The 72,089-nt window shown below is 37.5% G+C and overlaps 3 protein-coding genes across 3 annotated transcripts; all 3 read right to left on the bottom strand.

The window, feature by feature from the left end:
• Positions 1-12,298: 12,298 nt before the first annotated feature.
• LOC121979765 (kinesin-like protein KIN-UA) lies at positions 12,299-43,187 on the bottom strand. Its single transcript, XM_042531758.1, has 23 exons — positions 43,104-43,187; positions 42,798-42,968; positions 42,581-42,647; positions 40,157-40,251; positions 39,948-40,070; positions 37,983-38,168; positions 37,434-37,655; positions 37,147-37,306; positions 35,134-35,283; positions 33,349-33,437; positions 32,066-32,275; positions 31,629-31,763; positions 30,219-30,398; positions 28,912-29,019; positions 28,629-28,736; positions 17,348-17,476; positions 17,142-17,271; positions 16,951-17,043; positions 16,357-16,482; positions 15,318-15,443; positions 13,981-14,124; positions 13,217-13,345; positions 12,299-12,605 (listed from the first exon to the last, which is right to left on the bottom strand). The coding sequence occupies exons 1-23, from the start codon at positions 43,185-43,187 to the stop codon at positions 12,457-12,459; spliced, it is 3,114 nt and encodes a 1,037-aa protein (XP_042387692.1). The 3' UTR covers positions 12,299-12,456.
• A 2,108-nt stretch (positions 43,188-45,295) lies between these two features.
• LOC121979764 lies at positions 45,296-46,519 on the bottom strand. Its single transcript, XM_042531757.1, has 4 exons — positions 46,111-46,519; positions 45,913-46,031; positions 45,486-45,861; positions 45,296-45,411 (listed from the first exon to the last, which is right to left on the bottom strand). The coding sequence occupies exons 1-4, from the start codon at positions 46,517-46,519 to the stop codon at positions 45,296-45,298; spliced, it is 1,020 nt and encodes a 339-aa protein (XP_042387691.1).
• A 37-nt stretch (positions 46,520-46,556) lies between these two features.
• LOC121979763 lies at positions 46,557-47,623 on the bottom strand. Its single transcript, XM_042531756.1, has 2 exons — positions 46,948-47,623; positions 46,557-46,747 (listed from the first exon to the last, which is right to left on the bottom strand). The coding sequence occupies exons 1-2, from the start codon at positions 47,621-47,623 to the stop codon at positions 46,557-46,559; spliced, it is 867 nt and encodes a 288-aa protein (XP_042387690.1).
• Between the last annotated feature and the right edge of the window lie 24,466 nt (positions 47,624-72,089).

Genomic DNA, 72,089 nt, shown 5'->3' with positions numbered 1-72,089 from the left:
CTCTCCACTTGCCGCCCGGCTTGGAGACCAATACCACGTTGGCTAGCCAGCTCGGGAACTGCACCTCGCGTATGTGGCCGGCCTCCAGAAGTTTCTCTACTTCCGCCCGGATTATGGCATTCTGCTCGGCGCTAAAATCTCTTTTTTTCTGCTTTACTGGCCGAGCGTCAGGTCGGACATGCAACTCATGCTGCGCTAGGCTAGGCGAAATTCCGGGCAACTAGTGTGTCGACCAAACAAAGACATCATGATTTTGCTGGAGGCATTGGATCAGCTTCTCCTTCTGTTTTTCCTCTAGATCCGAGGCGATGAAAGTGGTGGCCTCCGATCGGGTCGGATGGATCTGAACTTCCTCCTTTTCATCATAAATTAAAGCAGGAGGTTTCTCGGTTATGGCGTGTACCTCGATTCGGGGGGCCTTCCGAGCGGAAGAAGCTTCTGCTCGGATCATCTCTATATAGCATCGCCGAGCTGCTAGTTGATCTCCACGCACTTCTCTTACTTTGTCTTCCACGGGGAACTTTATCTTCTGGTGGAAGGTTGAAACAACCGCTCGGAATTCGCCGAGCGCCGGTCGTCCCAGAATGACATTGTAGGATGATGGAGAGTCGACCACCACGAAGTTTATTGTCCTGGTCCTCCTGAGCGGCTCTTCCCCCAGTGAGGTGGCCAGCCGGATCTGTCCGACCGGCTGAACTTCGTTGCTCGTAAACCCGTAGAGCGGGGTAGTCATGGGAAGCAGCTCGGCTCGATCAATTTACATCTGATCGAACGCCTTCTTTGTGTTCGTATCATTATCCTAATCGTAAATCTATCAATAAAAATATTTTTTACCATATATATATATTTTTGGAATTTTTTAAACCCAAATTGACCTAATTGGGTGTTAAAAATTCAAATCGCTGAAAATATTAATTAAAAATTATGGATGATGACGTATTTACGATCATCTCAACGATATGGATGCATAGAAACTTGTTTCATCAAATTCCGATGTCTCTAGACCCATATTTAAGTTTTCGGACACTAATTTACAACCGTTCACTACAAACACCTTTTTTGTTTGTATCAACCTATATATGTTTTAAAAAATATATACCTAGAGACATCGGAATTTGATGAAACAAGTTTCTATGTGATCGTATTATTATCCTGATCGTAAATCTATCAATAAAAATATTTTTTACCAAACAGATATATTTTTGGAATTTTTTAATCCCAAATTGACCTAATTGGGTGTTAAAAATTCAAATCGCTTAAAATATTAACTAAAAATTATGGATGAAAACGTATTTACGATCAGCTCAACGATACGGACGCATAGAAACTTGTTTCATCAAATTTCGATGTCTCTAGGTCCATATTTAGGCCTTAGGTGTTTGATTTTATTTATTTAAAATTATTTTCAGTTTTGGGACGAATCCAGAGATTCGTCCCAAAATTTTATTTATTAAAAAATAAAAAAACAAACTTGGACGCCTTAAATACGGACCTAGAGACATCGGAATTTGATGAAACAAGTTTCTTTGTGCTCGTATCATTATCCTGATCGTAAATCTATCAATAAAAATATTTTTTACCAAATATATATATTTTTGGAATTTTTAAAACCCAAATTGACCTAATTGGGAGTTAAAAATTCAAATTGCTGAAAATATTAATTAAAAATTATGGATGATGACATATTTACGATCAGCTCAACGATACGGACACATAGAAACTTATTTCATCAAATTCCGATGTCTCTAGGTCCATATTTAGGCCTTAGGTGCTTGATTTTATTTATTTAAAATTATTTTCAGTTTTGGGACAAATCTCTGGATTCGTCCCAAATTTTGGGACGAATCCATAGATTCGTCCCAAAATTTTATTTATTAAAAAATAAAAAAAACAAACTTGGACGCCTTAAATACGGACCTAGAGACATCGGAATTTGATGAAACAAGTTTCTTTGTGCTCGTATCATTATCTTGATCGTAAATCTATCAATAAAAATATTTTTTACCAAATATATATATTTTTAGAATTTTTTAAACCCAAATTGACCTAATTGGGTGTTAAAAATTCAAATCACTGAAAATATTAATTAAAAATTATGGATGATGACGTATTTACGATCAACTCAACAATACGGACGCATAGAAACTTGTTTCATCAAATTCCGATGTCTCTAGACCCATATTTAAGTTTTCGGACACTAATTTACAACCGTTCACTACAAACACCTTTTTTGTTAGTGTCAACCTATATATGTTTTAAAAAATATATACCTAGAGACATCGGAATTTGATGAAACAAGTTTCTATGTGATCGTATCATTATCCTAATCGTAAATCTATCAATAAAAATATTTTTTACCAAATAGATATATTTTTGGAATTTTTTAATCCCAAATTGACCTAATTGGGTGTTAAAAATTCAAATCGCTTAAAATATTAACTAAAAATTATGGATGAAGACGTATTTACAATCAGCTCAATGATACGGACGCATAGAAACTTGTTTCATCAAATTTCGATGTCTCTAGGTCCATATTTAGGCCTTAGGTGTTTGATTTTATTTATTTAAAATTATTTTCAGTTTTGGGACGAATCCAGGATTCGTCCTAAATTTTGGGACGAATCTCTGGATTCATCCCAAATTTTGGGACGAATCCAGAGATTCGTCCCAAAATTTTATTTATTAAAAAATAAAAAAACAAACTTGGACGCCTTAAATACGGACCTAGAGACATCGAAATTTGATGAAACAAGTTTCTTTGTGCTCGTATCATTATCCTGATCGTAAATCTATCAATAAAAAATATTTTTTACCAAATATATATATTTTTGGAATTTTTAAAACCCAAATTGACCTAATTGGGTGTTAAAAATTCAAATCGCTGAAAATATTAATTAAAAATTATGGATGATGACGTATTTACGATCAGCTCAACGATACGGAAGCATACAAACTTGTTTCATCAAATTCCGATGTCTCTAGGTCCATATTTAAGCTTTCGGACACTAATTTACAACCGTTCACTACAAACACCTTTTTTGTTAGTATCAACCTATATATGTTTTAAAAAATATATACCTAGAGACATTGGAATTTGATGAAACAAGTTTTTATGTGATCGTATCATTATCCTGATCGTAAATCTATCAATAAAAATATTTTTTACCAAATATATATATTTTTGGAATTTTTTAATCCCAAATTGACCAAATTGGGTGTTAAAAATTCAAATCGCTTAAAATATTAATTAAAAATTATGGATGAAGACGTATTTACGATCATCTCAACGATACGGACGCATAGAAACTTGTTTCATCAAATTCTGATATCTTTAGGTCCATATTTAGGCCTTAGGTGTTTGATTTTATTTATTTAAAATTATTTTCAGTTTTCAGACGAATCCAGGATTCGTCCCAAAATTTTATTTATTAAAAAATAAAAAATCAAACTTGGACGCCTTAAATACGGACCTAGAGACATCGGAATTTGACGAAACAAGTTTCTATGTGTTCGTATCATTATCCTGATCGTAAATCTATCAATAAAAATATTTTTTACCAAATATATATATATTTGGAATTTTTTAATCCCAAATTGACCTAATTGGGAGTTAAAAATTCAAATCGCTGAAAATATTAATTAAAAATTATGGATGATGACGTATTTACGATCAGCTCAACGATACGGACACATAGAAACTTATTTCATCAAATTCCGATGTCTCTAGGTCCATATTTAGGCCTTAGGTGTTTGATTTTATTTATTTAAAATTATTTTCAGTTTTGGGACGAATCCAGGAATTCGTCCCAAAATTTTATTTATTAAAAAATAAAAAAACAAACTTGGACGCCTTAAATACGGACCTAGAAACATCGGAATTTGATGAAACAAGTTTCTATGTGCTCGTATCATTATCCTGATCGTAAATCTATCAATAAAAATATTTTTTACGAAATATATATATTTTTAGAATTTTTTAATCCCAAATTGACCTAATTGGGTGTTAAAAATTCAAATCGCTGAAAATATTAATTAAAAATTATGGATGATGACGTATTTACGATCAGCTCAACGATACGGACACATAGAAACTTATTTCATCAAATTCCGATGTCTCTAGGTCCATATTTAGGCCTTAGGTGTTTGATTTTATTTATTTAAAATTATTTTCAGTTTTGGGACGAATCCTGGATTCGTCCCAAACTTTGGGACGAATCCAGAGATTCGTCCCAAAATTTTATTTATTAAAAAATAAAAAAACAAACTTGGACGCCTTAAATATGGACCTAGAGACATCGGAATTTGATGAAACAAGTTTCTATGTGTTCGTATCATTATCCTAATCGTAAATCTATCAATAAAAATATGTTTTACCAAATATATATATTTTTGGAATTTTTTAATCCCAAATTGACCTAATTGGGTGTTAAAAATTCAAATCGCTGAAAATATTAATTAAAAATTATGGAAGATGATGTATTTACGATCAACTCAATGATACGGACGCATAGAAACTTGTTTCATCAAATTGCGATATCTCTAGGTCCATATTTAAGCTTTCGGACACTAATTTACAATTATTCACTATAAACACCATTTTTGTTAGTATCAACCTATATATGTTTTAAAAAATATATATCTAAAGACATCAGAATTTGATGAAATAAGTTTCTATGTGATCGTATCATTATCCTGATCGTAAATCTATCAATAAAAATATTTTTTACCAAATAGATATATTTTTGGAATTTTTTAATCCCAAATTGACCTAATTGGGTGTTAAAAATTCAAATCGCTTAAAATATTAATTAAAAATTATGAATGATGACGTATTTACGATCAATTCAATGATACGGACGCATAGAAACTTGTTTCATCAAATTCCGATGTCTCTAGGTACATATTTAGATCTCAGGTGTTTGATTTTATTTATTTAAAATTATTTTCAGTTTTGGGACGAATCCAGAGATTCGTCCCAAAATTTTATTTATTAAAAAATAAAAAAACAAACTTGGACGCCTTAAATACGAACCTAGAGATATCGGAATTTGATAAAACAAGTTTCTTTGTGCTCGTATCATTGTCCTGATCGTAAATCTATCGATAAAAATATTTTTTACCACATATATATATATTTCGAATTTTTTAATCCCAAATTGACCTAATTGGGTGTTAAAAATTCAAATCGCTGAAAATATTAATTATAAATTATGGATGATGACGTATTTACGATCAGCTCAACGATACGGACACATAGAAACTTATTTCATCAAATTCTGATGTCTCTAGGTCCATATTTAGGCCTTAGGTGTTTGATTTTATTTATTTAAAATTATTTTCAGTTTTGGGACGAATCCTGGATTCGTCCCAAAATTTGGGACGAATCCTGGATTCGTCCCAAAATTTGGGACGAATCCAGGAATTCGTCCCAAAATTTTATTTATTAAAAAATAAAAAAACAAACTTGGACGCCTTAAATACGGACCTAGAAACATCGGAATTTGATGAAACAAGTTTCTATGTGCTCGTATCATTATCCTGATCGTAAATCTATCAATAAAAATATTTTTTACCAAATATATATATTTTTGGAATTTTTTAATCCCAAATTGACTTAATTGGGTGTTAAAAATTCAAATCGCTGAAAATATTAATTAAAAATTATGGATGATGACGTATTTACGATCAGCTCAACGATACAGACGCATAGAAACTTGTTTCATCAAATTCCGATGTCTCTAGGTCCATATTTAGGTCTTAGGTGTTTGATTTTATTTATTTAAAATTATTTTCAATTTTGGGACAAATCCAGAGATTCGTCCCAATTTTTGGGACGAATCTAGAGATTCGTCCCAAAATTTTATTCATTAAAAAATAAAAAAACAAACTTGGACGTCTTAAATACGGACCTAGAGACATCAGAATTTGATGAAACAAGTTTCTATGTGTTCGTATCATTATCCTGATCGTAAATCTATCAATAAAAATATTTTTTACCAAATATATATATTGTTGGAATTTTTTAATCCCAAATAGACCTAATTGGGTGTTAAAAATTCAAATCGCTGAAAATATTAATTAAAAATTATGGATTATGACGTATTTTGGATCATCTCAACGATACGGACGCATAGAAACTTGTTTCATCAAATTCCGATGTCTCTAGGTCCATATTTAGGCCTTAGGTGTTTGATTTTATTTATTTAAAATTATTTTCAGATTTGGGACGAATCCTGGATTCGTCCCAGAATTTGGGACAAATCCTGGATTCGTCCCAAAATTTGGGACGAATTCTCGATTTGTTCCCAAATCTGGGACGAATCCAGGATTTGTCCCTAAATTTGGGATGAATTTTTAATTCGTTCCTAATTTGGGGACGAATTTTTAGCAACGAATTTTTTTTATGTTGCAAACTTGAAACGAATTTTGTTTGTTGCAAGTTTTGTTGGTTATTTGGGTCGAAATTTATTTTCGACCCTAAATTTGTCCCAATTTTGGGACGAATTATTTTCGTTCCAAACTTTTGTCCCCAAAGTTATGTTTTTTTGTAGTGAAAAATCTGAATTTGATTATTAGTATAAACTATACCAATAATCTACCTCTTTTTAATGTAATGACAACAAAGATTAAAGTTAGGAAAATAAAAGCCCTTTCTGGTTAAGTAAAAGATTAAGTCCAAAAATATGTTGCTTAGGATATGTTATTTTCTCAACTTAAATCGTACTCTCCACGTTTATCACATATCAAAAATATATAAGTGAAGTTTAGGTATAACATTCAGAAAAACTAATAAGAGAGTTGAATATAATCTATAGTTTTGCAAATAAGTTTAAAATGAAAATTTAGCATATAAATTTTACAAATAAGTTTTCAAATAAATTTTAAATGTTTTAACCTTTCAAAAAGGTTTTTCGAGTTAAAAACTTTTCAACATCTCTCAAAGGATCAAGGATGTAAATTATTGTTACAACAATTTTCAATGTTTTCAAAAATATCTTCAATATATTTTTTAAAATTTTCAAAGATATTTTTAAAATACTTTTAGAACTTGCAAAGATATTTTCAAACTATTATTTAAGCACAGTTTGCAATGGCTTTTCAAAATAAGAGTTAAAAATTTCAAACATAATTCTAAAAAATGTTTATTTTGAAATTTTTGGAAACATGATTTTTCGAAATATAATTTTGGAAATTTTATAGCATAATTTTCAAAAGAAAAATATATTGAAACTAGCTTTTCAGAAATAATTTTAAGATACCATCTTTTCGAAGATAAGAATTTTAAGATTGTAAAAAAAAATTATGTGTCTTTAAATAAAAGCTCTCCTTAACCTGATACTTCTTTAAAATATTTTTGTTAACTATAAAGAAAACATTTCTATGTGTTTGGGGCCTTAAACATTCATGGTTAACCTAAAGGATCTAGACACTAAGTGTTCTACCGTCATTGTCAAAAGTATATAGTTTTAAATTGAATCATTCATTTAATATGAATATTTTTTAAATTTTAATTTTAAGTTATTTAAATTATAATTTGATTAAGTTTAAATTTTTAATATTTAAATTTGAATTATTAAATTTTAATATTTTATTTTCTAAATTTCAAAGATTTAATTTTAAATTTTAAAATTTAAATTTATTTTTAGATTTATATTTTTTCATCTTTAAATTTATATTATTAATTGATCTAGTTGACTTTATTAGATTAGTTTTATTTGTAAAATTATCCTTAAAGTTTAAATATTTAATTGGTTTAAATTTTAAATTAATTAGATTGGTTAACTTATTTTTATCTAATGAATTATTCAAAAGATTATTAATTTATAATTTTGAATTAATTAAATTATCTTTATTTTGGATAAAAAATTTTATATTATCTAGATTATTAAATATTTTATTAAGAAATTCATTAATTAATTTTATCTAGATCTATATTAATTTCATCATTTTTTTAGTTTTAAATTCAAATTTATCTTAATATTTGAATTGATTAAATTATTATTAATTTGTTTTCAATATTTTATTAATTAATTTATTTAAATTTAGATTTGGTGAATTAATTAAATAAAAAAATTTATTAAATAATTTTAAAATTTTAGATTTTCTAAATTAACTAAATATGAATTTCTATTAAATAGTTTATTTAAATTGATTTGGTTAATATTTCATTTGATCAAATCAAAGTTATTATCAAAGTCTGGATTGACTTGATTAAATTATTATTAATTTCTGACTTATTAATTAAAGTTGAAATTTTCAAATCTAACTTAGAATGCAAGTCTTAAATTGTTGTAAGAATAGTTGTCTAACAAATCATGTATTCTAGAAGTGTTTTTGCAAACTATAGATTGACTTATCGGAATCGCATCCCCTAATTTTATATGCTTCTCTGTTAATTTGAATTCGAGTCTGGATTCGCTTTTGACTTGATTCTCTAGCTTCAACGGCTTCTTGTAAAACTTTATTAGTTGAGTTCAAAACTCATGAGCATCTCGATGTTCTCCTATTCTGCAAATAATTTTGTAAGACAAGAAACTCGAAATTAACTTGATTACCTTTATATCTTATTCCAAATTTCAAGAATATCGATTCAGCACCATGCCACCATCAAAGTTGTTCATAAAGATGAAATTTTCCATCTGCATCCTCCATCTCCATAGATTTAATTCGTCCATCTCGTATGTCTCGTATAGAGGTGGTTCGTTGACATTTCACTCGAGCGTCTCTTTATGCTTCATGTTCTTGCATGACAAGTGTTAAGGTAAATTCCTAAGACTTCATCTTGGGGTAAGTAGTATGGAAAGAAAAAAATAGGACAATATAAAAACTCTAAAAAAGAAACTGATTTCTCTAGTTGATGATTACACCGAATTATAGCACCTCTGCTTTAATACTAAGTGTCGGATAATAAAAAATGTGAGAGGGGGGTGAATCATATTTTCAAAACTTTTTTTTTCAATTTTGGAAATCAGTGAGTAGCGGAAGAAAAACTAAGTACGAAAAGAAAGAAACCAAAAACACAAATATTTACTTGATTCGAAGCCTTTGACAACTCTTACTCCAAGACCTAGGCCCTTGGGACCATTTCTGATGGTTAATCCACTAAAACTCTCCATCGGTAAGCTCTCGATAGAGTAATCGAGTACAGAACAGAAAGGAAGTGTAACAAGCCTATACTTCCTTATGCAATAATTAACTTAATTTAAAAGTATTACCCAACACGAAGACAGAGAAATAATTAAGCTCGGGTGTCGGTGTTGGTCCATTTGCAGTAGTCGGGTATAGCAGCGTCGCAGTATAATAGTAGCACAAAGGCGGAGCAGCGGGATGATTGAGGAAGCACGTAGAAAACTTATCCTGAAGGTGCTTGCCGAAACTGCCTTATATAGGTCATTGGAGACGCCTTCAATGGTATTGATATGATTAGAAATCTTCGGCCTCTATTCACTTGAAGGCTCCTCCATCATCTTTGAGGCACCTCTAGTCTCCTCTGAAGTGCCTCCAGTCTACTCCGAGGTGCTTTCATTTAACAAAACTTTATCCTCGAATTCTATTTGTCGAGGGCGCCTCCATCACCTTAGTTGAGGCAACTCAAGCATGAGGCGCCTCTAGCATTGTTCATCCTAGGGTGATTTTTTATACTTAACTCCTGCAAAAATATGTTAGTCCAATAACAAAAAATAACCTACAAAATAGAGTTAACACATAACAAAATAAGATTTATGAATTGATCCTATTTTACCAAGATCAGGGTCTAGTATTTGTCTCAACTTAGACTTCCAAAATAAATCTAAATTAGAACAATGCCTACAACCCCATTAGGCTCGTCCCCGTCATATTTCTCTCCTCTAGTGCTTACCTCCACTTATAATTTGCAGACTTACTTGACTATGATCTCTTGACCCACCAGGTTTTCTTACCAGATGCCTCATCTAGACTTCATCCAGTCGTCTGGTCCTCCTTGACCTGACTAGACTTTCTGCTAGTTGTCTGGTCCTCTCTAACCCAACTAGACTTCCTTCTGGTCGTCTGGCCCTCCTTAACTAGACGAGACTTTAGCCTGATGTCTAGTCCTCTAGATCCATTAAGTCTGTTAGTCTGCATACTTAGTAAATATATTAAATTACACATAATCTAATTTTAACTTTTGTCATACATCAAAATCTGAATTTGATTATTAGTGCAAATTACACCAACACTTGGTTTCTGAAGTTCCTTCGTGAAACTCCTGGAACTTCTCCCATGGTTCTTTGGTTGAGTTATAGGTGTCGATTCAGTTAACTTCTTGTGACAGTAATATGCTTAGTTGGTGGAACTCGGCCTTACCATTTGTCATGACTTCGGTCTGCTGCTTTTTGTTCTAGAGATGTTCTTCCTTTTCTTCTCCGCCCTCATCCTTAGGCACTTCAAAACCATATTTTATAGTTAGTAAAATATCAAAATTGGTTTTAAAGTATACCTCCATTTTTCACTTCCAAAGCGCGAACTCCCTCTCGAACTTTGGCGGGTAGATACTAGATCCGACCATCATCTTGTTGCTTTAGTAGTCAGTTAGTCATACTGAAGTGGTTAATACTACTTATTGGATCGGGTGGACCGGCTAGAGAGGGTGAATAACCCTGCAATTAAAATTAGAACCTTCTCTTGCTACTTACTTAGTAAGGGCACACTTTAATTAATTAAAAAATTAGCATAAAATAAATGAGAGGCTAGAGTTTTTTACTTGATTACAACCTAAATAGTTATTAATTTAAGGCAATGAAAGCTCGACTAAGATCTCCTTCTTGAAGGCGAAGTATCCTCTTACAGTAGTTGAAAATACAGACTTTGAAGAACGAGAATCAAAATGAATACAGAGTGTATGTTATTAACTTAGAGAACAAGACATCTATTTATAGCCTACTGGTCGTACTGACCGTTATGCTGATGTGGCACTCCCAGACACTTGGTCTCGATCAAGTCGATCCACTTCACAATTGGTCTCTTCAACGGTTCTGAGCTTCCTAGGCACCTGGTAAGTACAGACTTTGAAGAACAAGAATCGAAATGAATATAGAATGTGTTGTTATCAACTTAGAAGATAAAACATTTATTTATAGTCTACTGGTCGTACTGACCGTTATGCTGATGTGGCACTTCCCGAGTCCCTAGAAGCGATATGGGTGCCTGGACTTAGTCGAATCGATCCACTTCGCAACAGATCTCTTCAACGGTTATGGGCTTCCTAAGCGCCTGGAGTTAACTGACGTGGACTTTGTGCTAATCCGCTTCAACAACGACTCTTGTTGATATGACCGCCCTTCCTGAGAGCCTAGAATGGATACAGGCGCCTGGAATGGCCAACTTCATCCGCTCACTTGGGTGATACTTCGGCCGTCCAAAGTTGAGCTCACCCGAACCCAATTCCGGCCTTCTCCTCGAGTAGGCTTCCTCCTCGGCTTCTCATCCTTCGTGTGTCGTGTGTGTCCTTCTCATTCACCTGTGTACTCTTCTGTAGCTCCTCATCCCTCGGATGCACCGAGCCCGCTGACTCCCTTCCCGTGTCATCTTTCTCACTCAATGTGTCTTTCGCTCAGTTTCTTATATTTTTAAGTTCCTACACACTTAGACATAAGGCTTCGAATCCATAGGACCTAATTTAACTTGTTTGACTATATTAAAATTAAACTGAGGTACTTAGAGTAAAAGCTGATGGAGGTAAGACTTTTCTTCTATGTCATGTGGGAGCTCTATAATCTCTCTCCACATTCAAACTTTATTTCCCTTTTGTATAATAATAATAATAATAATATATAATTATGTTAAATCATAGGGTCAACTTATAATCAATTATGAAAGGTGTTTTTTTTCTAAGGACATATAAAAAATGATCTCTTACCCTATTATAATAAAATTATCATTCTCTAATCAACTAATTTCATTCCTAATCCAATGTTAAATTCACCATCGAAAAAGTCACACCGACTACACGCTCACTAGGCACAAGATCGCAGGTTCAGCCGAAGGAGCAGTCCGAGCGTAGTGGGGGATCATCGTGTATATCTATATATTTTAGATGATTATTTTGTTTGTACACGTACTACGTGACTCATATGAAACCACGGGTGCATGGATATTAGCTTGTTAATCATGATCATAAATAATTTAAAATATTTTGAGAACAATTTAGTGACATTTTCATTGCTTTAAATTAATTATTCAAGGAGTAAAAACACAAAAGAATTTGTTCATGACAATATACTGATTTTTCTTTTTCTTTTTTTTTTAAGTGATTCCATCATGATGCTCTCTACTCTCTCTTTTCACTGTTGGAAATCAAAAATAAAAAAATAATAAACAATTGATCTTCATATACAATTAGTTTTGTGCAATAGAGGTGTGCGTGACCCATAATGTTGAACAAGAATAATACATTATACAACAAGACTCAGCTTCAACGAGAGCTTTTTGGGCATATCAACTTGTATACATCTCGGAAGAAAATGAAGAATTTGAATCCAATGCTTTCTTCGCAAGGTTGCGCGTCTCTTCTTTCGAGGAATCTTGCGATATCCGAATAAGCTCCTTGATTCCTCCACCTCGGATGAGATCAAGTGCATTGTCCTCTGCAAAAAAGATCATTCTCTTTAGAAAAAGAAATTGGTTAAGCCTAGAAGAAAAACAAATTGAAAAGTTGAATAAAATGTCTATGAAATATAGGAGGAAGCATTGACATTTGCGTTCTACAAAAATTCAGGGAAGGATAAAAAACTAACATGCTCATGAAGATATTGGATCTATATATGTAGACTCAATTTGTCACTAATTTGATTTGATTTCTTCAGATCAACAATGACAGTTGATTAGGCACAGGCAATTGTTTGTGACTCTACATTCTAAACTATGTAATTAACTCATCAAACTGACAATGAAGAATATCACAACATAGTAAAAAAAAAAAAAACATTTAAGAAATGAAGGGAAGATATTGCTTTGCTCCTATTAGATTGCAAGTGAAAGAGAGGCAAATAAAGAAATTTGTTTGGGCGGTCTCTTAAGCAATTACAGAATTCTATAATTCAAGTTACATTAAAAAAGAACAGAAGGATTATTGTTCTAGCAAGCAGATAATGCAATAACCAAGTGATATCTAAACATAGAATATAGGACAACAAAAAGCCAAACACCTAGTTCATAGGAAAGTCTTAAAAAAAAGGTTAATTCATAGCAAATGTACCATTTTGTGCTAAATGGCATAAAGCGAGCTCAATATGCCGTCTAGTTGAAGCTGAATATGTAGATGAGTTGGTGATCATCCAGTATAGTGCTCCTTCTTCAATAAGAACTGATTTTCCTTTTTGATATCCTTTAGGATAGAAAAAAAAAAGACTTAAGAATAAACTTATGAAGAAATATCATGCATATTTATACGTAGGAATTACAAAATTTTAGAAACACAAGCTTCTTAGTTGTACTTGTGTTCAAAGTTCAAACAAATGTGTACAGAAAGGGTTAATGATTGAAATGCAGACTTGAGCATTGAAAATTATCATTTGCTATACTCTTACATTAGTATCTGTCATTGTATTATATGCAGCATCCATGCCATGCATGAGAGGAAGAAAAAAACAAAACTTCAAATAATTCGAAGGTTATGCGAAAAATTTAGCAGAACTTTGCATTTGCTATTCAACCAGTTCTCAGATTCATAAGATGTTCCCGAAGTCTGTGTTGCCATTAATAGTCTAACCCTCTGATCATTCATCTTGAGCTTGTCTATGATTTTCATATCTTCAACTTTATGAAATGCAATTAAAGAAATTCAGGTGAGTGTTATAGACAAAAAAAAAAAGGTAATTCTCATCATTTAATAACCATTATGAGAGTAGATGACTGCAAACGTGTAGTGAAATAAACATACGGTAATAAACATGCTTCCATGAACTTGTGTTGACATGAGATAATACTTTTATTAAACGCAGAAGTAAATAATATATGAACCTTGAGCAATTCCTCGTGATTCACATTTTGCAAAGTTTGCAAAACCTCTGGCAACCTGAGCTATGACTTCACTATGTCCGGACTTAATCATTTGCAGAAGGGCTTTGATGCCACTGTCCTTTTTCAACATCACATGCAATTTCTCTGTTTATCATAATCACATAGAAAGAAAAATCTGAATTTGGTTAAAGTATAAATAGATATAACCAATGATAATTTACCCCCTAATAAAGCAAATTTCATCCGTAATAGCCACACGTTCCTATTGCTAATGATTGGTTTGGTAATTACTCGTCCTAAAAGCTTAAGTGCCAGAAATGATAACTACAAAAATGATAACTAAGTTCTTCACGATTATCAAATTCCTTCTCAACATCTGTTTGAATTAAGCTTTGATAATTGCTATAGTATGAAATTTGGGGTTCCTAATTGGTTGAGATTACACATCAGTTGCAGATATAGGTCTTCCCTTATTTTGTCATTTTGTTTTTCCTTTTCATGAAATCAAATATATAAGAATCATCTTCTTCATGTCTAGTCTGTGATATCTTCAAGCAACGCATGCACATATACAACCTCATAAGCCAGTTTGATTCCTTCATTCAATAGACCCAATGTGGTTTGACCCTTTCTCCGAATCCCACACTGACGGGAGCTTCATATACCGAACTGCCCTTTTAAAAAACTTGTTTTGCAAACAATTGAACTAAGTTATTATCTGTGAAAAGTTACTCATAACTATTACAAATACATTTTTATAAATGTTACAAAAGAAGAAAAAAAATAAAGCTAAGTTACTTTCTGTGAAAATTTACCTGAAACTATTACAAATAAATTTTTATACAATGCTACAATAAAAGAATTAAAGATAAGTTACTCTGTGAAAATTTACCCAAATGAAAAATATTGAAACTAAAGTGGAAATAAATCGATAGAGGCTGAAAGTAAATTACAATATCAAGAATAGGCAGGAATTACATTTTCCATCCTTGTTCTCTAAAGAAATATTTGTCAAAAGTTAACAAATAAGATATTGCATAATTTTTCATAAGTGCTTTTCTGAAGAGTATCCAAGGCATAGAAATCACATCAGAACCAAACTATAATTGCAAAATGACTATTGCATTGACTATATGAAGTACTAATGTGGTAACTACATATTTGGTTAGTCAATTTGCTAGGGGAAACAAGGTAACAAATAGAAACTAAACTATATTTAACTGAAAATAAATAAGAAGAAAATATAGGGATAAGTTTAAAAAATTAGGTTGATAAAACTAGTTTCTCATTAAGTTGCTTATGAGAAGGTAATTGACAAAATTATATAGAAACCTTACCATTTCCACATAAATTAGCAATTGCGCCAGCAATCATCCGAAGAGTTTGAGGATCTTCAGTTTTTGATGCAATATTTGCAAGTAACCTAGTTCCCCCTTTGCTTACTATTAAACTTTGATTTGAACCTACAACAGACAAGCAAATCAATGAAATAATGTTTAATGGTTCATCAAAAATTGACTAGTAAATTTAGTGATAATGCTCAAACAAACATATTATATAATCAGGAAGATACTCCACATGTTGGAATGCAGAGGCCAATCTAGTCAAACTGTAAATAGGCATGGTGTTTCCAATTATATTTTAGAATGGAATGTACCTAGATGCGGTCAGTGTAGTGACAATCAAGATTATTTGTTTTGAACTTCAGAAAGTATGAATAAACACTTTGAGAAGAGTCAACTAATGCAATGAGATTTTTTGTTCAACCTCCTAATGTTTATATCCTAGCACCTTTAACCCTGGTGACATGAATCATTGATCTAGTAGATTAAAATTTATGCTAGCATCAACTGCAACCATAAAAACATGTGAATTCTTACAAAAGATTGTTCATTAAGTTTCATTCTAAAAAGAAACGAAAGCAAACATTGGATTGTTAAGTGAGACTTTCCAGGATAGTTTAGTGTAATTAAAAGAAGAAAGATCTAGATTACTAGAATAAGCAACCATACATGATCTCTGTACAAGTTCATGCTACTGATTGGAAGGGCCAATTAGCTGTAATGCAGTGACAACAAATACTAAATCTGGATAGCATTTCAGCATAGCCTATATAGTTAAGTACATTGATAAAAAAAAGACAGCCCAGAGCATGAAGCTCCCCCTAAGGCAAGGTCCGGGGAAGGTATATTGTCTGCAACCTTACCATGCTTGATATAAAGATAAAATCAGATTGGTATATTAATGTTGACAATTGATACATTAGAACCCACATCTTACGAAAACTTGACTAGCAGGATCTAAAGAGCTCATGAAAATTCTCACAGAAATAAAACCAGAGTAAAATGGAGTTAGATATATCCATTTTCTGATTACCATTCATAGCCAAGTTAGCTAAAGCACCAGCAGTAATTCGATGAACAGTTGCATCTTTTGATATTTCGAGAAGCATGAGAAGAGCATCCAGGCCTCCTTCCTTGACAATTCTTTCCTGATTAATATCTGCAAAATTTGCAAGCAAGCAGCTGAGACAAATAAATGCATGGGAAAATGGAAATTTACAGAGAGGATATATCATTAGCATTTCCATATTCATACTCAAAAACATGTGTTAGCTTTGGAGTCTCTTGAGTAAATTTGTCTATCATATTCATGGATCCTCTGAATTCAAACTTAACAATGACTAACAGATTAAAAAACCAGTTTAAATGTGTGGGAAAATGGAATTTTTTTGTTGGAGAGTATAGTTTACTTTATTCTTGGAGATTATTGATTGATTCAGATGTAAGTCTTGCATCAACTTGATCCATACATATACACAGATGGGGAATGTGAAACCTCTATCTAGAGGATAAAAAGACAGCATTGAACTTCTATACTTACATGATTAAAGAATAATGGAACACGGTCACTAGATTAGAAAATATCACCATATAGAGCTCACCCTTTAACTAGAAGACCACTACTTACCTTCGGCAGCAAGATTAGCAACCACCTTTACTGCATGGATTTGCACATCCAATTCTTCAGACTTTAACAAAGGCAATATATTTGATAGACCAACTGAGAACAAAATGAAAAAGAAATGCATGTTACACACGCACAAAAAATGTGTATAAAAAATCTCTTAATTCAAACAATAAAAAAAAAGAAAAACTCACCTTCTTCAAAGATTTTGGAAATGGTATCTTTTTGAGCAGATACACTTTCTCTTGACTTGTGAGACTTGGACGGATTTTCAAAAGGCAAAGTTGAACTGGTTGAATTTTCTGCCCAATGGGATCTTTTAGACTGTAAGAAGCAGTTACAACAGAAAGGATGGTTAAAAACACAGAAATAAATCTTTGAAAAAAATTAGATAAGTTACCCCATTTTCTGCATTTCCATCAATCAAGAATTTTTTCAATTTCACAATTTCACCTTCAAGGCATCTTCTTTGTCTTTCTTCGTCTAAAAGTTTGTCTTTCAAAGATTCAAGCTCTTTATTTAAGAATTCCTACATTCTCAAAAAAAAGAACAATTTAGCAATACGCTACACAAACTTTTTTTATCACATGTTCCATATCCTTCTTTATAAAAAAATAAAATAAAATTTCTATACACCATAAAATTCTTGTGGTGCATGAATAAATGTCAACTGCAAGATTCTTGTTCTGTATTCTCACAGCTAAAACAACCTGATCTAGAATAACGTATGTACAAAATATACCAGAAGAAAATTTTACTAAAACAGCATTTAGGTGAAAACAAAACATGGTAATAGATTAATTTGTATTACTAGTGAGAGAACCATAATAAGTGTATATACTCATTTCTTGTACATAAGATTTATATAACTGATTAGCTTTAAATTCTTGTCTCTCGAAATTGATACTGAATGAATGTGCAAATCAGATAAATCTCCATAGCCCATGTTATTTATAGGTGATATATTGCTAATTTATGAGTCTCAATTGGAAACATGGTGGCAAAAGACGAATACGCTCACCCCCCAACCCCCCGCCAACCCGTCCCAGGGTCAACATGGAGAAGGTAAATCACGAACGGCTACTAGCCTTTGGAATAGTGAATAGCATATAAGGGAGGCATTTACCTCGACTATGCCGAGATTCGAACCCCAGATCTCATGGTGACAACACCTCATGCGCTAGCCACTAGACCGTCCCGAGGGGACTCAATTGGAAACATGATAATGGAGAAGTTTTAGAGATTCTAACAAGTAGAATAACAACTAAATGTATAAATTATCACTTCAGAAAGATTGGGGTGAAAAAGTTCAGTTGAATGGAAAAGAACTCATACAAGTACTAATTTAATCTAACAAGGTAATATTGATAAATGCATTTTCATCATCATAAAGCAGTGTCAGCTCCAACTATTCAGCTAGATAAGTCTTATACTCTTAACCCTCCATCATAAATATTGTGTGTTTAAAATATAGAAGTGCTTTAGCGTTCAATATGATGGTCCTGCCCTATTAACATGAAATGGGCCTTTTACAAGATTCTTTGTTGATAACAATGCAATTAAGTAAAGATGGGAAAAAAATTTCAAATTATTTAAGGAACACTCTACAAAAATACTAGACTTAAAATGCTGAAAATTATAGCAATTTTAGGAAAATATATTTGTTTGTGATATTAGACTGAATAAAGTTAAGGAAGCATTAAGGAAATAAAGGTAAAATATAGGTTCAAGCAACATTCTTAATGAAATTTAAAAGAGTTTACAAGGTCAAGTCAGTTAACTAAATTAATAAAATTTTGCAAATTAAGATGCCCAAAGGAAAGTTTGTCAAAGATATTAGATGAATGTGACAAATTATAGTGGGATCAAATTGGTGACTCAAATCATGAAACATTGGGAAAGAGCTATGAGAGGAGAATAGAAGACAGTTTTAACGATCAATTTGATTACACATCAGAAAATTCAAACACAGATGTCATTTATTTGATAAAACAACCAAAGTAAAATCATAGAAAAAAGAAAGTTTTACATATGATTTTAGTGATTTGAAATAAGCTTGTAGTAGAATCCTCGACAATTATTTCAGTGGGATTCAAAGCTGAAAGGAATATCTATTGATTTAATGTCATAATAGGTATCATGATATAGTTAGTACTAGTCCAAGAGCTAGGGGCCTCAAAGCTTAATGGATCAATTTTCTCACCGAATTGTATCAGAGCAAACTAAATCCTAGGCATGGTAAACTATAGAATATGGCTACCAGCATGATATTGTAACCACCACTGAGCTTCACATGTCGTCAATTATAGATCTTGCATGTCACATCCCATATTGATGAGAGAACTAACTTATCAAAGCCAACTACTAGACCAAAATGTTTAAATCCAAGATAATGGTAGCTACCTCATCTAAACTTATAAAGCTCCTCTATTAGCCTACACAGTTATATAATGTTGATGATGATATTGTGTAAAATTATAAAGATTTTTCCTACTGTTTTAAAATACAGAATAAAACAAGCAAAAAGTTAATGTAGAAAAGTTTATATTTTTCAAACGGATGGATAAGGGTTTGCAGCAAAGCTAAAAAAGAAACTTAATTGTGAATGTTTAGGCGTAATCAATATAAATACAATACTTATTAGAATAAACAAGTTGAGTCAAAATCTAAGATTGAAGGTGTGAAACATACAAAACATTAAGGAACCTTACGTAATTGGGATTACAACAAAAACAACCAAGCCTTATCCCACTAGGTAGGGTCGGCTATATGGATCATTTTACGTCATTGAGCTTTATCTCTTATTATATCATCATCAATACTTAAATAAATTTTATCTTATTTTATTGTTACTAGCCAAGTTTTTTTTGGTCTTCCTCTTCCTCGTTTGATATGCGTGTTTGTCATAATTTCATATTTGCCAAATTGGAGCATCTACATGCCCATACCATCTTAAACGTGTCTCTCGGAATTTTCTCTCAATAAATGCAACTCCAACTTTCTCTCTAATGCTCTTATTTCTTATTCTGTTCATTCTCGTATGTCCACACATCCACCTTAACATCCTCATCTCTGTAACTCTCATCTTCTTCTCATATGCTCAAGTCATAGCCCAACATTCAACTCTATATAAGATAGCAGGTCTAATTGCAGTTTTGTAAAATTTTCTTTTAAGTTTTAGAGGTATTTTACGGTCACATAAAACACCCGACACTCACCTCCATTTCAATCATCCTGTTTGTATTCTATGTAGGACATCTCTCTCAATCCCTTCATTATTTTGCAAAAATGATCCTAAATATTTAAAGCTCTCGGTTCCGGGCAACTCGTCATCTCCTATCTTAACAATTATCTCATTATATCTAATATTGATAAACTTAAATTCTATATATTCTGTCTTTATTCTACTAAGCCTAAAACCTTTTCCTTCTAGTGTTTCCCGCCAAGATTTGAATGTATGCAATGAGTTCGTCCATAATTAGTGTAAAAAGATAAGGACTTAGAGTTGATTCTTGATGTAATTCTATCTTTATTGGAAATGCTTCAGTTACTCCGCCTGAAGTCTTTACTCTAGTTGTTACATCCTCGTACATATCCTTAATTAGTTCAATATATATTACGCTAATACCTTTCTTTTCTAAAATTCTTCATATAATTTTTCTTGAGACTCTATCATAAGTTTTTTTCTAAATCAATGAATATCATGTGTAAATCTTATTTTTGCTCTCGAGTCCCGATATTTTTCAATTAATTTTTTAAGATGTATAACTTCTATTATCGACCTTCCAGGCATGAACCCAAATTGATTTTTGATCACCATAATCTCCTTCCTTAATCTTTTTTTCTATTATTTTTTCCCAAAGTTTCATGGTATGACTCATTAGTTTAATACCCCTATAGTTTGCACAATTTTATACGTCTCCCTTGTTCTTATATAAGGGAACTAGAGTACTTATCCGGCATTGATCAGACATTTCTTTTCGTTTTCAATATCATGTTAAATAATTTTGTAAGTTATTCAATACCTTGTTTTCCTAGAATCCTAGACACTTCCATACCTTTATTGGAATATCATCTGGTCTAATGATTTTTCCATTGTGCATCTCATTTAAAGCTTGGTCTACTTCTGAAATTTGAATTCTACGATAAAAATTTAAATTTCTATGCTCATTTGACCTACTTAAATTACCTAAGTTAAGTTGATCACCTAAACCATCATTAAAAAGTTGATAAAAATACTTCTTCCACTGCTCTTTTATTTCTTCATTATTTATTAGCATCCTATTACATTCATCTTTAATACATTTTATTTGGATAAGATATCTTATCTCTCACTTTAGTTATTCTATAAATGTCTCTTTCCCCTTCTTTTGTATCTAATTTTTAATATAATCGTTCAAAAGTTTTACTCTTTTCTTCATTCACTATTCTCTTAGATTCTTTCTTAGTTATTATATGTTTTTTAAGTTTTCCTTATTTTTACAAATATATAATTTCTTTTAAGCTATTCGTTTTTCCTTCACTTTCTCTTGTACTTTCTCATTCTACTACCAAGATTCCTTACTTAGTGGTGCATGTCTCTTTGACTCGTCGAGTATACTCTTAGCTACTATTTTCAACTTTGATACCATCTTATCCCATGTATTAGAATCACCGTATATTTTACCTAATGTTTGTACTCTACCTTTTCCTTAAATATATTTTACTTCCTATCCTTTAACTTCTACCACTAAATTCTAGAAATCGTATATATTTTTCTTTCTATTGTACTATGTTTGAGATGTATATCCAACACTATTAACCTATGTTAGATAGTTAAGCTTTCTCCAAGGATGACCTTGTAATCTTTACAAATCTTTCTATCCTTCTTCCTAACCATAAGAAAGTCAATTTGCGATTTATTATTCTCACTTTTGAACGTGACTAAGTGTTCTTCTCTTTTCTTAAAAAACGTTTTAGCTAATATAAGATCATATGTTATCGCAAAATCTAATATAGTTATCACTTCCTCATTTCTCGTTCCAAACCCATAACCCCATGTCCCCTCTCATATTTCTCATTTTTCACTCTGACACACCCATTTAGATCACCTCCTATTAAAATCATTTCATTTGACGGAATATTTTATAATATTTATCTAAGTCGTCTCAAAACCTTGATTTGATAGTTTCATCTAATCTTACGTACGATGCATATACACTAATTATGTTCATAGTTTCTTTCACCACTATTATCTTAAGGGTTATAATTTTATCCCCTTTTCTAACTACTCCTACAACTTCATCCTTTAACGAACTATCTACAACAATACCCACTTCATTTATTGCTTTACTCTTTCCTGTATACCATAACTTAAAACCCGAGTTCTTTTACTTTCTCGCCTATCCATTTTGTCTCTTGTACATACATAATACTAATTTTCTTTTAATCATCGTATCTACTACCTCCATTGATTTACCAATAAGGGTTCCTATGTTCCATGTTCCAAATCTTAGATTATTAGTTTTCTTATCATATTTGTTCTTATCAAACCTATGATATGAGAACTCTTACCTATTTAACACTACACCCAAGGTTTAAAATCTCGAACTGTGCCAAAGTTTCGGTCCCAAACCAGAACAATACGGTTTCGGTATCATATCGTATCGTGCCGATACTGTTTCGGTATTTTTTTTATTTATATATAGTAATTATTAGATAAATATGTTTATTGTGTATAATTTAAAAATAAGTTATATGTTGATTTTATATAAATTCTCAATTATTGAACTACTTAATATTGTTAGAAAAAATAATTAAATATAATTTTATTTAAAAAATTGATCTATCAATAACTTGAATTAAATTGATACATTATAATATGTTACCTTACTAATACCAAAAGGAGTGGCGTGAATCAGATGGAAGCATTGGTTCTTGTAACATTCTACTTAGGTCAACTCCATAATTCTCCAATGCCCAAATTAAATAATCATCCCATGACATGCAATATTGATATTGATTTCTTCACATGTCCATCAGCGTGTCTCGATTCATCACTGGATGTTGGATTTGAACTGGCCCCGCTGAAATCGGAATGGGTACAGGAACGGGCACGGGATAAGGATAAGGATAAGGATTAGCATACGTCCTCAAGCTCTAGTATGATGGATCACCATATGATGCATCAGAGTTATAATAAAAAGGTTGCGAATATGATGAACTTCGACAAGAATCAATCTCAACTAAACTCTCCCGCATATCTTGATAATTATGAGTTTTTTTTTATTGGTCACCCTTATATCGACGTTGATATTGAATAGCGTTACTTCTAGCTCCATGATCATAATCTTGAGTTGCATGTGTGTAATCTATCTCACATGTCCATGGATCCGGTGCTAGAGTAGGGGGAACATAATTTTTACCACTAGATGCATCACCACTGTCATCACTTCTATGAATATTTGCACTGCTATCAACATCACTATCCTCATTTCGAACTTCTTGTCGGACCACAATGTCAGAAGGTAATGAAGTTTCATCACTGTCATCATGTTCTTACTCATCAATTGCATCGAGTGGATTTTATCTAATGCTCAATTGACCCCTTCCCGTAAAAGCAGGAGGTTTACCTTTTTCTTTCTTGTTAATAAAAATTGCAGGAACTTTGCTTTTGATTTTGCCTTTATCTATGGACTTTGGTTGGATTTGGGGTTGGGATGTTTGAGAATGTCTAGACCCAGATCCAGAAAATCGAAATTCTTGATCAAATGCTTCATCATTATCTTCTTCCTCACAGATATCTCCTCTAGCTTGTATTTTTTCAATTTGTTGAGTAAGAAATTGAGATGGTCGTGGTGGGTCTCCTGCTTCATCAAGTAATGGATTCTCAGCCTCAACAGCGCTCCACCAATCTATCATTGGATCATTTTCAGTTTGGACAAATCCAATATCATATGGGTCTACATCACCAGACTCTTATTCTTCATTCTCTTTGTTATTGCTCTTAGTTGAAGACGCATATTATAATGAACGTAGACCATCTTCTCCAAGCGACGATAAGAAAGACGATTTCGTACTTTTGTATGAATGAGGGAGAAAGTTGACCAATTTCTTTCACAACCACTTGAAGACGTTGTTTGTGAAAGAATTCGTACTGCAATCTTTTTCAAATTTGGAGCTAATCCTCCATATTGCAACCACCACTCAGTTTAAGATAAATAAGAACAAAATTAAAATAGTATTTATATTTGTTGACGATAATTAGTAATAATTTTTACTATACTTACCTGCATCCATTTTATATCTGCATGGCACTGCAATAGGATCACTAAAAGAACCATATGTCTCTCAAAATAATCGACTTTCATTAATAGTCTCAGCAATTGATTCTCTATTTGTATGTAGTCTTGATATTACATGTCTGAGAGCCACTAATAAATTATCATTTGTGGCAAGATTATAACGGTATTGATATGCCGGATTGAGATAATAACCTACGATAATTAAACATATATAATTATTAATAATAATATTAAAGATTCTTTATCATTAAAAAATACGTACCGGTCAAATGAATATATTTTCCCATTTGATTGTCTCATCTTGTAGTGATTATATTAATGTAATGTTGATACTTGGTTGGTGATTGTAGACGCCTCTTAATTTCCTCTTTTGCTTCATGAATTAGGCGGTAAACATTGCCCATTTGTGGCTTCTTGTCCATATCAACTTTACATAGAACAACGTACAATGGTTCTATTACTATAAGAATCTCTGCGATATAGTCCCAAAATCTGACAGATATAATAATTTTTTGCACCTCCTTACCTTCGGCCGTGTTAGAATATCGAGAGGCCTCCCAATCCTTAGAAGAGAACATGCCCTTTAATCCGACTTTTTCTGATTCAACGACTTTAACAGGAGAAAGTGAGTAGCAAACCTAGTCGCTCCTGGTCGCAGAATCTCCCCATCAATAAATTTCCTCATTAATCCATGAACCCAATGATGGTTATAGAGGAATTTTGTTAAAGATTGACATTTTTTTACTACCTTCTTCACTATATTAAGCTTACCGATATCTGCCATCATCAAATCGATACAGTGTGCTGCGCATGGTGCCCAAAATAATGTTTGATACTGTTGCTCCAATAACTCTCCAGCCCTCTTAAAGTTGGCACCATTATCTGTAATCACCTGCACTATATATTCTGCACCTATCTCTTGAACTACACTATCCATCAAACGATATATGTAGAGTGCATCATGATAGTCTATAGTTGCATCAATAGATTTATGAAATATCACCTTTCTATTACAGTATAGTAGAAAGTTGATAATGCTCATCCGTGTAGGTCCTGTCCAGCCATCACACATCCACGTAACCCCATATAAGCTCCATTGCTTCTTGCATGATAGGATCCAAGTCTCGATCTCCTCCACTTGTTCATCTAAACATGGACCGACAATTTCATATGCAGTCGGAGGTTGAATACTAGGACCAGATTTTTGAATGTTAGAAACCATGCTACGGTAGTATGTGTTGTTTGCTGCATTAGATGGAATATGATTAAAATGAAAAAATTTAGCAATACTTTTACCGATTGATTTCTTCTTCTCTTTTGAATATGCATCATCAATCCTAGTCTGTTTGCTAGCTTGGTCTGGGAATACTAGTGGATCGATATCAACAATATCGACTGCACGTCTTCGTCCCATAGAAGAAAAAAAACGACCAATACCACCTTGTGTTGAAGGAAGACGAGCACTTGCACTCCTTCCTAATGTTGATGCAGGACTTGAGCCACTTCCACTGGCACCAGAGCCACTTCTATATTGCATATTTTGCTCATAGTCATATTGAATTCGAAAGGTGCTGAGAGCTCCTAAAAAGTCTTCATCATTTGGAATTTCACCATGACCTTGAAATTCATCATAGATTGGTTCTTTAGAGCTTCGGCTATCAACAAGTTCACGTTGTTATTGTTGTTTATACTTTAATGTTTTTTTGCCATCAAGTTCGTCTTTCATTGCATGACGAACTTCTTGAGAAACTTTTGGACAATTAGAAACATCCGGATATCCACCAGCAAGATGTTGTTTTAGGCGTGTGACTCCACCGCCGCGTCCAATCATATCACAATGCAAACATTGCCAATGGAATCGATTTTCTAATCGACGTGCATGTCTCCAAGCTGGATCATGAGATTGTTGTTTGGGTGTCATTGCCTATGCATTATAAAAAAATTAAGAATAATACACATTTCTAGATAATGGTCATCATTTTATAACGTTAAGAATATATTTATCATTGTAAATTTACAAATTAAATATATAAATTATAAAGAGCAACTTTCTAAAATTTGAAACAATCTCCTAAAAATATTAATTCACCTTTCTCAATTTAGAATGATCAGAATTGCACAAGATTATAAGTGTTTTATTAGGAATCATAAACATAACAGCATATCTTTATCAAAAAATTTAAAATAAAAGACTTGTAATATTTCTAAACATATTACAAAAGTACAAAAGTTAATATTCATGGATCCAAATTTTAAATTAATTCTAAGATAAAAAAATATTATCTATAATAAATATATAAATTAGCATAAAGATGTTACTTTATATATAATAATTATACAAATTAATTAATTAATTAATATTTGTAAAAATATAAAATAATAAAAATATCAAAATATAAATTTAATTTATTAGTTTTTTTTAGAATCTTTTAAGAATTTTTATTTTTTTATAATATTAAAATATAAATCTGAATTATTATTATTTTTAAAAAAAATAAATTAAATTTTAAATAATAAAAAATATTATAATATATATCAGATTTCTTATAATTTTTTTAAAATTTTAAACACATTTCTTATAATTTTTTAAAAAATTTTAAATACAATTTAAAACATTAAAAATTAATTTTTCAGAATATTAATTAAAATTTTAATTTTTAAATATATTTTTTATATATTTTAATTTTTATTGAGAAAATTTAATTAGGATTTATAAAAACCTATTTGGAATACCATACCTACCTTAGAATTGTTATAAATTTAAATTATAATTTATTTTCTTAAACTACCTAGGGTACACGCGGCACACACCGCTCGGCAGCAACGCGATCATGTCGCTCGGCAGCGGCGGATCGCAGGGTCCGGCGACTCCTTCGGCGCCGCATGCGATGCATATGAGATGGGGAAATCGTACCTCTGTCGCTGCTCGCCTCCCTATTACTCGCCTCGCCTCGTCACTGCCGCTACTCGCCTCGCCCCTGCTAATCGATCGCTCGCTGGTACGTTTTATAGGGTTTTTGCGAGCAAACAGAAGGAATCGAATCGATTCCTTCTATCGCGCGATTTTTCGATCGCGAGTGTCCCGCATGCTAGCGTGCATCAATGTGCGTATCACACACCGAAAGCACAACGCCACGCCCGCGCGTATCACACACCGAAATCACTACGAGTCGGGTGCCGGTTTCGGCCGAGCGACGGAACGATAAAAATTGTCTGTGCCGCCCGACACGAAACAGTATTCTTTTCCTTGACTACACCTAAGTTCTCTATAACGGTCCTTGCCGATACTTTACACTCGGACCTACAACGCGAACTCTTGCATATTTAGAACTACACTCAAGTTATGGAGATGTAGCGGTCCTTGACGAAACGTTACAGTCGGACCCTACAACATGTTCCTTTTGGGGAACAATCTAACATTAGCACAATAGTTTAATAGATTCATTCATTGAATATTTGTCATAGTTTTAATGCTGACCAGCAACCTAATGCAACCCTGCTCCTTTATCCAGGCTTGGGACCATGATGGGTTCGTCTAGGGGTGTCAAAAATGAACCCGACCCGACGACCCAACCCGAATCGACCCGAAAAAAATCAGGTTCGGGTTGGACATTTTCGGGTTCGGGTCGGGTTCGGGTTGGAGGGTATTCGGGTTGAAGATTTTCGGGTTGGGTCGGGTCGGGTTCGGGTTGACCCGGGTTGACCCGGGTTGACCCAAATATAGGGTTTAGTGGGGTTTTTTTAGGGTTAAATCAAATTTTATTTTGAAAATTAAGATGTTTTATGTATATTAATATCAAGTTAGTATGATAATGATGAAATATTGAGATAAAAGTGAAGAATTATAGGGAAAATAACTCCAAAAAGTCATTTTGAATCGAATTTTCGGGTTACACGGGTTGGGTTCGGGTTGGGCGGGTTCGGGTTCGGGTTTAGGAGTTTCGGGTTGAATTCGGGTTCGGGTCGGGTTCGGGTTGGGTTATAAAAAAAAAAAAAAAATTTAACCCGACCCAACCCGACCCGACCCACCCGAATTGACACCCTTAGGTTCGTCATAGGCGGTGTGGTGGGTCTAATTGTGATTAATGAATCTAATTGAGCTTGAAATTATCTTTAAGTACTTATGCAGAGCTCACGACCCCACTTACTGGGATAAGGCTTGGTTGTTGTTGTTACTTATGGAGAGCTCACTGAGGGAATATAAGTGATATAACAAACATTAGATAATTGAGATTTATGACTTGTCATTTTTATTGATTTTAGGTGTCACAAATATGCATATTAATAGTGGTGGGGTGGGGGAATAAAAAATATTAAAAATTTGAAAAAAAAAAAAAAAAAATCTAGCTACGAGTTTTAAGTGAAACTATTTTCCTATTTGAGTAATATTAAGCATACCTTCTCCATCAACAGTTCTTTGTTCATTACTTCTAGAGGCTGTATTTTACTACTTGCGATTTCATTCAACTTTGAATTTTCTCTTGTGAGATAATCAACAATCCTTTCCTGAAGTTTGAAGTGAATGACAATATAAAGAAGAGTAATTCTGATGATAGAATCAAATAAATGGCAATGCAGTTCATAAAATCAAAGGGTAAATATTTACAAAATTGAAAAGTATCTAGGTGTGAGATGAATTTTAAGTGAAACTATTTGCCTATTTGAGTAATATTAAGCATACCTTCTCCATCAACAATTCTCTGTTCATTACTTCTAGAGACTGTATTTTGCTAGTTGCGATTTCATTCAACTTTGAATTTTCTCTTGCAAGATCATCAACAATTCTTTCCTGAAGTTTGAAGTGCATGACAATATAAAGAAGTGTAATTCTGATGATAGAATCAAATAAATGGCAATGCAGTTCATAAAATCAAACAGAAACAACACCTTCATATTACTATGAAGGGTGATCATATGACAAAACCATCATTTGTCAATGAATTAGAAAGATGCATAACATTTTCAATTTCAGTGTAGGAATTTGTTATCCATAGGACAATTTATGCTTTGTGATGTTGGAAAAGAAGATATTTAGAGCTGAAGAGGCAAGAACTTTACCTAGTCTAACAGTATCAAAACTGTAAGACCAGATTGAAAATGGCATCAATAATGCAGTTCAAATCTTCTGTCTCCAAATTTCTCTGTCCCCGTGTCCCTTGCCGATCGGACGGACCAGATTACATCTCAAGGCATCATGGCATCCTTAAGATGTGTGCAGTAGCCTCGTGATGTGCAAGACATCCTTGAGATCTAATCTGGTCCGTCCGATCGGCAAGGGGACACGGGGACAAAAAAATATGGGGACAGAGGATTTGAACTCTCAATAATGAGCAGCCTGTCAGCAGTGTGTGGTCATGGATATGCAAATATTGCTCAAGACGAACAAATAGATGGTATATATATATATATTTAAAAAGCGTATCAATTTGGCTAAGATTGCCAAGTATACATTGTATGATGATTTTATGATCGGCCAAAAATCAAAGCTAGCAATGAAGTGTTTCCTTGATGAATTATGAAGCCTTCTAAGCTTAGTTGTTGGCTCTCTAAAGGAGTCTGGCCAGCTATGCATCTGAGCCTGTCCTACTCAAGGTTCATTTTACTCAAGGGCTTCAGAAAGATATATTGAATTTCATACAAGGGATTGATGATAGAATGATTTATACACTAGACAATTAAATCCTTAATTCGTTATATTGTTTGTATATATTGTACATGAGACAATCAATTGTACAACACTTTTCAAACTTTGAGATTAGAACTTCACCAAATTCTTTTTCTTAATATTATTAAAATTAGGCAACCAACACAGACAAGCTCAACCAAACAAATATAACTTTGTATGAGCATTATAAAGTTAGTGAGTTAAAGATAAATTACAGAACAAGCATAAGCCATAGACAAACAGTTCAAGGACCAAAAGTAATACAAACATCATATAACACATTCTAAAATCTTCCTCAGAATGTATTAAGAAAAAAAAAATACCTGGACTGATTTTATATTATCACTCAGAGACTTCTTCATAACAGACAACTGTTCTTCTAGATTTGTACAATGAGACCTCTCACTTTCTAGCTGATTGATGAGCTCTGCTATGTTCTTCTGGTATGTATTTGTCGTGTCAGCCAGTACTTTCTGATGTGTCGAACTTTCAAGCTCCTGTTGCTACTAAAAAAGTAGAGTCAGGACTACCAAAGAGAATAATCTAATGTAAAGCCAATTAAACTTAGCCACAGGCAACCTACAGATATATGTTAAAAACTCTAAATACAAGATGCATAGCAAAAGCTAAGAGAAAGACCACCCCAGGTTATCTAATATAACATGATAGAAGGAATTGAAGAATGAATAACTTGTTATTATTAATAATATAACAGTTCTGGTTTTGTTAAAACTTTTGAAGCATATTTTTTGTCCGCCATGCCAATGGTAATCAATACTTCAACTGGTATGCTACAGGTATTACACTACGACATTCATTGGATTTACACTGGCCAGTCCAGTATCAGGTGTTCTTAGCTCCTCACCCGAGTAAGATCATGTCTTGAATACACAACCACAACAACCAAACTTTATCCCACTAGGTGAAGTTAGCTATGTTTTGAATATACAAATAAGTAAAAAAATATATTGTTTAGATTAAGAAATAAACAAACACTCTTCTGCTGCTCCTAGCCTGGTAAATATGTGAATAAGTTTTGGTCATGCAAATATGTGAATAAGTTAACATAACTTGAATCTAGACGTACATAGGGATGGTACATAATGACAATATGTCAGCCCTAGCAATCAAATTATCAGGAAAAGTGGGAAAAAAAACATATAACAACTAGTATCAAACAAATCATTCTAGTAGAGTAGTACAATTCTTTAGGCAAAACCGGTAAACAAAGGAAGGATTCTACATGATACACTTGTCAAATAGTTAAATCCTTGAAGCCAGTATGGTCAGATTTAGCTCCTGGATAAAGATCTTCTCATGCTGGTTTTAAGTACTTGACCAGTTTAAACTTTAAAGATACCATATTGACAAGCATTTGAATACTTGAGATCAATATCATCAATATAATGATAGTTATCTCCAAAAGTCCAAAGTCAAAAGGCAAGCTCCAGAGTTCATAGTAGAAACTTCAAATCATAAAGGCCTCCATATCTATTTTGGTGCAACTTGTCACTAATAAAAAACGATTGTTACTCTAATATGTTTCATTTTCCAAATATCCTGCAAAGGAGCACAGTTCCAAGGGAAAATAAAAGCAACTTTACAGCCACATCAATCAATCGTCCCTATACAAGCAATGTGCTAATATACAAAATTCAGAAAACTGACCAAATAACAAGACAGGAAGTCAATAACAAGTTAACAACAGAAACGATACCAAGACTAACCAATACCTTGATCTGCTTAAAGTTTTCTTCAAGATGACCAATTTCTTGAGATAATCTATCATTTTCATTCTTCTGAATGTTCAATTCCTTCAACAATTTTTTGGCCTCTAACTCCCAATGATTTTTTTGTTTCTCCAAATACTGAAATAAGTTAAGGAAACGTCAGAACTATGAAGAAAAAGGTGAAATTTAAAAACTAGTTTGTCACAGTGCTCTAGAACAAGGGGAAAAAATTTAAAACATGTAAAAAAATCTGTATACAGACTAAAATAATGTCTGCAAATAAATTTTTCACGGTGAAAGTTAAAATTCATAGAAATGATAAAACAAGGTCAAAAAAACATCCTGAAACAAAAAATAACTAACAGCAAACTGGATAAATAAAGAATAAACAACAGAAGCTAACATATTTTCCATAAACATAATCAAGAACCAGATGATACCTCATATTTACTGACAAAAATTTTTGTTTCAACTATTAATGCTTCTTGCTCTTTCAATTTCTTTTCCATCTGCTCCCTCTCAATTTCTCTAAGCTTTTGCTGTCTGTCAGTCTCTGAGGTTAAATAGTCAACATGGTACTCAAGCTTCTTACACAAATTCTCATAATCCACTTCTTCTTTCAATTTGACTGTATTAACAACTTTCATTGCCTGAAAAGTTGGAAGATATAAGGAAACTCAATGGGAAATGGAAACTTATTTAGAAAAATTGACACGCAAAGAATATTGTAACCTCACTATATCAAACTTGCCTGACTCACTCTCTGATTCTGAGTGAAAAGAAATAAACTAGTTTATTCTCAATAAAGAATAAAAATTGCATTTACATGTAAGTTAAGATATGCACTTATTGTTCGAGGTTTCAAGCCTCATTCCATGTCAGTATCTAGGTGCTTATCCACAGCAAGATTGTGGCAATGCCAATTGGTGTACCAACTGTCAGTATCGAGTGGCATTAATCAGTATCAACCAACAGGATATGGAAGATGGAGGCACAATAAGAGGAAAGGCAACAAGAGAATAAAAATAAATGGAAGAAGAATAAGAGATTGCACGTTTTCTATTCTCCATTGTGGTTGGTTGTCCTCAAAGATCTTCTCCTATTGACCTCAAATGTCTTCCTAGCATTTATGTTCCCTCCCTTTGTAAGCTCCCGTTGTCAAAGTGACTATTCTGTCTGGTGTCCCCTCTCTTGGTGTTGATTCCAATCTCATATAACCAGAATAGTACAGAGAGACACAGATGAAATTTCAAAATGCGTCGTTATGCCATGGTTTTGGTCATCCCTTACCAGCCTAACCCTCTGGCCATAAAAGGAGTCAAATACCAAACTGACATTTTGAACCTTGATCACATCCCCTAAAGTGCACTATGCTAGAACCTTAATAGAATGTGACACAATTCAATGTTTTGGTTTACTTGACATTGAGTGACAACTAATGGATAATGAAGGGGATACAACGGATCTATAGGAAAATCCTGATAGATTAGTTTATAAGGAGTGTGGAAGGCCAAAAAGGGATGTTTCGTCAATGTAGAACAGCCTAGTGTATTTACCTTATAAAGATTACAATTGTGACCAAGTATTCACTAAATTTTTTAACTTACATGCAAATCAACAGAACAAACACTATTAAGTTGAAAAGAAGAATTAGCAAGTAAAGATGGTCCCTGCTAGAATTTGCTAAAAGACTCCTTTTACCAATCTTTTCAAAAATACTAACCCTCTGTCCAAACAATATTGTGCTTGCAGTTTCAGAATAATATTGTGCCGATGGACCAACTGTAACTATGAGAGAGGTCCGTGCAGAGCCTGCAGAACAAGAGAAAACTCAATTTACAGACCAAAAAGATGGATTAGAAGAAAAGAAGGTATGGGTGTTTCCCAAGACAAATATGAATTGCAGAACAATGAATATTTGCTAGTTCCATTTTCTGTGAGCAGCAGAAAGGGTAACATAGAGGCATCATTTGGTTCGTTACGAAACAATGCAGATCAAAAGCATAACTGTCCAAGTCAAAAGTCCAAATCAAATTCCAAAGCCATTCAATTCAAAATATGCCTGTCTATGATAAATACTCTGTTTGCCAACTTTGATTAACGGATGTAACCATGTCTACTACTTTTTAGCATGGGAAGAATACCATTGAGTGTCAATTGGACAAGAAACCAAGACATCTATTAATAAACAGCTAAACCAAATTAAGGGGTTGTATAAATACACCTTCCAAACAAAGAAAAATAAAATATACCTTATTTAATTGACTGAACACTTGTATCAAGGGTACATTAGGTTCATGGTATGTGAAAACATCACAGAGAATGTAATATGGAATATCATCATCATCCTAATTTGATTCAGTAATTTCAAATTTTCCAGGGATCTAGCAACGCCATTGCCAGTTTAAGCAATTAAATAATTCCTCATTCCACAAAAGGAAAAGATTTGTCATAGTTAATTGGCTGACCACTTATCCCAAAGGTATATTTGGTTCATGGTAGGTGAAAAATTCCCTGAGAGTAATAAAGGGATGTCACATCATTCTATTTAGTTTGGTTCAGTAGCTTTCTTAAAACTCCCAAGCATCCAAGAAATATCAAGATGTAATTCTCACCAAGGAAATTGGTAATCTTAAGTTATCTAAAAGGGCATATTTTACCAAAAGGTGTTGATCAAAGTATACTTATGTAATGTAAAAAATAAAAAGATGAATATGATATAATGTGGTATATAATAATTAATACAATATTAACTCGAATAATTTTTCCAGTAAATTTGATGAGTGGCCTCTAATCACTCATTACTTCCACGCCCCTGAGACACTTAGCTGCAACAAGACACTTCTATGCTCATTCTAATATTGTTATGAAGACTTAAAATGCAATGGTATACCTTCTAGGCTTGCAACGACTTAAGCACACATCAAGATTTCGCTTAAACTTTCGTTTATGAGTAACAAAATATGAGTGATCAAGCTTTCCTTCCACATCAACCCTAGCAACAAATCTGGAGCACCCGCAGCCCTAGCAACCTTGCATATTGAGCCTGCTGTGTTTGTTCCTCTCTACCCCTATTGTTGGAAGCACAAGGACAGGGAAATTCCTTCACAGAACAGAAAGATGTGGGAGAACAAGAAGAGGAGAGAACAAAAGGAGACATGACAAGGAAACATTGACCCGCCCCAACAATGTCTGTGATTTTGCTGTGTGATCTTGTTCTGCTTGCTGACTTGGGATTGGACCATGACACAGCATAGATAAGAATTGATGTTTAATGGTCCTCAGAAGTCGGTCAGCAGATTGCTCTGGCACAATTAGTGATTGAATTCAAACAGAGATCCTTGAACAATACCATGTCAAGTTTGACTACATCACCAATGCCAAAAGATTGAACCATTAGTAAAGGCCTGAACCAATGCTTAGGGGTCTAGGGAGCTCGGAATCATGAAGCTAAAAGTATAGAATGACAAAACAATGAAAAACAGAAGCAAAAGTTGGAAAAGATTACCTCCAAATGAATCGCGAAGCAGCCTGGTGAGCTTGGAGTCTCTTGTTGGTATATAAGGATTGTTTTCAGCAAGTGCATTAATGCATTTTCCCAATGAAGTGAGTGAAAGATTAATGAACTTGGTCTCTTCAATCATGCGGCCTTCAATTCCTGTAACATTCAAGTGAAAAACGAAAAGTGTTGACATGTTAACCACCTACTAGCATTATTGAAACCAAAAATTTGACTGAGATGATAGGCTAAATCTAAGATAATATAACCTTTAAAATGTACATCAAATCATCAATGATATACCACTACTTATAATGTGTACTTAAATTTTTTCTCAACTTGGAAAGAAAATCCTAGTCTATAAGTCTTGGTAGCTTTATCACTTAAAAGTTTCAGGTGCTTTCTATTTTTGTCTGATCTACCTTTTTTTATTTCCAGTATTTTACTTTCTTAATTCTTCTTTGACAAGGAGAATGGAGCAATTGAGATTGTTGATTCAATAGCTTGAGGGCTTGCAAGTGAGGTCATAATTGATTGGCAAAGGATGACGTGGAGAAACCAAGGAACTAGAAACTCCTACTAGTAAAGCATACTCTAAGGCAACGGAAACTAAGACAACATGATATGAGGTAGACTATAAGTGAAAAGCAAGGGATGGAAGATTGGAGCAAACTAAAGGAATTTTGGAGCAAACTTAGAGGGCTTGGTGCATCCGAGAGATTGAAGGTCTCAACAAGGTTGAAAATCTATAAACAATGTGTTATGTGAGATTACAAGTGAAATGTAATTTTTGAGTTCGTGCTATTGGATAATTTGTATGGCTATGTAGGGGCCTAGATTACTTAGTGGCTTGTAGGAAGCCTTTAACCAAAGGGTATTTGGTTCCTAGTTGTAGTCAATGGTTAAGCTCAATCATGAGCTTTATGTAAGCTTACAAGGGTATAAGTTGAGTGAGGTCACCTCATCTCCAAACAGATTCAAATAACAGGAGGTGAGTCTCAGTCAACTGGAGTTTTCAATTGATTCGAGAGTTCACTGAACATAAGGGGTTTAGAGAATAAATATTTCTATACAGGCTTGAGTCAACCAGAACTAAATCCATTAAACTTGGATGTTTAAGTAGTCGACTAGATAGGAATTCTAGTCAACTCAACACGAATCCTAAGTGACTGACCAAAGAGTTGTTAGTTGTTAAACTACTTTTACCCAATCAATTGACTAGGGTGTTCCTTGTCAACTAGAGGCGAGCAAAATAGATTTGTTGGATTCTCTTATAAAAGTATTACAGGTTGTTTGGCTTGCGAATGTGTGCATGAAAACACTTGTGTGTTGACTGTGATTTGTTGCTCATGTTGGAATGACCCCAAGGGTTTACGATTTGAAGAGATGACTTTCTTCTACAAGCTCTTGGTACTTTCCTTCTAAGCTTTCCTTTACATTTCCTATTGACAGAAGAGACTTGTAAGCCTTCCTAAGGTTTTGGAATTGTGAAAGGATTGCTTTGCCTTTAATAAAGGAGGGATTGTTAGTAGATTTGTGGGAATCATTCACTTGACGAATCAACAAGCTATGGAGTAGCAACTAGGCTCTGAACCACGTAAAATCCAATGTGTCAATGCTAGCATTATTTTTATTTTGTATCTTACAATCTTGACAAGATTAATCAAATGCACACAAGAGCACCTCATGGTTATCTAACAAACTTGATTTTTTGTATATAACAAGAGTTAGATCATTATCTATTCACCCCTCCCCTTTAGCTATTTGGAACCATCATCATACCAATCCTACACATGTTTCAAATAGTTTGAATTTCTTGAATATTTAATCTTGTTTTCAAGAAAGACCTTCCATTTCCATGAATCAATGAGAGGTTTCGATGCAAAAGTTGGGAAGTAATAACATCAATACAAACTATAATGTAAAGAATTAATGCAACAAAGATGTGCAATTAAAATGATTTTGATTAGCCTTAGAACAATAGAATCAAACATAAAACACATTATAACTGTAGAACCATACCTGATTTGTCTATTCTTTCAGAGCCTGCAAGGTCAACAATCAACAACTTGCTTTTTAAAATGTGTGGCACATGGTGAGAAGCTAGATTGTCATTTGTTCCATCAGACAGGGATGAGATCTCATTTTCCCTTTTTCCTCCTATCGATCTGTGGACATGAACCTAGAGACATGACAAGAAGCAGAATACTTAAGCACTACTGTCTCTAATCGTATGTTAAAAGTAAAACTAAAACTAAAATGTTCATTTTGGAAAGCATCAAAGATGAGTGAATCACAGCTCTACCCACCACTAACATTGCATGGCTTCGAGATGATTCAGTATTTAGCTTGGTATTAGCCGCATGCCGATTTGCTTCACCAGCTTGCAACAGCTCCAAAAAATGATCAAGGTCGTTTAACTGAACAACAGCAGAACCAGGTAAGGACACCTCCCCAGTTTTTGGATCCTCCACTATAGGGATATTGGTCTTCTCTGGTGATAACAAATCTTGTACTGACTCTAGATATAACTACGGAAAAAATATAAATAAGACAATCAAAATACTCAAATTTGACAAAATGTATCAACAGTGGAATTCTCTTTGAAATTCTTCATGGGTAAAGAAGCTCTGTCAGCTCTAACTAGTAAATCATTCAAAAATCTGGAGGCAATCACAAAACCAAAAATCATCAATAATTTATCCTATTCTAACCTACTATTTATCTTCTTAAAAATTCGATTAATGAAATATAATGTCAAGATAGAGAATGTAATCAATGAACTGGACATGATATGCAGAGTGTGACAATGTAGACAACTGTTATGCAGAGTGTGACCCAGGTACTATTGTACGAACCTGTAAATAAGAAATTGTCACAGTGTCTGAGCCAGCCGTTGTATTTGCAAATATGCCTTCCAAAGCTCTGACCATAATACCACGTTCAGATGGGTCATTTTTACCAAGCTGGCCAACTGTGTAAGTTTTACCAGTACCTGTTTGGCCGTAAGCCATCACAGTCCCATTATACCCATCTAAAACACTCTGCAAAGGTATATCAAAATAGAGAATACATTGAAGATACCATCCAAAAGAATACCAAAATTAAAAAATCATATTTTGATGTTTGAGAAACAATCATATGATATGCAATTCTGCTACATCAAGAACCATTCCTCTCAATGCAATCCATTGTAGTTAAAAGAGTCACGCTTACAACTATCTGCAAGAGAGAAAGCATCTTGTCCAATCAAGCGGTGTGGATCGAAGAGCATTACAGCAACACATGCTTTAGAATTTTTAGTGAAGAAAATATATTGAGAGGCATGCTTCAAAAACACAAACAGCAGGCAAAAGCTCCAAAGCCGAGTTTTCTGTCAATAGCCTCCAGCTGAAATCCGCAATATTTAAAAACTCAGGGGAAGGTCAGTTGTTCAACCGACCAATCCCATCTTAGTGCATAATCTTAATTGATTTATTTATTTAGCTGTAGAGATTCCTTCATTGAGCCATGAGAGGATGGTAAACTCTTAGGCTATGGTTACTTGAAGGGAGGGAAATTGAAGAGAAAGAAAAGGGAATAGATGGAGAGAGAAGGGGAGGGGAGAGAAGGAATTGAAAGTTGTTTGCTTGGATGAGGAGATAGGTGGAGAGAATGAAATTTTTCATCAATTCCCCTTTTCTTCAATTTCTCCTCAATATCTCCATCCAAAATTTGAAAAGTGGTGGCGGTGGTCAATAGTTAATGGTGCTCCATTGATGTCAAGTACGGCTACCATTGGCTGGTAACTTGCCTTTAGCAGTCAATGATAGTTGACAATGAGGAAAGGGTGTAATGATCTTTTACCACTTGTTTCTCTCCCTCTAATCCATCCGATTTGGGTTGATTGAGTTCCATGGGAAGGAGAGGACATGGGATCCCATATCAATTCCCTTCTCTCCAACAATCCACACAAATAAACATCCCTTTCTCTCCCCCTCCTCTCCTTCCATTTTGGATCCCTTCACTCCAAGTAAACGTAACCTTTAGCTTTTATTATTGACCTAGTCCCACAAAGAATTGGATGGGCTCCATATAATTAAGGATTAATCATTGCCAGCCGAGAACCTGGGCACTGTAGAATTTGAAGGACTGTCCACCAAATGCAACTACATATCATTAAAAGGTCATTCTGTAGATTTTACTAAAGGTGTATGACTGAACAAGGAATCAGGATGATTCTGGGAGATAGAAGATTAAGCTGCATCCGGTATTCAGCATCAGGCTTGAATGATATTTAGAAAGAAGAAAGATGAAGATGGAAAAATGGAGAGGTAATCAAATAATGAATTATCAAAAAACAATTGCAAAGATAAATAAGCATAACACTTGTAATATGCATCAAGTTTGGTAAGATAAGTATTCTGATATGTTAAAATTGGCCCTTGAATAGGTGTCATTAAATTTTACATTTAAAAATTCAAACAAGAAAATTTGAAAAAAATATCTACTAGATGCAAAACATATACTGGGATCATATAGGTAGGTCAACAACACAATGTTTTTCAACACTACATGAAGCTAAACCAGCTCATGTTCGATGATATGTTGGAACACTATCAAAAGCTTGTGTACTAAGGAAAAAATGCAAACTAGATATGGCGCAAAATATCCATATCAAAATATGCACTGATCAGTTTCAACAATCATATTAGTATGGTACTCTGTACAGATCCACAAAGATTCAAACACATATATTAAATATGCCGAAGTTTTAAAATAGACCTGTTAAATATCTCATAGTGTCTCATGCAACAGAGTATTAAAATGCACGTATGACTTACCTCCACAACAGGTTTAGCTACAGCTTCATAAACACGCCTTTGAGAAGCACTTTGAGTAAAAACTTCATCGAATTTGTAGGACTCTAAACTCCAATTATTTTTTTTCAATTTCAATCGCTTCAACTACAAGACAAATTAGGTTTGACAAAAAAAACTTTAATTTGACTAATAAGATAAAGGTACTCATATTGGACCGTGAAACAGCAAACCTCTGGCTGTAGCTCCACACAGTCGGCGAAATCTGAGTTTAGTTCCTCTGTGTTCTTAGGTCTAACTCTAACTGCTACTCTTACTCTTACAGAATCTGTGCAAGGAGAGTAAATTGGCATACAGATGAATAGTGTACAGACTGGAACGAGAGAGATGTTAGTGGAAATAGTTATATCAGCAACTTAGCCATAAATAAGTACAAATATAACAATATTTAATTGGCAGCATCATGTACCATCCAGGATGATTTCCAATCTATCAATTAGGCTTTTCTATGGCAGTACTTCAAGAACAAGAATGAACAGCTATAATATGAGAAAAGTCATGAAAAATGATTTCCAACATCTTTGGTATTGTGTCTTCTCTCTTGCACATTTCATTTAATATTGTAGCAAGAGAAGCTTTTTTCGCCTCTTGTGAAGGAAACTTTATAGTAGTTTTCAAGGATTGATTCACTTAATGAATCAGTAGGCCATGGAGTAGGACAAGTGGCCTAAACCACATTAAACATTCTTATTGCATTGTCATCTATTTATTTACAGTTGCCATATTTTTGTTGCTTTATTCTGACACTAGCAAATAGAAATAAGTTTCTTGATAATCTAATATTTGCATAAGCCCTGCACTTGCAAGGGAATAGAAATTTTCATTTTTCAAGTTATCAGACATTCACCTCTCTCTAGCTATGTAATTCGATCCTACATCTCTAGTATCATGCCCTTTTTCTGTTTCACTCCCAGTTTCTCCCGGTCTCTTCATCAAGTATGCTTTAGAAGAACAACTTTCATATCACTTTTCAATTGAACATTCGCAATCTCGATTGATGCAGTGATAAGGGGGGCCACCAAGTGCGGGTCAAGGATGGAGATAGCAATCGACGTAGAGGTCAAAGTCAAGGTGGCCAACGCCAAGGAACGAACAAGCTCACCAAAAGTGGGCCGAGTGGAGGTCAACTTCAACTGTCGATCGAGCTTGATTGGTCTGGTCGGCCAGGGAGCTCAGCGGAGTGGATCTCGTCCGAACGGGATCAGTATACCTAGAACATCAGATTCTCGCAACTGACCGAATAAGTGCCAGGTCGACCGGAGCTCATGCCCGATCGGGCCATACATGATTAGCCGAATCAAGTCACTACAAGAAAAAGCAGCTAAGGTCGACCAGGCGGGGATTCCCGACCGAGCGGACACTCCGCTCGGCCAAACAGTGAGACCCCTCCCATATCTCCTAATATCCCTCTGGGAGGTAATGTCACTGACAACATGGCATGGTCAACAGGCAGATCATACGACAGAAGCTTCTACTGTCTTGTGAGGATTTGCATGCCCTATTAAGGTATGATATCAGAAATACTTTTATGACATGTCCTTTCATAGGACAGTTTGGAGAACGTACCCGCGCCTTAAGCAGCGTGCACATTGCTTACTATAGCACTATATAAAGAGAGGGTTCATACACCGGCGAAGATATGTGCTATTCACTATTCGCGCTTGTGTTTTCACTGCTGCTACGTTTCTCTGCCTTCTTCTACTATTCCGTTGACTAACTTGAGCATCTGAGGATCAATGCCGAGGACCCCTTCCCTAGCTCGGCATTGACATTTCTTATGTTATAGATCGAAGCGGAGTCTTCATGAAATTGGAGCGGAGACTTCTCAAGGTCAACAGAAGAGTCACATCCCCAACAAGCCTTCTTCACCGTTTTCGGATAGGATCATATTGGCGTTGTCTGTGGAAACGTAGCCTGTATCTAAGATGTGAAGATGGAGGGCGTCGGACGACTGACGACGGTGACGCTGACAAAGGAGGAGTTGGATATGCTGATACTAGCCCGAGCGGCCAAAATGTTGGAGCAACAATAACAGACGATGGTTGAGCGACACATAAATGAACCTACGGCGTTAGCAGCGGGGCAGCAAGCCGGATATAGAAACCGAGTGGAGAATATATCCGTTTGGGGGCAGAATAAGAAGTCGACCGGCACATATGGGGATCCACCGAATGCGTCAATTCCCTTTCATCAGACGTTATTCCATACTCCTTCAGAAGAATAAGGCCGAGCGGAAAGGGAACAAGGATCCTCTTCCGACAACGTGCCCGTCTGGGATGTGCGGAAAGGAAAAGCACCAAGAACCGATGATTCGCCCGAACGGATCAACCAGTAATTCTCTCAGGGGATTCTAGACGGCCCACTACCCTGACATTATACTCCACTGACGATCGGAGAGTACAATGGGATGACCGACCCAAAGGACCACCAGACTAGGTTTGATAACATGGTCATGCTCCACCAATATACCAATGGGTGAAGTGTCGGGTCTTCCTTACCACTCTCTCTGGATCAACATAAAGGTGGTTTAGGCGCTTGCCGATCGAATCAATCCGCAGCTTCAGGGACTTCCGAACGGCGTTTCTACATCATTTTACCAGCAGCAACCGCTACCAGAAGACGAACGTTATCTTGTTCGCTCTGAAGCAAGGGCCCAAGGAGGCACTGAGAATCTATATCAAGAGGTTCAACCAAGTGACCATAGATATCCCATCAGTCTCTCCGTATTTATTAGTAAGTGTCTTCTCGTAGGAACTTTTAGAGGGCGAGTTCTTTCGCTCGCTCATCCGGAGGCCGCCAAAAGATTTCGATCACCTGCTCAGGCGCACCATCGAATACATAAACGTGGAGGAGGCTCAAACGGCATGAAGGAAGTGTCCGCCGAGAAGATTGCACCTCCTGAACAACAGCCAACGAGCAACCATCGACCACCAAAGGGCCCCCGAGAGGAAATAGGACAGCCGCACCAAGAGCCCCGAGCCCATGCTGTATAGCACGTGACAGCTAATCGTCCGAAAGCTGCGAAACGCAAGTCATGGACGTCATTGTTTTGCTCCTTTCATCAATCGGCGACACAGAATACGCGTGATTGCTACGACTTAAGGCCCATTGAAAGCCAACCGGTTCCTCAGGGATATCGTCGTCGCTCACCGTCTTCCGATCGACGACGATCAGGCAGGCAGTGGGAAGAAGAAAGAATGGCATCTGAACGACGTCGACGACAACCTCAACAATGAAGTAACACAATTCCCGTCCGAACTTCGACTGAGCGGACTAGACCCTCGACTCGAGAGGAGAAAACCCGAAGCAATGCCGCTAGGGGTGAGATAGGAATGAACGTCAGGGGACCGACCCACGGTGATTCCAACCTGGAAGGTACACGCTCGGTGACTGGAGGTACATGCTGTGGGATGCAACAAGGAAAAGACCGAAGGACCAGAGATCAGCTTTGTCCCTCGGGACCTAGACGGAGTGGAGATCACTCACGATGACACCGAGATCATCCGAGTGGCAATAGCTAATTACACTATTCACCAAACTTTCGTGGATACAGGTAGCTCGGTGAATATCATTTTCAAGAAGACGTTCGACCAGGTATAAATCGACCGGAGCGAATTGCATCCCATGACGACCCCGCTCTACGGGTTTACGAGCAATGAGTATTACCGATCGGCTAGGCTCGATTGCCCATATCGCTCGGAGAGGAGCCTCTCAAAAGGACAAGGACTACGAACTTCATCGTGGTTGATGCGCTGTCCGCCTATAACATAATATTGGGTCGACTAGCCCTAAACGAGTTCCATGCCGTAGTGTCCACCTTCTACCAGAAGATTAAATTTCCAGTGGATAATGCGGTTGGCGAAGTCAAGGGAGACCAATTAGCCGCTCGACAGTGCTACGTCGAGATGGTCAAGTCAGAGGCAAAAGCCGCTCAGAAGACTCAACGTTTGGAGGTGAACACAACCATGGAGGAACCGTCTGCGCTGGTTTATGATGAAAAGGAGAAAGTTCATATCCATCCTAGCCGGTCGGAAGCCACAACATTTGTCGCCGCCAACTTGACAGATGAGAAGAAGGCAGAGTTGGTTGCTTGCCTTAGGCAAAATCATGACGTGTTTACCTGGTCAACTCACGAGCTCCCGGACATCTTGCCGAGCATAGCTCAGCACGAGCTTTATGTCCCACTAGATGCTCAGTCGGTGAAGCAGAGGAAGAGGGACTTCAGCTCGGAACAGAATCAAATCATCCGAGCGAAGATAGAAAAATTACTGGAAGCCGGTAGTGTAATCTCCAAGCTGCCAACGTCGTGCTGGTCTCCAAGCCAGGCAACAAGTGGCGAGTCTGCATCGACTTCCGCAATTTAAACAAATTCTGCCCGAAGGACTTCTATCCTTTGCCCCGAATAGATCAAATGGTGGACTCCACGGTGGGCTGGGAGTTGATCTGCATGCTTGATGCATACCAAGGCTACCACCAAGTGTCGCTCGCTCGTGAAGATCAAGAGAAGGTCAGCTTCATTATGGTCGACGGACATACTACTACAATGTCACGTCGTTCAAATTGAAGAACGCCGGCGCCACTTATCAAAGATGGATGAACAAGGTGTTCCGAAAGCAAATCGGTCGTAACATGAAGGTATATGTCGATGACATCTTGATAAAATTTCTCCGAGCCACTAACCTTTGCGTATATATTGAAGAAACTTGCCAAACTCTGAGGGCATATGGAATAAAGTTGAATCCAAACAAGTACAGTTTGGAGCAAAGAGTGGTCGCTTCCTGGGTTATATCGTCATCGAACAGGGAATTAAGGCAAATCCGAGCAAAGTGAAGGCATTGCAGGACATGTCACCGCCCCGTAACTTGAAGGAGGCCCAACGGCTGATCGGACGGATCGTCTGACCGGAGTCACTCGTTCTTCAAGATCCTACGGCGCGCGACGAAATTCCAATAGGACGCGGAGTGTGACAAAGCCTTGGAAGAACTTAAGAAATATCTTACCTCCCTACTTGTACTGGCCAAAGTTGTCAAAGCGCTAGGCGAGGCCAAGGCGACAAGTCGGTGCCTAGCGCCTGAACGCCTAGGCAACAAAAAGCGATCGCCTAGCCACGAGGTGATAATGCATAGAAAATATATTATATATTTATATTCTTCTAAAAATCAACTATTAACAATAATAAACTATATAAACATCTAAAACAATAAAGTTTCAAGCAAAAATAAAAATAAAAATAACTCAATATTGTCAATAAAACAACACATCTAAATCTTATGCTAGACAATTTTATTTTTCCAAAACAAACTAGACTCAGATCAATCATTTTCCAATTCAATCATTTCATCCCCATCACCATCCTCCACGTTTTCATCAATGTCTGAATAATAATCTTTTAACACGTCATCATCAAACTCTCCCTCGTTAGTAGATTCTTCATTTTTATCCACTAGTGATTGTAGAGTACGAGTAGTTTGGCTTGTTGCCCTGCCTCTTCGTCTCCCCTACCTTTGCCTCTAGAAGTTGAAGTTGAAGCTCCCCTATAAATAGGGTTTAAGGTCTGTTGTTGCCTAGTATGTCTTATCACTTCTTCTACTCCAATAGCCTCTGCTACAACGTTCCATGTTAAAGTGTCATCATCGTCATCAAAAATAGGTTCCTCACCAGCTTCCATCATTCCAGTCAACCACTCATTATTGCAATCATCAATATTCCTCAAAACTATAGGATCTCCTTTATCCTTCTTAACCGCACAAGCCTTGAGTGTTTGATTGTACTTCACGTACACCAAATCATGTAGTTTCTTGTGATCGAGTCTATTCCTTTTCTTTGAATGTAACTGTGCCACATATGATGGAACCATCATACTTTTAGAGTAAGCAAACTATAAATTGAAAAGAAAAGTGAAAGAAGTCATGTACTGGCATTTACTCACATGCTCAAATATGCTCCAATTCCTTTCACAACCCGAAGCACTACATGTGAGGCTAAGAACTTTGATAGCAAATTCTTTCAAATTCGGAGTACCATTGCCAAACATTTTCCACCAGTTCGCTGAAAAAACAATGTATTTCACTATTTTCATTTGATATTTAAGTTTAACTATTTAACTTTTTGGAAACAAAATACATACCAGGTGTCATTGGTTGGTCTTTATTATTCCTTGCTCTAATGGCAAATTCATTGCCGAACAATGACTCTGAGTTCTTATATACCGGCAACTCCTCCATAATAATCTTATCCCTCAGTTCAGGGCTTGGAATCAATCTTTGTATGCATGCAAACAATCCATTTGTTACTTCTGTATCCGTCTCAACTTTCGGATTGTGATAGTAAAAATACGAGTTTAAGTAGTATCCCGCTGCATGCAAAGGATGATGAAGCTGACGATCCCATCTACTATCAATAATGTCCAACACATTTTTACATTTCTCTCTATTGTTATCAAAGGACTTCAGAATTGTTTCGTTTGCTCTATCCATAGCTTCATAAATATAACCCATCGCTGGCCTTGTTTCATTGTCAGCAATGCGAAGAACCATCACTAGATGACACATCACTTTAAGTGTGTATGTCACATTATTCCAAAAAGAAGGCATGAAAAGTGAGAAATGTAGTAGCAAAGCGGGTGACTCCATGTCTTGCCAGCTCCTTATTTTCAGTACATTCTCTCATCATGTGCAAAACACTTCCATGATTGTAAATAAAGCCAACAAGAGCAATTGCTCTAGAAATAGTCTTTCGAACCACCTCAATTTTTCCAATATCCTCTAGCATCAAATCAATACAATGAGCAGCACATGGAGTCCAAAACAAATTCGATCTTTTTGCCTATAAAAGCTTGCCTACAAAAAAATAAAAAGTAAAAGAAGGTTGACATAAACATATTCATTTATCAGTGAGGAAAAAATGAATGAACATTCACCAATCAAATAAATATTAAATAGTAGAGTTTGTTAACTTTACATACCAGCTAAAACATAATTGCTGCCATTATCTGAAATCACTTGCACAACATTTTTCTCCCCCACACGTTCTACAAATCTATCAAGCAACTCATATAGTAGGGTTCTAGTCTTGACATGGGCGGATGCATCCACAGATTCCAAGAACATTGTTCCTTTGGGTGAATTAACCAAAAAGTTGATCAATGTCCTCTGTTTCCTATCAGTCCATCCATCAGACATAATTGAGCAACCATATTTCTCACATTCATCTTTGTTTTCTTTCAACAACTCATTTGTGTAGACAATTTCCTTCTGTAAAAGGGGTACCCTCAATTCATGATAACTTGGTGGTTTCAAATTCGGCCCATACTGACCTATGGCTTCAATCATTTCCTTGAAGCTATCTAAATGGGCAGCATTGAAAGAAATCGCAGCTTGATACATGAAACGGGCTATCTTTTGAACTGTTCGATCTCTAAGCTCTTTGTCACATGCATCATTTATGCTTGTTTGCCTCAATTTCCCCCCTTTGGTTTTCTTCTTCGTAATAAAGAGGTTCATTGGCCCTTTAACACTACCACTCACAATCTCCTCTGTCGAAGTCAAACTTTGCTTTTTGCTTTCTTTAGAACTTGGTTGTACTGCCTGTGCATCTTCTTCATCTTCATCAACATCAAGAAAGCAAAAATCTTGCTTCATTCCACCACAAGCTCGCAACGTTTGTTTCTTCTTTTAATTCATATAGTTCAACAGTTCATCACGGACACTTTGTGGGCATTCTTTGCATTTTCTAACATTTTTTGAATTTCCAGCAATATGTTGTTTGGCTCGAAAAATTCCTCTATTGGAAGTGAACCCACAAAACCTACGTGTCACACTATTAGAATCTTTCGGGTTTTTCAAATAACAATGCTTCCAACCAGGGTCTCTCTTATTATCATCGTCTGAATGTGTGTTTTGATTTTCTGATTGCTGTTGAGAAGCCATACCTAATTGACAAGAACAACTTAACAAGGGGACCGATTAGTATTGACAAGAACAAAACTTAACAAGGGAGTCGATTAGTAATATACTAATAATATATGATAGTAAATAAGTATTGGACAATTTGGGCAGGATCAAAGGAACTTACGTCTTGCAGGCAACCTGCACGAAACTTCAGAGTATGAGGAAAAGGTCCACGGGCAGAGGAGAAACTATGGAAAAACGTCGCTGAAGCAGTGAAGCTTCGAATCAATTTCAAAGGAAATAGGGAAGAGGAGACGTACCGTCGTGCATGTAGAGAATTTGTATCGTCTCTTGCCCATAGAGAAGAGGAAATTAATCATAGGTTGGACTTCTATGGGCTTTGGGTGATTAGGTCATTAAAAAAAACCCTTGTACCCTAGTGGAAAGGCGATGCCTTTCCACCGCTTTGCGCCTCGAGCAAAGGGAGACAAAGGCGCAGCAAGTGCTCGCCTGGCCATCCTCGACACCCGATGGTTCCCTGAGGCGATGCAGCCTCGCCCAACGCCTGAGGCGCGCCTCATGCTCGCCTTTGACAACTTTGGTATTGGCAAAGCCCAATGCCGGAGAGTCGCTCTGGATTTATTTGTCATCCACAGAACATGCTGTTGGCTCGACATTGGTGCGATAGAACGGCTCTGAACAACAATCGGTGTACTTTCTTAGCCATATATTGAAAGATGCAGAATCTTGCTATACAGGTCTCGAAAAATTGGTGCATGCGCTAGTACTCGCCACTCGGAGGCTTCGTCCGTATTTTCTCTCATATCCCATCATGGTGGTGACCAACAATGCACTTGGGAAAGTCCTTAACCCAGAAGCATCCGGACGGCTGATCCACTGAGCTGAACGAGTTTGACATATAGTATCAGTCGTGGACGGCAATCAAGGCCCAAGTCTTAGCTGATTGTCACAGAGGTCCAAAACGCTAAGCCGGACGCAACCTGGAAGATATATGTGGATGGTTTATCCACTCGGCAAGGTAGCGAGATCGACATCCTCTTAATATCACCACGGGAGGATAGGATGCAACTATCTGTACGGCTGAATTATCGGGCTACAAATAACGAAGAAGAATATGAGGTTCGGCTTGCAGACAACTCAACATGTAGGAGCCACGAGAGTCCTCATCCACTCGAATCCTCAACTAGCAACTCAACAGCTATTGGGCACGTTCGAAATAAGTAATGCCTGGCTCAAGCTGTATGCCGAAGCTTTAGAGAAATTAAAGATACGTTTCCAAGAAGTGATTATACAGAAGTTCCCCTGGTCGAACAATCAGGCTGCGGACGAACTGGCCAAGTTAGCCAGTGCATTATCACCAATCATCATAAATAAGTTGGTCGAACAGGTCTCACTGGTGGCACACATCGAAAGAACGGATGGAATAACCTTCCTGAGCAATTAGAGGATGTCACTGATAGAGTTCCTCCGATCGGGCGTCACACTAGCTGGTCCAGAAGAAGTTCGCTTGTTAAAAAAGAGGATCGAGCAGTTCACTCTGATTGGGGACCGGTTGTATAAAAGAGTTTTCTCAAGGCCGCTACTCAAGTACGTCGGATTGGAGAACATTGAGTGCATCTTGCAAGAGATTCATCAAAGCTCCTGCAGTAGTCATCCGGGCAGCAGATCACTAATATTGGTCATTTTGGTTAGACATTTTAATTTGTTTTCCTTTGAATTTTCATTCACTCATTAAGTTTTAATTGCATTTTCATGCATGTTTCATGAGTCTAGTCATTATTTGGAACTTTGATGGTAAAGTAGTAAATGTGGGGTTTTTTATTAACAAGCTTTGATTAATCTTCATAGGTATTAAAGGAGTAATTTGAGACATAGATGAAGCTTCCATCAAGACCTAAGCTTGGAGTTCCTAGATCGTTGGATCTGTGCTTTAGAGATCTAGACAGTTTAGATCTGAGATTTGGGGAAGAAGGAATAAAACGTGAGGGAAACGGGATAGAAAGGGGATCGGCAATTCTCTGGCAGGGGAGGAGAGCAAGGAGGAAGGAAGATGATGGCGATTTGAGCTGGAGCTTGTTTCTACTTTCGGTGAACATCTTCCCTAGAGTCGCTGGTTTTAGAAGGTAGTCTTGATTGATTTTTGTCTATCACTCGGCATCTACGGCAATCATCATTGAGTTATTCAGATTCTAGATCTGAACTTGTTTCTTTTTGTTTAGAGTTCAACAACGTTTTTTTCTAGTTTAGTGAGTGCTTGGGGGCTCCCAACTTATTGGATTTCTTTCTCTTTGCTATTGAATCTGATATTATCTTTTCTCTTGAGTTTTACTGTTTAAATTCCAATGGACTGTATGTGGATTGATGCGAAAAACTCTGGTTCTTGTTTTTGTTTGTGAGTGAACAATGAGATTGATCTTGGACTCAAGTTTCTAAATCTTGACTTAGTTTGGTTTTGAATTAAGTTTTTGCAATTATTGTTTGATTGAGGTTTCCATTCTTTAACTCATAACCTGTTAGATTCATTTCTGTGTTTTGAGGCTGAATTCAATTAGCAGTAGTTGTAGTTAGTTGAAGAGTTTCCAGAATTTGTTCTTGTTAGTTTGCATTCATGAAAAAGAACGTTAGATGGTAAAACCCTTGAGTGTTAGCTAGTTGGTTTAGTTAGTTTGGATCTGAACTACAAGGAAATTTCCATATAATTCTAAGCAGTAAATCGATCTAAGAAAGTTAACAGCATTGTGAAGTCCTTGTGAATCGATCCTAGGATCTACTCTACCAACCAAGTTTGAGGAAGATCGTAGGCATTATTTGAAACTAAGATTATTACAACACAAGTTGATTATCAAATTTGGCACCGTTGCCGAAGACCTAATGGTGATTGTTAATTTCTAGATTGATAACTGCTTATTGATATTACATTGTTCTATGCTTCTAAATTTGGTTGTGTAGTGTGCAGTTTATGACCAAGAAAAGTGAGAGAAATTTGGTTCAGTTTGATCCAGAAATTGAGAGAACTTTTCATACATTACGTAGAGCTCAAGACGAACAGCCTTCTACCTCTGTTTCCATGTTCCCAGATTCTTCAGGGAGAATGGCACTAAGCCATGGTAGTACACTTAGAGTTGGCAGCTCCTGATGGCTCACATCAGCCCCTACAAGTATCCTGAATTGGAAGTTGATTTTGAGCTAAGATCAGGGATTATATATCTGTTACCTAAGTTTCATGGGCATCCTGGTGAAGATCCGAGTAGGCACCTACAAGAGTTTCATGTGGTATGTTCTACAATGAAACCTCAGGAATTACAGAGGAGGGCATCAAGTTAAGGGCATTTCCATTTTCTTTAGCTGATGCAGCAAAAGATTGGTTGTTTTATTTGCCTTTAGGAACTATCACTTGTTGGGATGACATGAGGAGAGTGTTTTTGGATAAGTTCTTTCCTGCTTCCAGAACAGCCTCAATTAGGAAAAGTATTTATGGAATTCAACAAGCTACTGGTGAGACACTTCATGAGTACTGGGAGAGGTTTTGGTCGTGTGCAAGTTGCCCGCAACATCAAATAAGTGATCAGCTGTTGATTCAGTATTTTTATGAAGGGTTACTACTTATGAATAGGAGCTAGATAGATGCTGCTAGTGGAGGAGCTTTGGTAAATAAGACGCGTAATGATGCTAGAGATTTGATAGAGACCATGGTAGCTAATTACCAACAATTCGGAACAAGACCTATGGTGGCAAAGGGTGTTCATGAAGCCCAGATTGCATATTCTGGACAGAGCAGCATTGAGAACAGGTTGGAGGAATGTTGAACAGAACCGAGTCGGCAGCTAAGCAGATGACATTGAATCAGCAGCCACAACAGCAAACTGCAGAATCTGTGCGGGCAATGAGAATATGTGGATTTTGTTCTAGTAACTGGCATTCAACAGATGCTTGTCCCAGTTTGCAATCAGATGAAGGTCATTTGACAACTGAGCAGTTTGTGGCAGCAGCTAGTGTTTTTCCCAATAGACCACAACATCAACAACAGTATTAGCAAAGCAATCAACAAGTTAAGTATGATCCTATGTCACCTACCTATAATCCTGGATGGAGGGATCATCCAAATCTGAGGTATGGAAATGCTTCAGCAGCTCAGCAACCTTTTCCGCAGCAGATTCAGAGCAATAATTTTTCAGGCAATCAGAGACCACGAGGTTTCTACAACAGAGCAGCTCCAAACAGAATACAACTATTTCAGCAAGTTCCTCAATAATTCCAGCAACAAGTCGCACCATTTCAGCAGCAACCAAGGCAATTTTATGCTTCATCTCAACCCGATTTGTCAGTACAAGATATGAAAGATATTATGCAGCAAATGATGCTCCATCAACAACAACTTTCATTATAGTGTACTCACTCAATTCAGCAGAAACAAAGGACTGATGCGGCCATACAGAATATCGAGAGACAAATGAGTCAATTGGTATCTGCACAGGGCCAAACTCAGTTATAGAATTCAAACCAGTTGCCTTCACAAACCATTCCAAACCCAAGAGGGAACGTGAGTGCTATCACTCTACAGAATGGTAAAACTGTTTCTAAATATAAGCAAGAAGTTTCAGCTGAACATTCAAGTGATTTGGATTCAGATTTGCAAATTAAATTTGGTTCTGTTCCACAATGCAGATACCAGTGGTAGTACAGAAGCAAACAGAGATTCAATTACCATTTCCTCAAAAACGGATACAACCTAGGAAGGGTAAGGATGTTGAGAAGTCTAAAGAATTTCAAGAGTTATGGAAGTTTTCAGTAAAGTAGAAGTGAGCATTCCCTTGCTGAAGGCAATCAAACACATTCCCAAGTATGCAAAATTTCTGAAGGATTTATGTGTCCACAAGAAGAAGCTTAAAGATGATGAGTTGATAAGCGCAGGGGAGAGTGTTTCTACATTATTTCAGTCCATGCCATAGAAATGCAAGGATCCAGGAGTGTTCACCATTACATGTACAATAGGGGAAAATAGTTTTGAAGACGCTATGCTAGATCTTGGAGCATCCATTAATGTTATGCCAAAATTAGTATTTCAAGCTCTTGGGATTGGTCCTCTTTAGTCAACAGGGGTTGTGATCCAATTGGCAAATCGAAGTTTTGCCCCATCCAGTAGGAGTGATTGAAGATGTGCTGGTTAGGGTTAAGGAGCTGATTTTTCCTGTAAATTTTTATGTTTTGGACATGGAGGGTGATACCTTGTCAAGCCATGTACCAATTATCCTTGGGAGACCATTTTTGAAGACGACAAAGACTAAGATTGATTTTCATGCTAGAACTTGAATTTGGAGACACTGTAATTCAATGTAATATTCTGGATGCTATGAGATATCCTGTGGAGGATCATTCTTTGTTGAGTATAGAGTGTTTGATGAATTGGAAGACAGATTGGGCAGCTACTTGTTGGAGTTTGCTACTGTTGTGAGAAGCAAGGGTAGATAAGTCTTTTTATCTTTTGTTAATAAGTTGATGCTTAGGGTTGTGTGGCTATATAAGCATATGTAATTCTCCTGAAATATTATGAATATTAAAAAACTCTTTATTCCAACATGGTATCAGAGCAAAGTTCCGATCCCTAACCCTAACCCTAGCCGTCGGCGCATCTTCTTCCTCTTTGCCCTAGCGCCGACCAAGCTTTCCTCTTCCTTTATTCATCGCGATCTCCTGGCGCCGACCAAGCTTTCTTCCCTTCTCTCTGCCACGTGCAGATCTCCTTCCCGAAGGTGCCCACAAGGTTGCCACCGCCCCAACTTCACCGGCAAACTGCAATGATCTGCTGGTCACCGGAGAGCAGCAACTTCTTCAAACGGCTGTGAATTCCTGCACTTCACCTTCTCTCGATTTTTTTTTCTTCAGCCCAGTCTATTGCCGCCACTCCTACAAAAATTTTAATGGCGAACAACGCTAGCGAAACCTCAGGGATTTCTGCGAACCCTATGTCTTCTTCAGGACAAGTACAACCGGTTTTCACAATGGAAGGCACTGGAGGGTCCAGTCTTCAGATAGTATCAGAAAAATTGTCTGAGACAAATTATGCATCTTGGGCAGTTGTTGTTGAACTTTATGTCGAAGGCCATGATAAACTTGATATTCTTCATGGCACTAAAGTGAAACCAGATGAAAAGGATCCTAGTTTTCGCACTTGGCGGCGTGACAATATTCAATTAATGACTTGGATGCTTAACTCTGTTAATTCTGGCATCAAACAAGTCATTCTTCATAACAAAACAGCGTACGACATGTGGAAGAAACTAGAGCAGATGTATGGACGTCGACATGATATGCTGCGTATTTATCAGATCAGCAGTCAATTTTCAAACTTGAACAAGGTTCTATGTCAGTCACCAACTATTTTGCTACTCTGAAGGGACTGTGGGATGAGTTTGACTACTACCGGATGGAAAATTGGAGTTCCACTGATGATCATTAGAGATATTTAAAGCTTCTGGAAAAAGATAGAATTATTAAATTTTTAGATGGACTTACTGCAGGGTTTGAGAGTTTAAAAGGACAAATTCTTGGTCTTGATCCTACTCCTTCTCTAGAACAGGTTTACTACAAAATTCTAAGTGAAGAAGGTAGAAAAAGGACCATGAACAACAAGGGGATTTCCACTGGAGGTCCTCCAATTGGGGAGACCTCTGTCTTTATTGGTTCTGCAAACAAGTTTCGTCCTGGGGGAACTAAAAGACAAGGGGACAGATTTTGTCGGCACTGCAAGAGAACTAATCATGATTCAGATTTCTGTTGGGAAAAATATCCAGAAAAGAAACCTGAAAAATTTAAGTACAATGCTAAGAAGGCTCCTAATAGTAGTAATATTGCTATCCAAAAGTTAGAAAGTGAAGAGACTATTGGTTCCTCTGTGTCCTCTATCACGGGATTGTCTTCTACTGATATTGTTAACCTCCAGCATCTTCTCTCTCGGCTTCAGGCTTCATCTTCGGCCTCTACTCCTGCAGATTCTACTCCATTTCAAGCGCACACAGGTATCCATGGCCTGGGATTAAGTGTTACTGGTCCCAGTTTTTACAGCCCTGGGTCATTGATTCAGGAGCTACGGATCACATGACAAATGCTGCTAACTCCTTTATTTCTTATTCTTTATCCTCTGGGTAGGAGAAAGTGATCATTGCAGATGGAACCAAAGCCACTGTTGCTGGCAAAGGTTCCATAAAACTTACAGATCATTTTTTCCTATCCTCTGCACTTCACGTTCCTTCCGTCTCTATTAATTTACTTTCTGTTAGTAGCATTACGCTCCGTAACCTTTTTCCCTGATCATTGTGTCTTCCAGGATCTCGAGACCAAGCAGACGATTGGGACTGGCCGTGAAGTAGGGGGTCTTTATTATTACCAGCTTGAAACAACATCTGCTCTGAAATCTGCAGCCAAGTGTTTGGGAACTAAGCATCAAGAAATTCTTTTATGGCATTCTCGGTTGGGACATTTGTCTTTTCAGTCTTTGAAAATTTTATTCCCTAGTCTGTTCCTTTCTGTTTCTCTTCAGTCATTTCAATGTGAAATCTGTCAGTTATCCAAACATTGTAGAACACATTTTTCTGAGTCTTTAAAGAAGAGTTTGTCTCCATTTGATCTTGTTCATTCGGATGTGTGGGGGCCCTCTCCTGTGACTTCTTTGGATGGCTATCGATATTTTCTATCTTTTATTGATGATTACACCCATTGTACATGGCTTTATTTGATGAAAACCAGGGAAGAAGTTCCTCGTCTCATTCAAAATTTTTGTAGAATGGTTGAAACCCAATTTAACTCAAAGGTGAAGATTCTTCGTTCTGACAATGCCCGTGAGTACTTTGCACAGTCTCTAAATATTTTTCTTGAAGACTCAGGAATTCTTCATGAGTCATCTTGTCCCTACACACCACAACAAAATGGAGTGGCCGAGAGAAAGAATCGTCATATTCTTGAAACAGCCCGTGCACTTTTATTTCAACGTCACTTACCTAAATATTTCTGGGCGGATGCTGTTCTTGCCGCTGCTTATCTCATAAATCGATTGCCATCTAAAGGTCTCGGGAAACGGTGTCCTCTCACTATTCTTCATCCTACCGTAGAGTTGTTCTCCCTTACACCTCGGGTTTTTGGTTCACTTTGTTTTATACATGTTCTTGGTCCCAAATCTTCTAAACTTGATCCTCGTTCTATACGAGGAGTTTTTATAGGGTATTCTGTTAGTGAGAGCCCTAGAGCCAATCATGTGATGGTTACTTTTTGGACTCTTTGTATCATATTCTTGTACATATATTTCTGATATATAAATAAAGGCATTGTGATTATTATACTTGTGTGTATTTGTGCTATATAAATAAGTATAATAATGTCCTAGGGTAGTAGGTTCATATCTATATCAATCGATTAGTTAAATCGATAGTGAGATGATATAGAGAACACTACACTTAATTATTCCTAGTCAAGTATTAACATAGAAGGACAATGTTAATGCATTGAGACTAGCATGTAGGTCAACATGATGACTTGATCTCACAAGTCATGGATATGAGATATCAAGTTGACACATGGGTATACATTGGAGAATGTATACTGAATGACCCGCCATGAGAAAGTATCATGGATCGTTATATGAGTGTCATATACTTTCTCAGTGACTATTAGTATGACTTTAGTCCTTAGACCTGAAGTCACCATGGTTCCTACATAAGGAGTTATGTGCTTTGGTTTCGTCAAACGTCACCCGTAACTGGGTGGACTATAAAGGCGATTCTTGGGTATGTAACAAATTATGCGGAGGGATGTGAGTGATGTAGATGGGATCTATCCCTCCATATTACGGGAGTGATATCATAGTCTTGATAGAGTGAGATCACTAAGTGCGTGGCCCAAATAAGGCAATATGTGATATTGTGCTTATTTGATTATAGTGAGTCTACTGGGTTCAAGACACTTAGATTGATTGGAGGATGACACGGTATATGCCTCATATAAGATCAATCTAGATATCGAGGATAGAAGAACATGTCATACATATGAGAGTCACAATTATTAGTCATATTGGTGATGTTGGATCTCAACATTCTGGGTAGCAATGATGTGTTGCTAGATACCTCTCATTGCTTATGTCCCTAATTGGATTTAGGGACATTGCCAACGTTGACAAGAACCTATAGGGTCACACACATAGAGCAATAGATGGAGACTAGTTCATATGATGAACCAAGAGGAAAGATGAAGTCAAGTTTGACTTGGCTAAATATGGAAAGTCTATAAAAGGCAAGTTTGACTTGACCTAAATCCACAAGTTTGACTTGACTATGAGTTAGACTCAAGTATGATCCAAATGTTGGATAAATCAATTAAGGGAGTTAATTTGGTCATGTTTGACTTTGGCCAAATTAGGAAGGTTGAAAGTCAATATTGACTTGACTTGGATGCCACCACATTTGATGAGGTGGCATGGGAGAACCAATGGGGATGCTACACATCACCATGCCACCTCATGCTTGCCACCTCATGGGAGGTTACCCATGAGTGGCCGGCCACATTAAGGGGGCAATTAAGAGCATTAATTGCCCACTTAATGACATTTATGTGGCCGGCCACATGACATAGTAGATTGATTGAATTTTTGAATTCAATTTTTTGATTCTTCTTCTTCCTTGGTGCTCTCGGCAACTTCTCCCTCTCTTCCTCCTCTTCTTGGCCGAAAACCACATAGGTGCTAGCACACCTTGTTTCGGTCATCTTCTCCACCTAATTGCTTGTGTGGACACATATAGAGGGGCTCTACTTTGTGCCCTCTAGATCCAACTTCAACCTTAGTCGAGCGGGATAAGCGAAGGGCACGCATCAAAGGTAGTTTTTCTTTAAACTATAGATCTAGGAGTAGATCTAACATATTCGGGTATTAAGCATGATATAAATACGTGGAATTTTTTGAATCGGATTTTTCTTTGCACGAGATCCTTGGCTAGGGTGTTTCGGGGTTTCCGCGACGCGAAAAGCGGTTTTCGTGGCCCGAAAAATTCTAACAGTGGTATCAGAGCCATCGTGCGAAGCACGTATTTATTTATTTTTTTTCCTGTATTAGATACAAAATTTAGATGCTTTTAAGTTTCTGTGATTTTTCTAAATTTTAGGAATTTTTGGGTATTTTTCTCGTAGAGGCGGCACTTGTACACTTTTGTCACCGAGAAAAATTTCTCCGAAACGGCAAGTTTCACCCAAATAGATTTTGGGACAGCGGGTAAGGGCGCTGTATAATCGCAAGAGGACACTCGCGAAGGTTATTTCGCGAATAGGGGCGCTGCCCCTAACCCCGCAAGGGGCCTTGTCCCGCGATTACGCCCGAAACCCGCTTAGCGGGACCGCCGTGGAGAAGGGACTCAAAAATTCAGAAAAATCAGTAGAAAAATTTTAAATAAAAAAGTTGGTTATGGCTCAAGTCCCAGAATTTTTATGAAAAATTATGCGTGTAATTCATAATACGGCCTGCGTGCCGTCATGTGTTGTGTGTGCTGTATTGTGGATGCGACCTGCGTGTTGCCTTTTTCCATTATTTTATTTCTGTAAAAATTAGTTTTAAGACTCGAATGTAACTCGAGTATAAATTTTATAATGTACAAAATTTAAAGATGACGAAATTCTGGAGAAGACGGACTCGCGGGAGCATGCCGGCAACACATGGGGATCGGAAGGAGGAGCTTGGAGAAGCTGCCACCTAGACCCTAGGATGACCATTGGATCTTCTCTTTGGCTAGAGAGGATCCTAGTAGGGCCATGACCAATCACATAATTTAAATGTATATATTTTATTTTTGCTTATGTGTATGTGATGCATGTTTGTGTAGAATAGAATATGCATGAGTGTATGTGATGCACATGTGATGTGGGAACCACATCTTGATGTGCACAATACACATTTAGGATTTAAATTAGATTTAATTTACGCCTAAATATGATGCACATCGTCGATTAGATTAGATCTAAATCGAAATCAACTCGTAAACCATCACTACCTCGATCATATGCGATTGTCGTATCTGCCAAAGCAGAGCAACGCATTTAATCTTGGTAGGATGCGGAGGGACAACCTTGGTCCCGCCTATCACGCTCGGGTTAGATTGAGCTCAATTAGATTGAGTAGCTAGCAAAGCTCAATTGGATCGAGTGAAGCTATAGGCGTATTCCAATAGTTGGAAAGGTAGGACAAGATCACGTTTATAAATAATCTTGGGCGATTTAGCCAAAGCTAACTCAAGATTATTTGTAAAAGTTAAATCTTGATCCTATAAACAAGAGTTGCATGGAGATGTAATTGGTAATTAGCTACCTACCGATCATACTAGGTCTTGGGCGATTCAGCCAAAGCTGACTCAAGATGTAGTATGATGTGGATCTTGTCATAATTTTAGTGGGAGCGTCGTTTAATTAAAGGCCTAATTAGATGATAGAATATGATATTGATTTTCTGCGTGTTTAATATGTTGTGGATTGCCGTGTCACTGACGCGAACACTCTCCATACGATCATCGCCGAGAAGACGAGCTCAGAGCTAACTACGGGTGATGCGGGGAACACGAGGATAGTCCTCGTGCGGGGCGTGGGCATGCGTTGGGCAAGCGAGTTCTGAAGCACCACCGGCCTGCCGCTCGTGGCATTAAGGATGCTCGTGAAGCATCGAGGCGATCGTTGGGCGTGTCGTGCCTAATCTTTATCTTGCGTGTCCTCGAGCTTGAGCACGAGAACATGAATGCCTTTGATATGATTGGCCATCTTAAGCAATTATATCAAGGGCAAGCCGGCGTGAGAGGTTTGAAGTGACTCGGGCCCTCTTTTCATGTAAGATGAAAGAGGGAACCCCTGAACTCACGTACTCGAGATGATTGGGTGCGTCGAGAACCTAGAGAGGTTGGGGTTCCCGTTGGGCGAGGCGGCCATGACTTGATCCTGCAATCGTTCTTGGCAGTTACCGTCGATTAGTCGTGAACTATAACATGAGCGAATTAGGCAACCTTTGCCGAGATGCTCAACGTGTTGAGGCTGGAGCCGATCTCACCACTACCAAGACCGATGCCGTCACGATGGTACAAAGGCAGGGTAAGGCAGTGGAAGCCAGGTGAGGTAAGACCGGACGAGTAAGCCGGCTCTTGACACTCAAACCAGTGCGGGTGCGAAAGGATGCTACACTTCCCTTGTGGTCGGACAGGGCCTTTGGAAGAGGCTGAGATCTACTGGAGGATCTTAAGAAGAAAAGAAGCGATCTACTTGGGTATAAATGTTATAGAAGTCAACCTTTCTTCTACATGGGTATTAGATCTGGATGTCGTCTCCATTTGTCTAATGTGGGCCGAAATGTGAGGCGTTGGCGAAAGGCGAGGTGGACCTACGAGTAAGCGAAGGTTCATTCTTTGTGGAGCATATTTTCTATCTCACTTGGGCTTGTATTGGAACTAGATAATTGTTGTTATGTCCTGCACTAACAAAGAATATTATTTCAGTTTTCTGTTTAGATAATAAAGGTTTTTCATTCATAATAAAGGACGAATGTTGTTACGTTTATTTGAAAGATATGTTATTGTAGTCTTGGCGTCGATGAATGGCCTCTATTCTAGATTTAGAGCCACTATCTATAACGATAGTACCAGAGGTTGAGATCAATGGGTTGAACTCGACCTATCTCGTTCGCTGGGCAGCATAAGCAGTCGCTTGTCCCGACTCCATAGGATGGTTCTTTGGACTCGTTTGATTTTGAATCATATGAGGCATGTGAGTCGTGCCTACAGGCAAGATGACGAAGACTCCTTTAGTGGACATAGCGAGAGAGCGACAGACTTGCTAGGACTCATACATAGTGATGTATGTGGTCCTTTCAATATCATTGCTCGGGGTGGTTATAGGTACTTTATCACATTCTGACGACTTGGTAGATATGGTTATGTGCTTGATGACACATAAGTCGAGATCCTTTGAAAAGTTCGAGGAATTGATGAAGTCTGAAAACCAGCTGAAAGTATTAAGATACTTGATCGGATCGGTGGAGAATACTTAAGCCGTGAGTTTAGTGACTATCTAGCAGAGTGTGGGATTCTATCCCAACTCACTCTGGAACACCACGGTGGAATGGTGTATCGAAAGGAGGAATCGTACCTTATTAGATATAGTACGATCTATGATGAGTACGAGATCTTCTATATCCTTTTGGGGATATGCTCAAGACACGGCAACTCCAAGGTTGTCGTGAAGACACCGTATACGATATGGTGGGAGGTCAGATGTCTTTCATGAGGGTTTGGGGTTGTGAGGCTTCGTTAGGCGTCAGTCTCGAACAATGGGACCAATCGATAAGTGTTATTTTATAGGATATCGAGGAACTAAGGGATATTACTTCTACATTCCTAGCAAAGTGTTGTTGCTAAGACCGGGGTCTTTCTAGAAAGGGACTTTGTTTAGAAAGGCTAGTGGAGATCGTTTGATCTTGAAGAAGTTCGAGACAGGCTCTTGAGCCGTTGATGGATCTTGAGCAGGAACCCGAAGAGTTGTGGATGATGAGATTGTTGCGAAGTTGTGGAACAATGATGTGCGTAGACTGTATACACTTGTTAGCGTCGTCAGCTGAGAGATACTCATTCTCTTGCTGACCGGGATGACGTTATGCTCGTTGAGAATGAGCCTACCACTATCGGGAGGCTGTGATGAGCCCAGTTACGAGTCGTGGCTAGAAGCCGTGAGATAAATGGATTCCGTGTACCTGACCAGTTCGGACCTTGGTTGATCCACTGAAGGGTCAAACCTATTGGGTGTAAGTGGGTCTTTAAGAAAGACTAACATGGGCGGACTTACTCATACCTATAAAGGTGGTGGTAGCTAAAGGTTTAATGATTCGTGGTATTGGTATGATGAAACCTTCTCTCGATAGCGATGTTTAAGTCCATTCGGATTATGCTTGCTATTACGACCTACCGTGATTATGAGATCGGCGAGATGGATGTCGAACAGCGTTTACGAATGAAACCTCCTCGAGGATGTGCGTGACACGGCTGAGGGTTTTAGATCCACATCTTAGCGGTATGAGGCTGCGTAGGGCCGTTTGTAGTGCGAGCAAGCCTCTGGGCTGGAATCTTGATTCGATGATGCAATCAAGCGTTTGGTTTCATGAGCGAAGATGAATCACTGTCTCTGAGAGGTTAGTGGGAACACGGTTGTCTTCCTCGTATTGTATGTGGATGGCATACTTCTCATTGGGAGCGACGTTTCCTCGCTACGATGCTGTGAAGACTTGGCTGGGAATTGTTTCTCGATGAAGGACTTAGGTGAGCGACTGCGTTACAGGCATTAAGATCTATAGAGATAGATCTAAGTTGCTTGGCTGAAGTCGAATCATCGTTGACGGTATTACTTGGTTTGCCGTATAGAGATTCGAGGAAATCTGCGATGTCGCGTGGTGTGAGTCTTTCGAAGACTGAAGTCCCTCTTACAGAGAGAGAGGGACGCGTGGATAAGATCCCATGCCTCGGTGGGATCATCATGTCGCCGTGTTATGTACTCGTCACGATGTCTCGTATGCTTTGAGCGTGACGGAGCAGATACCGGTCGAATCCAGGATTGGATCAAAATATCCTTAAGTACTTGAGAAGGACTAAGGATTATTTCTTGATATTTGGAGGTGATGAGCATCTAGTTGTAAAGGGTTCGATGCTTGGCCGGGATGATTCTGGATCGCGATCGGGGTTCGTGTTACTTGAATGGTGGGCTGTGGTGGAAGAGTTGAGCGGGACACGATTCTGATTACTGCGGAGGTGAGTATATTCTGCGTCGAGGCGTGAGGAAGCGATTTGGATCCATGAGTTCGTTTCGAGCTTGGGGTGGTTATATCGATCCGTAGAGCTCTCTGCGACAATGATGGAGCTATTGCGACTAAGGAACCTCGCTCGCACCAGACAGTATACTACTGACTTCCGTCTCGTTCGAGAGATCGTCGATCGAGGAGATGTGAAGATTCTGAGTACCGGAGGCTAACGTCATGGATCCTTGACGAGGCTTTGCGGACTAGCGTGATGGTGTAGGTCGTTGGGTATTAGATACTACGATGGTCTAGTGCTGGTGGGAGATTGTTAGTGAGAGCCTAGAGCCATCGTGTGATGGTTACTTTTGGACTCTTTGTATCGTATTCTTGTCATATATTTCGATATATAAATAAAGGCGTTGTGATTATTATACTTGTGTGTATTTGTGCTATATAAATAAGTATAATAATGTCTAGGATAATAGGTTCATCTATATCAATCGATTAGTTAAATCGATGGTGAGATGATATAGAGAACACTACATTTAATTATTCCTAGTCAGTATTAGAAGGACAATGTTAATGCGTTGAGACTAGCGTGTAGGTCAACGTGATGACTTGATCTCACAAGTCGTGGATATGAGATATCGAGTTGACATGGGTATCGTTGGAGAATGTATCTTGAATGACCGCCGTGAGAAAGTATCGTGGATCGTTATATGAGTGTCATATACTTTCTCAGTGACTATTAGTATGACTTTAGTCCTTGGACTGAAGTCACCTGGTTCCCTACATAAGGGGTTATATACTTTGGTTTGATCGACGTCGTGGCTGGGTGGATATAAAGCGATTCTTGGGTATGTAACAATTATGCGGAGGATGTGGTGATGTAGATGGGATCTATCCTCCTATATTACAGGAGTGATATCGTAGTCTTGATAGAGTGAGATCACTAAGTGCGTGGCCATGCCCAAATAAGGCGATATGTGATATTGCTTTATTTGATTATAGTGAGTCTACTTGGAGTTGAGACACTTAGATTGATTGGAGGATGACACGATCTATGCCTCATATAAGATCAATCTAGATATCGAGGATAGAAGGACAATGTCACGTATTGTGAGTCGCGATTATTAGTCGTATTGGTGATGTTGGATCTCAACATTCTTGTAACTTGGTGCGATGATGTGTTGCTAGATACCTCGTTGCTTATGTCCCTAATTGGATTTAGGGACATTGCCAGCGTTAAGAACCTATAAGACCATGTGCCGTGAAGCGATAGATGGAGACTAGTTCGTATGATGAACCAGAGGAAAGATGAAGTCGAGTTTGACTTGGCTAAATATGGAAAGTCTATAAAAGGCAAGTTTGACTTGACCTAAATCCTGAAGTTTGACTTGACTATGAGTTAGACTCAAGTATGATCCAAATGTTGGATAAATCGATTAAGGAGTTAATTTGGTGGTGTTTGACTTTGGCAATTAGGAAGGTTGAAATCGATATTGACTTGGCTTGGATGCCACCGCGTTTGATGAGGTGGCGTGGGAGAACCGATGGGGATGCTACGCGTCACCGTGCCACCTCATCTTGCCACCTCGTGGGAGGTTACCCATGAGTGGCGGCCACATTAAGCGATAAGGAGGTTACATTGCCCTTAGCATTTATGTGGCCGGCCACATGATATGGTGGATTGATTGAATTTTGAATTGATTTTTGATTCTTCTTCTTCCTTGGTGCTCTCGGCAACTTCTCCCTCTCTTCCTCCTCTTCTTGGCGAAAACCACATAGGTGCTAGCACACCTTGTTTGGTCATCTTCTCCACCTAATTGCTTGTGGGACACGTATAGAGGGCTCTACTTTGTGCCCTCTAGATCCAACTTGACCTTAGTCGGCCGGGATAGCGAAGGGCGCATCAGTAGTTTTCTTTAAACTATAGATCTAAGAGTAGATCTAACATATTGGGTATTAAGCATGATATAAATACGTGGAATTTTTGAATCGGATTTTTCTTTACGAGATCCTTGGCTAGGGTGTTTCGGGGTTTCCATGACTGCGGTTTTCGTGGTCGAAAAATTCTAACAGTGGTATCAGAGCCATCGTGCGAAGCACGTATTTATTTATTTTTTTCCTGTATTAGATACAAAATTTAGATGCTTTTAAGTTTCTGTGATTTTTCTAAATTTTAGGAATTTTTGGGTATTTTTCTCGTAGAGGCGAAAGAACGAGTGCGAAGCACTTGTACACTTTTGTCACCGAGAAAAATTTCTCCGAAACGGCAAGTTTCACCCAAATAGATTTTGGGACAGCGGGTAAGGGCGCTGTATAATCGCAAGAGGACACTCGCGAAGGTTATTTCGCGAATAGGGGCGCTGCCCCTAACCCCGCAAGGGGCCTTGTGCCGCGATTACGCCCGAAACCCGCTTAGCGGGACCGCCGTGGAGAAGGGACTCAAAAATTCAAAAAAAATCAGTAGAAAAATTTTAAATAAAAAAAAAAAAAATACACAATTCTGAATTATGTACAGTATGTGTTGGTCATGGCCCAACTCCCAGAATTTTTATGAAAAATTATGCGTGTAATTCATAATACGGCCTGCGTGCCGTCATGTGTTGTGTGTGCTGTATTGTGGATGCGACCTGCGTGTTGCCTTTTTCCATTATTTTATTTCTGTAAAAATTAGTTTTAAGACTCGAATGTAACTCGAGTATAAATTTTGTAATGTACAAAATTTGAAGATGACGAAATTCCGGAGAAGACGGACTCGCGGGAGCATGCCGGCAACACATGGGGATCGGAAGGAGGAGCTTGGAGAAGCTGCCACCTAGACCCTAGGATGACCATTGGATCTTCTCTTTGGCTAGAGAGGATCCTAGTAGGGCCATGACCAATCACATAATTTAAATGTATATATTTTATTTTTTGCTTATGTGTATGTGATGCATGTTTGTGTAGAATAGAATATGCATGAGTGTATGTGATGTACATGTGATGTGGGAACCACATCTTGATGTGCACAATACACATTTAGGATTTAAATTAGATTTAATTTACGCCTAAATATGATGCACATCGTCGATTAGATTAGATCTAAATCGAAATCAACTCGTAAACGCCTACCGGGCCATGATACCCATCACTACCTCGATCATATGCGATTGTCGTATCTGCCAAAGCAGAGCAACGCATTTAATCTTGGTAGGATGCGGAGGGACAACCTTGGTCCCGCCTATCACGCTCGGGTTAGATTGAGCTCAATTAGATTGAGTAGCTAGCAAAGCTCAATTGGATCGAGTGAAGCTATAGGCGTATTCCAATAGTTGGAAAGGTAGGACAAGATCACGTTTATAAATAATCTTGGGCGATTTAGCCAAAGCTAACTCAAGATTATTTGTAAAAGTTAAATCTTGATCCTATAAACAAGAGTTGCATGGAGATGTAATTGGTAATTAGCTACCTACCGATCATACTAGGTCTTGGGCGATTCAGCCAAAGCTGACTCAAGATGTAGTATGATGTGGATCTTGTCCCACAAAATTCAGTGGGAGCATCATTTAATTAAAGGCCTAATTAGATGATAGAATATGATATTGATTTTCTGCATGTTTAATATGTTGTAGATTGCCATGTCACCAAACGCGAACACTCTCCCGTACGATCATCCTTGAAGGACAAGCTCATGAGAGCTAACTTCACGGATGCAGGAACACGAGGATAGTCTCGTGCGAGGGCGTGGTACATGCGTTGCAGGCGCAGTTCTGAGCACCACCAGCCTCTGCCTCGTGGCATTAAGGATGCTCGTGAGCATCAAGGCGATCGTTGGGCGTTTCGGCGTCGCGGCGCTGAGCTTCGAAGCAACACGAGAACATGAATGCCTTTGATATGATTGGCCATCTTAAGCAATTATATCAAGGCGAGCCGATGAGAGGTTTGAGTGACTCAGGCCCTCTTTTCGTATAAGATGAAAGAGGAACCCTGTGGAACTCACGTACTCAGATGATTGGGTGCGTCGAGAACCTAGAGGTTGGGGTTCCCGTTGGGCGAGGCGACTTGATCCTGCAATCGTTCGTGAGTTACCGTCGATTCGTCGTGAACTATAACATGAGCAGATTAGACAAACGCCGAGATGCTCAACATGTTGAGGCTGAGCCCAATCTCCACTACCAAGACCGATCAGTCACGATGGTACAAAAGGGCAGGCAGTGGAAGCCCGGGTAAGGTAAGACCGGACCCGGTGCCAGCTCTTGACACTCAAACCCAGGCGGGTGCGAAAGGATGCTACACTTCCCTGTGGTCGAGACAGGGCCTTGGAAGAGGCTGCAAGATCTACCGGAGGATCTTAAGAAGAAAGAGCGAGGCTTCTACTTGGTATAAATGTTATAGAAGTCAACCTTTCTATTTCTACATCATGGGTATTAGATATTGGATGTCTCTCATTTGTACTAATGTGCGAGAGTTGAGAGGGCATTGGCGAAAGGCGAGGTGGACCTACAGTGAGCGATGGAGCAAGGTTCTTCTTTATTGTTGTAGGAACATATTTTCTATCTCTGCTTGGGCTTGTATTGGAACTAGATAATTGTTGTTATGTCCCTGCACTAACAAAGAATATTATTTCAGTTTCTGTTTAGATAATAAAGGTTTTTCATTCATAATAAAGGACAAATGTTGTTCCATTTATTTGAAAGATATGTTCTATTGTAGTGCGCATCGATGAATGGCCTCTATATTCTAGATTTAGAGAGCCCTATCTATAACGTGAGTACCAAGAGGTTGAGATCGAATGAGTTGAACTCGACTATCTCTGGCATTACCGCTGGCGCAGTAAGAGAGTCGCTTGTCGACTCCATAGGATGGTTCTTTGGACTCATTTGATTTTGAATCATATGAGACGTGTGAGTCATGCCTACAAGCAAGATGACCAAGACTCCTTTAGTGGACATAGCGAGAGAGCGACAGACTTGCTAGGACTCATCATAGTGATGTATGTGGTCCTTTCAATATCTTGCTCGGGGTGGTTATAGGTACTTTATCACATTCTTGCGACTTGAGATATGGTTATGTGCTTGATGACACATAAGTCAGATCCTTTGAAAGTTCAAGGAATTGAAATGAAGTCTGAAAACCATTTCGTATTAAGATACTTGATCGGATCGGGTGGAGAATACTTAAGCCGTGAGTTTAGTGACTATCTAGCGAGTGTGGATTCCAACTCACTCCTCTGGAACACCAGTGGAATGGTGTATCACGAAAGGAGGAATCGTACCTTATTAGATATGGTGCGATCTATGATGAGCAGATCTTCCTATATCCTTTTGGGGATATGCTCGGACAGCAGTATTCCATCGTGAAGACACCATGCTCGATATGGGTGGGAGGAGTCCCAGATGTCTTCATGAGGGTTTGGGGTTGTGAGGCTTCGTTAAGTCTCGCACAAACTGGGACCCAAAGTCGATAAGTGTTATTTTATAGGATATCCCGAAACTAAGGGATATTACTTCTACGTTCTAGTCGATGAAGTGTTTGTTGCTAAGGCGGGGTCTTTCTGAAAGGGACTTTGTTTAGAAAGGCTAGTGGAAGTTCGTTTGATCTTGAAGAAGTTGAAGACAAGGACCATGAGCCATTGATGGATCTTGAACAGGAACCACAAGAAGTTGTGGATGATGAGATTGTTGCACAGAAGTTGTGGAACAACAACCTGTTCATGTAGACCTACCTCTTGGCAGGTCCGATAGGGTACGTCGTCAGATACTATTTCTCTTGCCTGACCGGGATGACGTTATGCTCATTGAGAATGAGCCTACCACTATCCGAAGCTGTGATGAGCCAGATTCCGAGTCTGGCTAGAAGCCGTGAGATCTGAAATGGATTCCATGTACACCAACCAAGTTCGGACCTTGGTTGATCCACTGAAGGGTCGAACCTATTGGGTGTAAGTGGGTCTTTAAGAAAGACTAACATGGACGGACTTACTCATACCTATAAAGGTAGACTGGTAGCTAAAGGTTTCAAGCAGATTCGTGGTATTGACTATGATGAAACCTTCTCTCCAGCGATGTTTAAGTCCATTCGGTTATGCTTGCTATTCGACCTACCGTGATTATGAGATCGGCGGATGGATGTCGAAGCGTTTACGAATGGAAACCTCCTCGGGATGTGCGTGACAGCTGAGGGTTTTAATAGATCCGATACTAGCGGTATGCAGTGCATAGGGCCGTTTGTAGTGAAGCAAGCCTCTCGGGCTGGAATCTTGATTCGATGATGCAATCAAGCAGTTTGGTTTCATCGAGCGAAGATGAATCTGTCTGAGAGGTTAGTGGGAACATTGTCTTCCTCGTATTGTATGTGGATGGCATACTTCTCGTGGGAACGACATTTCCTCGCTACGATCTGTGAAGACTTGGCTGGGGAATTGTTTCTCGATGAAGGACTTAGGTGAAGCATCTCATAGGCATTAAGATCATAGAGATAGATCTCAAGGAATCTTAGGTCTATCTCAAGAAACCTATATCGATATTGCATTAAAGTGAAATTCAAATCTGCGATGTCACGTGGTGTGAGTCTTTCGAAGACTCAAGTCCCTCTTACAGAGAGGAGAGGGACCGCGTGGATAAGATCCCATGCCTCGGCCATAGGATCTATCGTATGCGCCGTATTATGTACTCGTCACGATGTCTCGTATGCTTTGAGCATGACGGGCAGATACCAGTCATAGCGGTCAAGAATATCATAAGTACTTGAGAAGGACTAAGGATTATTTCTTGATATTTGGAGGTGATAAGCATCTGGTTGTAAAGGGTTACTGATGCTAGCTTCAACCGGGATGATTACGGATCGCGATCGGGGTTAGTGTTACTGCTTGAATGGTGGGCCGTGGTGGAAGAGTTCGGCGACAGCGATTCTAGAGGTGAGTATATTCTTTGCATCGGAGGCGTGAGGCGATTTGGATCCATGAGTTCATTTCGAGCTTGGGGTGGTTATAGCATATCTCGATCCGTGAGCTCTCTGCGACAACAATGGAGCTATTAATAAGGAACCTCGCTCACTGGACCAAAGCGTATACTACGGCTTCCGTCTCGTTCGAGATCGTGATCGAGGAGATGTGAAGATTCTGAGTACCAGGCTAACGTCGGATCCTTGACCGAGGCTTTGGCGTGATGGTCACTGGGTCGTTGGGTATTAGATACTACTGATTGGCTTAGTCTTTGGAGATTGTTAGTGAGAGCCTAGAGCCAATCGTGTGATGGTTACTTTTTGGACTCTTTGTATGTATTCTTGTATATTTTGATATATAAATAAAGGCATTGTGATTATTATACTTGTGTGTATTTGTCTATATAAATAAGTATAATAATGTCATAGGTTATATCTATATCAATCGATTAGTTAAATCGATGGTGAGATGATATAGAGAAACTACTTAATTATTCTAGTCAGTATTAACATAGAAGGACGATGTTAATGCATTGAGACTAGCGTGTAGGTCGATGACTTGATCTCGAGTCGTGGATATGAGATATCGAGTTGACACGTGGGTATCGTTGGAGAATGTATCTTGAATGACCCGCCGTGAGAAAGTATCGTGGATCGTTATATGAGTGTCGTATACTTTCTCAGTGACTATTAGTATGACTTTAGTCCTTAGACCGAAGTCACCATGGTTCCTACGTAAGGAGTTATATACTTTGGTTTCGTCAAACGTCACCCGTAATGGGGGTGGACTATAAAGCGATTCTTGGGTATGTAACAAATTATGCGGAGGGATGTGAGTGATGTAGATGGGATCATCCCTCCTATATTACGGGAGTGATATCATAGTCTTGATAGAGTGAGATCACTAAGTGCATGGCCATGCCCAAATAAGGCGATATGTGATATTGTGCTTATTTGATTATAGTGAGTCTACTTGAGTTCAAGACACTTAGATTGATTGGAGGATGACACGGTCTATGCCTCATATAAGATCAATCTAGATATCAAGGATAGAAAGACAATGTCACATATTGTGAGAGTCACGATTATTAGTCGTATTGGTGATGTTGGATCTCAACGTTCTTGTAACTTGGGTAGTGATGATGTGTTGCTAGATACCTCTCATTGCTTATGTCCCTAATTGGATTTAGGGACATTGCCAACGTTGACAAGAACCTATAGGGTCACACACATAAAGCAATAGATGGAGACTAGTTCATATGATGAACCAAGAGGAAAGATGAAGTCAAGTTTGACTTGGCTAAATATGGAAAGTCTATAAAAGGCAAGTTTGACTTGACCTAAATCCACAAGTTTGACTTGACTATGAGTTAGACTCAAGTATGATCCAAATGTTGGATAAATCAATTAAGGGAGTTAATTTGGTCATGTTTGACTTTGGCCAAATTAGGAAGGTTGAAAGTCAATATTGACTTGACTTGGATGCCACCACATTTGATGAGGTGGCATGGGAGAACCAATGGGGATGCTACACATCACCATGCCACCTCATGCTTGCCACCTCAAGGGAGGTTACCCATGAGTGGCCGGCCACATTAAGGGGGCAATTAAGAGCATTAATTGCCCACTTAATGACATTTATGTGGCCGGCCACATGATATAGTGGATTGATTGAATTTTTGAATTCAATTTTTTGATTCTTCTTCTTCCTTGGTGCTCTTGGCAACTTCTCCCTCTCTTCCTCCTCTTCTTGGCCGAAAACCACATAGGTGCTAGCACACCTTGTTTCGATCATCTTCTCCACCTAATTGCTTGTGTGGACACATATAGAGGGGCTCTACTTTGTGCCCTCTAGATCCAACTTCAACCTTAGTCGAGCGGGATAAGCGAAGGGCACGCATCAAAGGTAGTTTTTCTTTAAACTATAGATCTAAGAGTAGATCTAACATATTCGGGTATTAAGCATGATATAAATACGTGGAATTTTTCGAATCGGATTTTTCTTTGCACGAGATCCTTGGCTAGGGTGTTTCGGGGTTTCCGCGACGCGAAAAGCGGTTTTCGTGGCCCGAAAAATTCTAACATATTCCACTTGCCAGAAAGGCTACAAGTGCTTTGATCCTATTACTAGGACGAGATATATCTTGAAGGATGTTACTTTCTTTGAGTCTGAATCTTATTATTCTCCTCAGTCTCATCCTCAGGGGGAGAATATTACCTCTTCCTTTGTGTCTCAAGTGGTCGTTCCTCAAGTTCCTCAAGTGGTTTCTTCTCCTATTCCACTGGATGTCATAGAAAATAGAAAAGATGCCCCATCGGAAAAGATGCTCCATCACTGGGACAGTCTTCACCAAATATTATTACTTATAAACGACGAAGACACAAGCAAGACCCTACTATTGATCGACTGGTTGAATCGGATGCTCTGGCTCCTGATCCTGTGAAGCAGTTATCCTCATCAGTTGAGCTAACCGTACC

Source organism: Zingiber officinale, chromosome 5A (genome assembly GCF_018446385.1).
Source record: "Zingiber officinale cultivar Zhangliang chromosome 5A, Zo_v1.1, whole genome shotgun sequence".
NCBI lineage: Eukaryota > Viridiplantae > Streptophyta > Magnoliopsida > Zingiberales > Zingiberaceae > Zingiber > Zingiber officinale.
This window is presented reverse-complemented; position numbering and strand designations above follow the sequence as displayed.

Bases quoted from the DNA above. Each gene is read 5' to 3' on its own strand.
- LOC121979765 (XM_042531758.1), bottom strand. From the start codon at position 43,187: ATGCCATTCTTTCTTCTTCCCACTGCCTGCCTGATCGTCGTCGATCGG. The intron at 38,169-39,947 runs GTAAGTCATACG...ATACCTTTGCAG, and splicing joins TAGCTAAACCTGTTGTGGAG to AGTGTTTTAGATGGGTATAA. The intron at 37,656-37,982 runs GTTCGTACAATA...TTTTTTCCGTAG, and splicing joins TGACAATTTCTTATTTACAG to TTATATCTAGAGTCAGTACA.
- LOC121979764 (XM_042531757.1), bottom strand. From the start codon at position 46,519: ATGGTTCTTCGCATTGCTGACAATGAAACAAGGCCAGCGATGGGTTAT. The intron at 46,032-46,110 runs GTATGTATTTTG...TTGTTTTTTCAG, and splicing joins AGACCAACCAATGACACCTG to CGAACTGGTGGAAAATGTTT. The intron at 45,862-45,912 runs GTGAGTAAATGC...TTCAATTTATAG, and splicing joins ATTGGAGCATATTTGAGCAT to TTTGCTTACTCTAAAAGTAT.
- LOC121979763 (XM_042531756.1), bottom strand. From the start codon at position 47,623: ATGAAGCAAGATTTTTGCTTTCTTGATGTTGATGAAGATGAAGAAGAT. The intron at 46,748-46,947 runs GTATGTAAAGTT...ATTTGATGCTAG, and splicing joins CAGCAATTATGTTTTAGCTG to AGGATATTGGAAAAATTGAG.